The sequence below is a fragment of the Scyliorhinus canicula genome, chromosome 11 (assembly GCF_902713615.1).
Source record: "Scyliorhinus canicula chromosome 11, sScyCan1.1, whole genome shotgun sequence".
In the NCBI taxonomy this organism is placed as follows: Eukaryota; Metazoa; Chordata; class Chondrichthyes; order Carcharhiniformes; family Scyliorhinidae; genus Scyliorhinus; species Scyliorhinus canicula.
Window position 1 is genome coordinate 38886723 of NC_052156.1, and position 72089 is coordinate 38958811.

General features: G+C 44.9%; 1 protein-coding gene across 3 annotated transcripts; it reads right to left on the bottom strand.

The window, feature by feature from the left end:
• Positions 1-12957: 12957 nt before the first annotated feature.
• On the bottom strand, positions 12958-58095 carry wnt5a (wingless-type MMTV integration site family, member 5a). 3 transcript variants are annotated; one of them, XM_038812789.1, is made up of 5 exons: positions 57024-58095; positions 47322-47452; positions 45722-45969; positions 42289-42581; positions 12958-13442 (listed from the first exon to the last, which is right to left on the bottom strand). In XM_038812789.1, the coding sequence occupies exons 1-5, from the start codon at positions 57027-57029 to the stop codon at positions 12984-12986; spliced, it is 1137 nt and encodes a 378-aa protein (XP_038668717.1). In that variant the 5' UTR covers positions 57030-58095; the 3' UTR covers positions 12958-12983. The 3 variants fall into 3 exon arrangements, with proteins under 3 accessions (XP_038668717.1, XP_038668718.1, XP_038668716.1); XM_038812790.1 differs by lacking the exon at positions 57024-58095 and adding an exon at positions 53124-53268; XM_038812788.1 differs by lacking the exon at positions 57024-58095 and adding an exon at positions 49405-49533.
• Between the last annotated feature and the right edge of the window lie 13994 nt (positions 58096-72089).

Here is a 72089-nt window from a genome sequence, read left to right on the forward strand (position 1 = left end):
GAAAAGATGGGGGAAGGAAACAAGGTACGGGGGAGGAGTTTACAAGAGGAAGTGGAGGGGAGGAGTCTGGGAGGGGGTGTCTACAATTTATGGGTGTCATTCACGGTACTCTTTCGGGGATTGGATGGCATTAAATATTGGGGGGGGGGGGTTGGGGGGTGGACTGTATATGTCAATGGTGAACATAGGCGATTCCTGATTCCTTTTTCTTTTTTCCTTTTTTTTTCCACCTTGAAAGGGTTTGTTTTATTTGATATTTATATTGTCAGGTGGATTGTTGTTTGGGGGGGGTGGTGGGAGGATGGGATCGTTGTTGTTAATAAGGGGATTGACATTGTATTCGTTATCGTTTACTGTTTGTTGGTGGGATGTAAATTCTGAAGAAAATGTGAAAATGGAGAATAAAAATATTTATTAAAAAAAAGTAAATGTCGCCTACAAAACTAGTGTTTAGCCAACAGTTCTTTTAATTTGTTTGTTACAGTAAATATTTCAAAGTATGAAATCTTGTCATGTCATCCTTTCAGCTATTAACTGGAAGTTCAAATTTTTTTTTTTAAGTTATCAGTCTCTCAGGAGATCATAAAAGGAGGTGGAAAAGATTAAAATTAACTGCATGTATGTTAATGTACCTTCAAAGAGTACCTTCTCCCTAGTTCTAACTTCTTCTACCTCTTCCATTAAATAAGGAATTTTGAAAAAATTATTTGCCAAAACTCACCCTGCTGTAAGTCTCCAAACATAATGACAAATATTAAAGCTTTGACTCAAAATATGCAGCTCATTATTTGTTAGTTGAATTTAAACTTTTGAAGCTGAATTATTTAAAGCTACTTTGCATATATAATAATAATAATCTTTATTAGTGTCACAAGTAGGCTTACATTAACGCTGCAATGAAAATGTGAAAATTCCCTAGTCACCACACTCAGGCGCTTGTTCGGGTACACTGAGGGAGAATTCAGAATGTCCAATTCACTCTAAACAGCTGGCTTGTAAAGCAGACCAAGGCCAGCAGTGCGGGTTCAATTCCCGTACCAGCCTCCCTGAACAGGCATCGGAATGTGGCGGCTAAAGGCTTTTCACAGTAACTTTATTGAAGCTTACTTGTGGCAACAAGCTAGTATTATTATTATTGATTAATCTTTCTGGGACCTATGGACGGAAACCAGAGGAAACCCATCTAGACACGGGGGGAACGGACGGACTTCACACAGTCAGTGACCCAAGTCGGGAATCAAACCCGGATCCCTGGCGCTGTGAAGCAACAGTCTTAAATTTTATCCTTTGAATGAACCTTGCAAATTTGGTTCTGTAAGGTTTCCAGAACACAATTTTAAAAAATTATTTTAAACTATCCATGTTCTCTTTGCAGCAGTAAGTAGCAAAAAAAAGACAGGATCAATGTCACTCTCGGCACAGTGGACAGAGTGGAGAACATAAAAGAATAGGCAGGTATTGTACACAGCAATTAAAAAGTACAGCAATCTTGCCAGTCATGCAGTTTATAAGTCATAGAATCATTGCACGCAGCGATAGGCCATTTGGTCCAGTAAGTCCATGCTGACTCTCCGCAGAGCAATCCAATCAATCCCATTCATCTGCTTTATCCTCACAGCACTGCAAGTTCATTCCCCTCGAGTGATCATCAAATTTCCTTTTTAAATCATTTATCGTCTCTGCTTCCACCACCCTTGTGGGCAATTTCCGTGAGACATCAGGATACTATGTAAACTCAAGTCTTTCTTCATGATCTGCAATATGTTAAATTGATATTTTGACATTTTGAATTGATTACCTAGAGGCAGTCAGGAAGATGAAATTTCAGTTTCAATCTTTTCTGAAGTTATTTAGTTTACCCACATGAGAAAAATTTCAAAACAATCCCATTAAATCAGAGCCAGCCAGCCACCGGCTTCAAGACAATTGCTTATTCCGGGTTTCCAAAGCAAAGCATCCACCAAATGTCTGCCACGATCTGACCAGCTGGAAGCAGGGCTTCACTGGATTGCTCAATTTTCTAACTGCTGGCCTAAGAATGGGATAAAATGGATGACAGTGCTCAGTAGAATTTATTTTTTGTCTTGGTAACTCCCATACCTCATCACGTCACTGTCTTTCTTTAATGAGCAGGCACGTCACCCTCCTTTTAGTTCCCAATTGCTGTGAAAAGCAGCTTCTTTTCAAGGCAGGCCTTTTAGCCCACTTCAAATCCAGTCACACTGATAGATTGAAATTATCTTCCTCCTTCTGGCGATAAAGAATTTAATCAAATTGTGTTTAGGCAATTTCAACCTTCATATTTGGTGACCATATAGAAAAGCGGGATAGTGCCGATGAGAGTGGGGCCGAGGGTGCATTGTAAAAGAACCGGCACGGCATTACTCTACAGCCAACCTAACACATAAGTGTTCAATGGTGACTCTGGGTGCCTAAAATAGAAACTGCTCCTTCCCTAGCATCCCGACATTCACACGAGCACAAAACTCTTTTTTTTTTTACAATTACTTTGAAATAATTAGTACATAACATTACACATGGGAAATCACTGTTAAAAGTCACATCCTTGATCTGTATCTCTTTCAAATCCTCCCGACAACTGAATTCAATGAACTATGCATTTCTGCTCCATTAGTTTGTGCTAAGCTGCTAACTGTATCAGAAGACTTGGAAAATTGCCTACATTGAGTTATTGCTCAATATAATTTGCAAATATGCCCAACACAAATTTGGGATTCAGTATTAAATTATTCTACTAAAGCTATTTCAAAGTCATCTAATCGTATTGAATAATCATCCTTGCGTATCTCATGAAGTTATGGTCATGCAAATGCAAATAAAAATACTTTAAAATTCAAAAAAATGTTTTACAGATGTAAATCCTTCAAAATCCCAATAATTCTATGATGATTCAATAAGCCATCTTCACAGTTTGTATAGAACTATATAGATTTCAGTAGAACAACTTTATCAATATTCATTAACATTTTAGATTAAAATCATACCTACGTTCCTATAATTATTATTGTATTAGAAATTAGAGTAATATTATATCTCATTTTGATCATGTTTCGTTACAAGTTACTTTTAACAAAAGTTATTTAATTGTTTAAAATATTCAAAAATTCTTGCTCTCAAAACTCTTAAATCAAGGTAAACACCTACCATTGTTACATGTTATTTTTGTTTTGTTTCTATTACCAGTAATAAATGTTAAGTGAATTCAATAAATAGAGCTACTGCCTTTTCATAGTTGACTACAAAACCACCTTTATATTACTGTACAACTGCCAATAGGCATTTTCCAGCATCTGTTCCCTTGGAAAACAATATTCTATGTGGAACTCAGTCCTTCCACCTCTGGTAAGTAACCACCCAAAACCTTTTATATGATCAATGCTCTAGAAGGCTTCCATATGACATTAGGTAAGCAAACACTGACAGGAAACTGTGACTGGAACTGACAAAGTTATTTCGGCAATACACTGGTATTTATGAAGAATATATGAGGTTTATGTATAAACCCTAACCATCAAGTCAGCACAACCCTCCCTAGAAGTCCAAATCCAATATTATATTCTTAAACGTACTGCTCATGAGCAACCGTTTTCAGAACATCCCATTGTTTTCTTTCTTGATTAAGCTCCACTGGCCGAAATTTAATTCAAACAATTAAATAACTTTTGTTAAAAGCATTAGCCCATTCCATAGAGATCATCATCTTTAATGAGCCTGCTTGTTAAACCTTAAAAATGTTCAATTTCGCACTAATTGACCCTACCATCTGTTCTGTTGGCTTTTTATCTTAAAATCTAGAAATCATTCATAATATCCCTGGATTAAGTTACCACGCTATAGCACATTTTTGAAGAACATCCAACCATTAATTGCTGCTGATTCCATAAGTTCAGGATATGTTTTTCTCTCTCTGTCCCCATTCAGCTTGGTGCAGCAATACATTTTAAAAAGTAAATTCACTATCACTAGCATGGTGGTGCAATGCATTAGTACTTCAGCATGTTAGAGTCAATTATCATATATGGAGTGAGCCTCAATCTTAGCTACGTCAGGAGAAGAAGATGCCAATCTCAACAGATTATAGAATCGCATTGGAAGAGCCCTATAGGGCCAGAGCTTTCAGACAGAAAATGATGCCTGATAGAGAGACAGAAGAACAAGGAGCCAAAATAGAAACATATAACTTTGGACCAAAATAAATGAAAAATCAATTTGAAAGTAAACATTACCTAAAGTTTTAAACTTCAGATAAATAAGCATCATCAAGTTACAAAAGTGACATTAAATGTACAATAAGGCCATAACACCAGTAGCTTTGGATGTTGTCAGATCCAAAGTGTACCCCTACTGCCCTCATCAAGAATTCTTTATAAGCTATAGACGAGAAAATTGATCAGCTTTCTAAACTATGCTTGTGCCTTTTAGTAAAGCTTATCTTTGGGCCGGTTATTTTACATGCTGGAGATTAAACCAAAAACAATCCAAGGACGGTTCCTACTTGATTCTGTTTCAGTAAAATAGTTTGTTTGTGAAGGATATGGAATAAAAGGTGGATTTCAAATGTATTTATCCAGAAGCACAAGGTATTGAAGACTTGGCTGAGTCTCGTCACTTATGTGGAATACAAAGCATATACAGATGAGGTTTGATGCTGGTTAATGTTTATAGTTTATTTTTTTATCCTCTCCTAATGGCTTATTCAAACAGAAAATGGGATTTTTGTGAGAAATCTGGAAAACTGTCAACAACCTATGGAAACTGAAGTTTGGCAAACATTTAGAACTCATTGTTGTAATCACCATATCCTAGAACTATGTTATTTTCCAGAACAAGATAAATGTCCTTGACAATGGTGATTATATGTCATAGTGACGGATTGTCTTGGAACATAACTTGAAAAGTGGTTAGCCATAGGCATTTTACATACCTGTTTTTGTAGATGTTGTTGTTTCAGTTTTGCTGTAGATTGTGATTTTTATGGATAATGTTCATTCTTTTTATTAATGATAATTGCTGGTTTGCAATCTTATTCTAATATGCTGCTAGTTTCTATGTAATTTAAAGTTAACCAAAGTACTTCAGGGTGTATTTATTATAGCTGCTGCAGAATAAAAGCACCAATGTTTGTAATCAGGGAAACTAGCCTCTAATTTCCAAACAGCTGATAAAGATCCATTAATGGCACATGTTTGCTCATTGCAATAATTTTGAGCATATTCACAAAGTGATTAATGTTAAAACAACAATCAAATTTGGAGCAGTAATAGATGGGTATCGTCCTTTCCCTGCAATGGTTCACTGGAACTATTAGTTCCAGTTTTATTGATTGCATCTCACTTATCTCTACTAAGACAAAATATCTGACATTAATGGCTTCACTGGATGAGCTCACTTATGCAGCAAAAATCAAAATGAGTAACCATTCACTTCCCCGAAATGTGGACAAAGAACTTTGTAAGTGATAGTCACTGAACTGTAAAACTTGTACTGGTGATTCTCAGACCTTGTATATTTATCAGCTTTTTGGAAGTATGACACTAGTTTTCCTGATGACAAACATTGCTATTTTAATTCAACTGCGGGTAATTATGGTGCGCCTTGAAGTACTCGAGTTAACCTTATGTTAAAAAAGCAGCAGTGAACGAACATAACACTGTAAACTGTCACTTATTATTAATCCATCCTCCAATAAAGACGTACACTGATATTTTTTTAAAGGTCAAACCAATAATCACTCTGTCTATATACTGAACAAATAGAATCGTTTCTAATAATTTGACAAACAGCCTTTAAACATTCCATCAAGGCTATGGAATTACATCAGATAGAGAAAAATCATTAAATCACACAGTCAATGGCCACCATCTTTTCATTACTCCATGTGATAATGTTTTGGTAATATTCCATCCCAACACAAATTGTCACAGAACAACGCATACCCAGAATCATGAAACTTCACAGGAGGGTTTTGACCTATTGTGTTGATGTTGACTAGATGTAAGTTATCCACTTCTCCCCTTTCTCCTACTTTCTCCTATTCATCCCTCATTTAAAACCCATCCTTTCTTTTGTAAAAGGTGTTTTGAATTCTGGCTGCACATTGTTTCAGATGGAACATTCCTTGTCCTGATGGCCAATCTTCTAGTTCATCAAAACCTCAATTGTCTGCTTTTCGTGATGATCTTAAATGTATGCCCTCTAGTATTTGACTCCCCAAAGAGCAGAAATAGTTTTCCCATACATACCATATTGAAATCCTTCCTAATTTTGACCACTTGTACCAGATTTCCTCTTAACTTTCTCTGTTCTAATGGAAAGAGGTCTAGGTTCTCTACTCTGGTATCCATAACTAACCTCTCTTCCCTGCTAACATCTTAGTGAATCATTTCCATGCCCTCTCCATGTCCTTGTTATAATTTCTGAAGTAGGGCACACATTAAATTAGACACAATTTTGTAACTGCAGTGTAATCATTTGTTTTAGGAGAACTGGGCATTCTGAATTCTCCCTCCATGTATCCGATAGGCGTTGGAGTGTGGTGACTAGGAGATTTTCACAGTAACTTAATTGCAGTGTTAATGCAAGCCTATTTGTGACACTAATAAAGATTATTATTATTACCTATTTTCCTGTTCACGTAGTGCCCTATTTATAAAATCTATGATCCAAACACCTTTGTTGCAGTATTATCAACAAAGCCTCCCATTTTAAAATATTTTGCGCTTGAACCCTTAAGAAGCTCTGCTGTGATCCTATTAAAGTTTTATCAGTTAGTGCATGTTTCCTCTCCTCATTCCTCCTCCCAGAATGTATCATCTCATGTTCTCCTCATTAAATATCATCCAACATCTATCTCCCCAAAAGAATAATCTGAAATCGCATAAAGCCCTGCTCATAATTAATCACATCCTTACGTTTCTGACCTTGGCAAATTTGGATTCAATCTCAAATTATTTAGTTATATTGAAATACCACTGGCTTGCACACTACTGCTTACATCTCTTTAATCCCCAAAAAACCTGCCACTAATTAATATTTTCTTTTCTTTAACAAGTTTGCTATCCCCATGTCTTTTCTCTACAAGGCCACGTGTCTTCATTTTATCAACATGTCTGCTGTGCAGTTTTCTTATATGCAACCTTTACATTTCTTTTTCAATGCAGTTACTTCCCTGAAGAATTTTATTGACTTTTAAAGATTCAAATTGCCTGTTATAAACGTGTGCCAGCTATTTTTAATAATCCATTATTGTCTGAGCGCTGTATTAACAATCTCACATTATGCCTTGTAGACCCGATTCCACTACCAGTATCAACAGTTACAAGTTTCAGCCTTGCTCCCGCTTTGAATAAAGTGTTGCACTGGAAACCCTCCAGTACTCAGCCACAAATGCTATTTCCAAAAGTATTTGGAAGATTGTGGTCAAAGTCTCTGCTCTTTCCTCTCTGAATGCCTTTACATTTCAGGATGCATGCCATCTGAACCCAATGTCTGTTCCATCATTTTCTGAGCACAACTTTTTTTGAGATAAACACTTTACATTAACTCTTGAGATTGTGTGTTTATATTCAACAACCATTATCACATGTTAATATAGTAGTTTACATAAAATAAACTGCAAAGCTGGCCCACTTGTTGCGAATTGGCAAAGAAATTTGAATACCACCAAAAAATGCCTGAGCCCTCTCACTCGGACTGCTAAGTATTTGTCGAATCATAGAATCCCTAACAGTGCAGAAGGAGGCCATTTGGCCTATTGATTCTACATCAACCCTCTGAAACCAACCTACCCTATCACTCTAACCCCACCTCACCTGTACATTCTTGGACACGAAGGGGCAATTTAGCATGGCCAATCCACTTCACCTGACATCTTTGGATTGTGGGTGGAAACCGCAGCACCCGGAGAAAATCCACGCAGACACAGAGGGGAGGAATGTGCAAACTCCATACAGTCATCCAAGGCTGGAATAGAACCAGGTCACTGGAGCTGTGAACATCAGTGCTAACCACTGTGCCATCCTGTTTTCATTATTTACCTGTACATTTAGCTATTTACCTATTGTTTTCATTATTTATCTGTACATCACACTTTGTAAACAACATAAAGTGAACGGTTTTGGCTACAGCAACGTTTACTGGTAAACGAACCTCATTCTGATTACGGACATGATAAGGAGTAACCAAGCCTCCAGCACAAGGTATATCATTTTCCAGTGAGGACAGGTCAGGGAATTACATTCGCATGGCCCTTTTCATGACCTCAGGACGGCCTCAAGTGCTCTGCAGCCAATATGAAGTGTTTCTGGCGTGTACTCAAGGCTGGCAAACGCAGCAAGGTCCCACAAACAAGTTCTCCAGGCATATCCCCAAGGCTTAATCACGCCAGCTTAGAATAATCAAATCCTGGGCTGACTGCCCATCCACCAACTTCTGCTTTCTCAGACTGAAGGTGGGAATGCAAAACCTAACCAGCATATCTCACCTGTTCCAGACAACGTTGACAATTTGAATTCGGTGCTATTAGTTCGTCAGGGCTAATAATTCAATTTTCAGTAATACTGTATTATACTGTAAAATAAGGAGAGGGGTGTTTTTGAATGCAAGGGTAAATGAGTTCTAACTTTCTGGAAAATAACTCAACCCACGGAATTGAAGAAGACAAAGTCGTTAAAGAGGCTGATGTGTTGGGACGGATCAAACCCATTTCTTTCCCAGATCTGTCTAGTGGTCTGCATTTTGACCTGCAGGCTGACAGTAAATACATGGTACAATTCGCCATCATTACATGAAAATCCTTTAGAGGTTTTGCCATCTATGGGCTGGACTATATCCTTCCTGAAAATGGGAACATTTTAATAATTATAGCGAGGAAAGGCAATTCTCTGAGTAAAAGATTGCCTTTGATTTGAAGGAATGTGTTTGAGAGTGCTATTTGGAGGAGTAAAGCTCTGCTGTTGGCATTGAAGTCGGAACTTTATTGTATAAAGCGGCCATCTGAACAGATGCAACAGAAAAGTGCTGACATGTTTTAAAATTGTTTGCACAATTTCCCAAACAAGAGCGCATTGATCAATTATGTGATGGGTGGTGGTTAAGGGGTGGGGAAGAACTGAAACAGATGTTCACTGTCGAAATACCACAAATTGTTTCCTTCCAGAGAAGCCGTTTCTAATGACGGAGTGATGTTTATAATGATGCATCTTGTGGTACATTCTCAAGCCTGGCGAGTTTACTGAATGCAAGTGCTCGCTATCATCAAGTGAACGTTCGACAAACCTGTCAGAATTGTCCAAAACGGACTGTTGCTTGACCCCTTTGGAAAACTGGAGGAACAGCATCTCATCTTCCGCTTAGGCACGCTACAGCCTTCCGGTCTCAACATCGAATTCAACAACTTCGGATGATTAGCTCTAGCCCACCTCGTCCCCTTTGTTTTCATTCCATTTCATTTTAACTGTCTTTTACCTTTTATTTCTTTCTTGTCTTTCTTTATATATATTCCCCCCCCCCACACCTTATCCCACCCATTCCTTATCTTTTTTCCCCAGTGCTTCCCCCTTCCCCCCTTTTTCTAAGTTCACCTCCCTCCCACCCATGTCCCCCCCCCCCCACACACACACACACCTACATCTGTCACAGTTCACCCTCTGATTTTAGTTTCTCTGCAGTTTGGCCTTTCACACCTTTTATTCTCTCTGGGGACTTCCATTAGCACTCTCTTCCCTTGGTTTCTGTGGCTATAACTCATCTTTCATTCCCTCATCCTACAGTATAAATATCTCCCACTTTTTATGTCTTTCAGCTTAGACAAATGGTCATCTGGAATCAAAACGTTAGCTCTTTTCTCTCCTTACAGTTGCTGCCAGACCTGCTGAGATTTTCCAGCATTTTCCCTTTTGCTAAATGATAGTTCAGCAACATTGCTCAGCAACTCTGTAGCAAAAAAAGTCAAGAGTCTCTTGCCGTTTCTATTCGATTAAGTCCAAGGTCTGGTGGAGAAGGCGAATATCCTCATTGTGGTTGTTGTAGGAGTCATTCTCGAAGACACCTTTGGGGGCTTGAAGTTGCACTCAACCCAGATCATGAATTATAAACTCGATTTTACAATTTTCTTTCAGATCAAACTGCTAAAATTACAAAATGATGTTGACAATGCATGATGGAAAGATTTGAGCTTTAAAAAGAGAGGTTGCGACGACCAATAAGGAAAGAGCCAGCTCCTTCAGATTTAGAAACTTGGGGTGTTTGCGAACATGGGGGTGTGCTTTTGATCGGTTTGCTTCCGGTGAATGCCAAATTTATTGGAATAATCATGTCCTCATTTTGGAAGGTTTGGAAACACGGAGAGAATGCTGTGCAAATTCTCCCACTCCCTCCAGCTACTCCATTTGGAAGCATTGGAAAATGGATAAGTCTTGAATTTAACAGGGTTATCCTTCATTTTTTTTAAATTCGTTCAAGGGATTTATTGCCAACCACTGAGGGCATTTAGTGGATCTGGGGTCACATGTGGACCAGGTATGAACCCTAAAGGGCATTAGTGAACCAGATGGGTTTTTTTTTACTACAAACGATTTTCTGGTCATCATTAGACTTTTAATTCCAGATTTTTATTGAATGGATGGGATTTGAATCCGGGTCCTCTGATCATTACCCTTAATCTATGGATTACTAGTCCAGCAACTAATAATTCACTGCCTCCTGTCGCCTGTCTCCAAAACAATGAAAAGGAAGCAACTCTCAAATCTTACGACAGAGGATTGCAAATGTGTTCCCTTCCTTCCCTAAAAATTGGTAAAAAAAATCCCAAGTGCGACATATGATTTTCTGTCAGGAAGGGTACTGGTCCGTCATCTGGACTTGTACCGCCAAAAATGATTAAAAAACGGGTACCCACCATCCCCAGTCCAACTGTGCCTGTTACCACCAGCACCTCTGATGCCATTTCCCACCAATAATAGAAAGGGCATTATTTCCCTCTTAAGTCTCGGACAGTAAATAATTAATAAGTGAACCTTAAAAAAAGGTAAATCACAATTTTAAGGTAAATGTGATGGCTTGGCTTATGAAATAGTTAGAAACAATACTGAATTTATGAAAGCACTTTCTGGAATGAGTAATTTAACATATGTTGATGTACAAACAATAACACATTTAGAACTATAGTAGTTTTATTTCCAACACTGAAGACAACTCTCCTTATAAATAGCCATTAAACATTAAAGGGGTGGTCAAAGGATTAAGGTTACTCAATGAATCCTGGTCAAGTACGGTTCCATAGTCAGACCACCTAAAGCATACAACACAATACACGCGATTAAAGTTATCCACGGTTAAATTAATTGCAATTACATTTTTACTGGCCTGGGTTATATCTATTTTATGCAACATTATACCATTATGATTTTTATTTAAATCCGCTTTGAAATGTACAACACTTTATAAGACATGTCGAATATGTTGCTATGATGATATGATACCAGAAACTTGTGTTGGTGCAGTAACACAGAGACAAATATTGCCTGATAAGATAGACACCAATTGGAATTGCCATGCATGCAAGTTCTGTGCTGCCCGGCATGAAATGTCTCCTGTGTCTTTGTAACAAACACAACACAAATTATAAACCAATTCAAACCCACAAATATGCCCCAAACATTTTAATAATTGGGAATGGTATGGTGCACAAGTGCTGTTTGTAACAATTTTACAACTTGGGTCAGTGCAACATCCCGATGGAACTGAATGTCCCCAAAACTGTGTCGGGTTTGGGGGAAAAAAACCACATCTACAAACATTAGCAATGTCCACTTAGTGCCAGAAACCAATTGTGAGTGATAGAAGCCTACAAATGCAGCAAATCCGTTAAAATGCAGAAAGGTAGACAAATCTAATCTAGATATAACTTGTAAATAAATACAATTTAAATCGCTGATTGTAGACGTATATACAAAGTTGGAATATTAGACACCAATAAACCTTAGTTTGCCCGTAATATATAGTTTACCATCCCAGCAAGTCCTCCCGTTTGCCCTGCAGTTATATATCTATTTTGGAAACTAAAATATTGCAATTAAGGATGATCCCTAAATGAATGTCCATCTTTGCAGCAGCTCTCCCAGTCTGTTCATTAATAGTGGGTCAATTGACTGAAATACACAGGAACCAAATTGCCAGCACAGCCAATATTTTCCGAAAAATAAATACATGACAAGCGATGAATTAAACCACGCTTTTAAATATTAAAAAGCCACTTGGGAGTGGAGTTTTCAGTCAATTACATGGATCTGGGGATGTTGCTGGACGATTAAGTCTGGGGCGGCCAATGGGCGATGGATGGTCAGCAAAGTTGGCTTTTTGGAGAATTTTCTGAAACATAGCTCATGAATTGTCAGATTGATATTCAAAATTAATTTTCCGTGCCATGAAAGAGCAAGTTAGTTAAGAGCGTTCAGTCAAATGTTCTCTCTATCCATTATCGAAAGGGATATTCCGAATTCAGTCATTAATCCTCCCAACTGGTCAATGCCAATCATTCCTTTGAGCCAGGTTTGGTTAGAGACAGGATCAGGTGACTGGAGGGGAGGCCTCTCTCTCCTCTGAGTGCAGTCATGGTGTTGAACAATCTGCATTTCTTGCCCGCCGCTTTGAGTGTTGGTCATAAGTATGTGGATTTTCAAAGATCTCACATCACAATTGCTGCTTTCTACTTCCATGTTTAGCATTAAACCTATTTTTTGTGGGTTTTCGATACGGTTGGGGTCCTCGCGGTATTAAAATCTGCTTTGTTCAATTTGCGTTCCGTGAGTTCAAATATTCAGTGGCAGTTCGAGCATTGCAGCGACGGTCCAGACCTCCTCGGAGTCTCAAGTTCTCGCTCTCTCTCTCATCCTCTGTAGCTACAGGTCTTTTAGGGGGAATGAATGGGGGGGGGGGGGGGGGGGGGGGGGGGTGGAGAGACGCTATTTGCAAACGAATTGATCAACCACCTCTGTGCACTTTTTGCACTTGACATAGCAACACCAGTGGAATTTGCAGTGACAGCGCTCGGTACGAACTGTCTTAAATTGGTCATAGCCCCGTCCACAGCACATCAGCGCACAGCCGTCCATCCCCTCGGAGGTCTTGTTGCACAGGCGACCTTGTGTACCCAGGGAGCCGGTGCTTTCGTTCCGGACGCAATAGTCGGGGCTCTGGTCCACATAGACCAGGTCCAGGGTGGTGGGTGAGTTGAAGCGGCTGTTGCTCTGAACCAGTTTCCCGCGGCTGTTCAATTTCATGGAGGTGGCGCTGTCGTATTTCTCCTTGAGAGCATCGCCAACCTTTCGGAAATCAGCTAACTGTAACCAGCACGTCTTCAGGCTGCAAGATCCCGAGACCCCGTGACATTTACAGGCCACGTTCGCCAGGTTATACACCATCTGGAAGAAATATCAAGTACAAAAGTGTTAAAGAAATTCCTTCAGGAAACAGTTTGTTTCAACATCTTCATAGCTCAGTGAAAGTGACCGCAGCATTCCAACCCACAAACCCACCCTCCTCACTCCTAAACTCACCCCATCTTCCGAACTCAGCATCCAAACTTTACCTCACCATTAAACTCACCCCACTCCTCAAACTCATCCAACTCAGTCCACTCCACCCCTCAAAATCAACATTCACACTTGCCCCCACACCTAAATTCACCCCTCGCATCACCCCAAAACTCACCCTTCAAACTCACACTCCAAAATCGCCCCCCAAATTCACCCCACCCATCAAACACAACACCCAAAATCGCCCCACACTTAGACCCAACCCCACCCCCAAACATGCCCCCCAAACCTCTAAACTCATCCGAAACCAGTATCAGCCCCCCAAACCCACCCTCACCCCACTTCCCCAAACTCAACACCCAAACACAGCCCTCAAACTCACCCTCACCTCCGCAAACTCACCGCCAACACCCCCAAAATCAACCCCCTCTCAAACTCACTCTCACCTCCCAAATCCTACCCCCACAACAGTGAACACCCCACCTCACCTCCCTAACTCACCCCCACACACCCCCGCACTCATCTCCCCTACACTCACCTCCCCTGCAGTCACCCCAAAAAGCTCTGAACACCCAGCCACACTCGTACCCCTCCGCACACACACAGACACCCACACCGTCTTTCAACCCACTCACACACGTTCTCACCCTCCACACACTCTCACCCCCCCCCCCCAAGCCCGACACACTCTCACCTGCCACCACACCAGCTCTACAAACTCTCAACCCCCTATCTTACAGACTCTCTCACCTACCTGCTCCTCCCCAACACACAAACTTTCAGCAATGCATGTTTATCAGCTCACTTCATGAAAAACTACTTCCCAAGGGTCCCTTCAAAACAATTCAAATCAAAGAGTGCAAGAGCATTGGACACAGATATTGCTCTCTGATGGCTAAAGCCTAGTCCTTGGGCTCTGAAATTGTCATGCAGTGTAAACTTTACACCGGCACTTTGAAACTTGGGGTTAACCTTAGGGAGATGTGAAAAGAAATACAAGCTAGGGACAAGATTCAAGGCGGAAACAGCATTCAAGTAGATATGGTGGAAACGACACATCATTTTATTCAGCCAATCAAAATGGACATTTGTGGTTAAAGAGGCTAATCCCACTCTTGCACCCTAGTTCTACAGAATCTGAAACCCAGTCCGAAGGCCTTCCTGATCTGGTGATATGCATCACTGTAAATACACAAGGTGTTAATGTAAATACACGACTAGCTAGACACTAGAGGGAGCACCAGAGACATGACAGACAGACATTTAACCAATAGGCCAGTAAGATAGGACACGACCAATGGGCATTCACGATACACACAGAGCTGACACTACCACAGGGGGGCATTACACCAACCCAACCCATATATGAGGACACCGCAAACATGATCTATCTCTTTCCAGTGGAGACACTTAGTGAGTACACAGGGTTGATTGAACACATCACACCCACCACGTGGATTGTAGCAGACTGGTTCGTCAATCTGAGTAGCTATAGCAGGATTAACAGGAGAGTGAAATCCAAGTAGGAGAATTGTTAACAGTTTAATAAATGCGTTAAAGCTATCTCCAAGACTGAACCATCCTTTGTCAGGGTGCACATCAAGGAAGCAGCTAGTGCTATGTCAAGAGCATGACAAAACACCTGACACCTTAGTGCTGCGGGCATTTTGCAACCTCAGTCCGTCGGCACTCTGACACTCAGCCCTGTGGCTCTCCCTCTGCCCTGTGGGCTCCCTGACACTCAGCCCTGTGGCTCTCCCTCTGCCCTGTGGGCTCCCTGACACTCAGCCCTGTGGCTCTCACTCAGCCCTGTGGGCTCCCTGACACTCAGCCCTGTGGCTCTCACTCAGCCCTGTGGGCTCCCTGACACTCAGCCCTGTGGGCTCTCTGACACTCAGCCCTGTGGGCTCTCTGACACTCAGCCCTGTGGGCTCACTGACACTCAGCGCTGTGAGCTCCCTGACACTCAGCCCTGTGGCTCTCCCTCAGCCCTGTGGGCTCTCTGACACTCAGCCCTGTGGGCTCTCTGACACTCAGCCCTGTGGGCTCACTGACACTCAGCCCTGTGAGCTCCCTGACACTCAGCCCTGTGGCTCTCCCTCAGCCCTGTGGGCTCTCTGACACTCAGCCCTGTGGGCTCCCTGACACTCAGCCCTGTGGGATCTCTGACACTCAGCCCTGTGGGCTCTCTGACACTCAGCCCTGTGGCTCTCCCTCAGCCCTGTGGCTCTCCCTCAGCCCTGTGGCTCTCTGACACTCAGCCCTGTGGGATCCCTGACACTCAGCCCTGTGGCTCTCCCTCAGCCCTGTGGCTCTCCCTCAGCCCTGTGGCTCTCTGACACTCAGCCCTGTGGCTCTCCCTCAGCCCTGTGGCTCTCCCTCAGCCCTGTGGGCTCACTGACACTCAGCCCTGTGGGCTCCCTGACACTCAGCCCTGTGGCTCTCCCTCAGCCCTATGGCTCTCCCTCAGCCCTGTGGGCTCCCTGACACTCAGCCCTGTGGGCTCCCTGACACTCAGCCCTGTGGGTCTCCCTCAGCCCTATGGCTCTCCTTCAGCCCTGTGGGCTCCCTGAAACTCAGCCCTGTGGGCTCCCTGACACTCAGCCCTGTGGCTCTCCCTCAGCCCTGTGGGCTCTCTGACACTCAGCCCTGTGGCTCTCCCTCAGCCCTGTGGGCTCCCTGACACTCAGCCCTGTGGCTCTCCCTCAGCCCTGTGGGCTCCCTGACACTCAGCCCTGTGGCTCTCCCTCAGCCCTGTGGGCTCCCTGACACTCAGCCCTGTGAGCTCTCTGACACTCAGCCCTGTGGGCTCCCTGACACTCAGCCCTGTGGGCTCCCTGACACTCAGCCCTGTGGGCTCTCTGACACTCAGCCCTGTGGCTCTCTGACACTCAGCCCTGTGGCTCTCCCTCAGCCCTGTGGGCTCTCTGACACTCAGCCCTGTGGGCTCTCTGACACTCAGCCCTGTGGGCTCCCTGACACTCAGTCCTGTGGCTCTCCCTCAGCCCTGTGGCTCTCTGACACTCAGCCCTGTGGCTCTCTGACACTCAGCCCTGTGGCTCTCTGACACTCAGCCCTGTGGCTCTCTGACACTCAGCCCTGTGGCTCTCCCTCAGCCCTGTGGCTCTCCCTCAGCCCTGTGGCTCTCTGACACTCAGCCCTGTGGCTCTCCCTCAGCCCTGTGGGCTCTCCCTCAGCCCTGTGGGCTCACTGACACTCAGCCCTGTGGCTCTCTGACACTCAGCCCTGTGGCTCTCTGACACTCAGCCCTGTGGCTCTCTGACACTCAGCCCTGTGGCTCTCCCTCAGCCCTGTGGCTCTCCCTCAGCCCTGTGGCTCTCTGACACTCAGCCCTGTGGCTCTCCCTCAGCCCTGTGGCTCTCCCTCAGCCCTGTGGGCTCTCCCTCAGCCCTGTGGGCTCACTGACACTCAGCCCTGTGGCTCTCCCTCAGCCCTGTGGGCTCACTGACACTCAGCCCTGTGGGCTCTCTGACACTCAGCCCTGTGGGATCTCTGACACGCAGCCCTGTGGGCTCTCTGACACTCAGCCCTGTGGCTCTCCCTCAGCCCTGTGGGCTCTCTGACACTCAGCCCTGTGGCTCTCCCTCAGCCCTGTTGCTCTCCCTCAGCCCTGTGGGCTCCCTGACACTCAGCGCTGTGGGCTCACTGACACTCAGCCCTGTGGCTCTCCCTCAGCCCTGTGGCTCTCCCTCAGCCCTGTGGCTCTCTGACACTAAGCCCTGTGGGTTCACTGACACTCAGCCCTGTGGCTCTCTGACACTCAGCCCTGTGGGATCTCTGACACTCAGCCCTGTGGGCTCTCTGACACTCAGCCCTGTGGGCTCCCTGACACTCAGCCCTGTGGGATCTCTGACACTCAGCCCTGTGGGCTCTCTGACACTCAGCCCTGTGGGCTCCCTGACACTCAGCCCTGTGGCTCTCTGACACTCAGCTCTGTGGGCTCCCTGACACTCAGCCCTGAGGGCTCTCTGACACTCAGCCCTGTGGGATCTCTGACACTCAGCCCTGTGGGCTCTCTGACACTCAGCCCTGTGGCTCTCCCTCAGCCCTGTGGGCTCTCCCGCAGCCCTGTGGGCTCACTGACACTCAGCCCTGTGGCTCTCCCTCAGCCCTGTGGGCTCTCCCTCAGCCCTGTGGGCTCACTGACACTCAGCCCTGTGGCTCTCCCTCAGCCCTGTGGGCTCACTGACACTCAGCCCTGTGGGCTCTCTGACACTCAGCCCTGTGGGATCTCTGACACGCAGCCCTGTGGGCTCTCTGACACTCAGCCCTGTAGCTCTCCCTCAGCCCTGTGGGCTCTCTGACACTCAGCCCTGTGGCTCTCCCTCAGCCCTGTTGCTCTCCCTCAGCCCTGTGGGCTCCCTGACACTCAGCGCTGTGGGCTCCCTGACACTCAGCCCTGTGGGCTCCCTGACACTCAGCGCTGTGGGCTCCCTGACACTCAGCCCTGTGGGCTCACTGACACTCAGCCCTGTGGCTCTCCCTCAGCCCTGTGGCTCTCCCTCAGCCCTGTGGCTCTCTGACACTAAGCCCTGTGGGTTCACTGACACTCAGCCCTGTGGCTCTCTGACACTCAGCCCTGTGGCTCTCCCTCAGCCCTGTGGGCTCCCTGACACTCAGCCCTGTTGGCTCCCTGACACTCAGCCCTGTGGGCTCCCTGACACTCAGCCCTGTGGGATCTCTGACACTCAGCCCTGTGGGCTCTCTGACACTCAGCCCTGTGGGCTCCCTGACACTCAGCCCTGTGGCTCTCTGACACTCAGCTCTGTGGGCTCCCTGACACTCAGCCCTGAGGGCTCTCTGACACTCAGCCCTGTGGGATCTCTGACACGCAGCCCTGTGGGCTCTCTGACACTCAGCCCTGTGGGCTCTCCCTCAGCCCTGTGGGATCTCTGACACTCAGCCCTGTGGCTCTCTGACACTCAGCCCTGTGGGATCTCTGACACTCAGCCCTGTGGGCTCCCTGACACTCAGCCCTGTGGGCTCTCTGACACTCAGCCCTGTGGGATCCCTGACACGCAGCCCTGTGGGCTCTCTGACACTCAGCCCTGTGGGCTCTCTGACACTCAGCCCTGTGGCTCTCTGACACTCAGCCCTGTGGGCTCCCTGACACTCAGCCCTGTGGCTCTCCCTCAGCCCTGTGGGCTCTCTGACACGCAGCCCTGTGGCTCTCCCTCAGCCCTGTGGCTCTCCCTCAGCCCTGTGGCTCTCTGACACTCAGCCCTGTGGCTCTCCCTCAGCCCTGTGGGCTCCCTGACACTCAGCCCTGTGGGCTCCCTCACCTCCCTGACACTCAGCCCTGTGGCTGTCCCTCAGCCCTGTGGCTCTCCCTCAGCCCTGTGGGCTCTCTGACACGCAGCCCTGTGGCTCTCCCTCAGCCCTGTGGCTCTCCCTCAGCCCTGTGGCTCTCTGACACTCAGCCCTGTGGCTCTCCCTCAGCCCTGTGGGCTCCCTGACACTCAGCCCTGTGGGATCCCTGACACTCAGCCCTGTGGGTTCTCTGACACGCAGCCCTGTGGGCTCTCTGACACTGAGCCCTGTGGGCTCTCTGACACTCAGCCCTGTGGCTCTCCCTCAGCCCTGTGGGATCCCTGACACGCAGCCCTGTGGCTCTACCTCAGCCCTGTGGGCTCTCTGACACTCAGCCCTGTGGGCTCCCTGACACTCAGCCCTGTGAGCTATCCTTTAGCCAGTTTTCTCTCTGACACTCAGCACTGTGGGCTCTCTGACACTCCCAGGTGTACAGACATATTTGAACAGCTCATAAGTATATAAAATTCCCAGAATCGTCTGAAAGCTCAAGTACTTTAGATGGATCCGTTTTTGTCCAATGTGTGCAGGAGGGTTTCCTGATGCAGTATGTAGATAGGCCAACAAGAGGCGAGGCCATATTAGATTTGGTACTGGGTAATGAACCAGGACAGGTGTTAGATTTGGAGGTAGGTGAGCATTTTGGTGAAGTTACCACAATTCGATTACGTTTACTTTAGCGATGGAAAGGGATAGGTATAAACCGCAGGACAAGAGTTATTGCTGGGGGAAAGGCAATTATGATGCGATGAGGCAAGTCTTAGGATGCATCGCCTGGAGAGGAAAACTGCAGGGGATGGACACAATGGAAATGTGGAGCATGTTCAAGGAACAGCTACTGCGTGTCCTTGATAAGTATGTACCTGTTAGGCAGGGAGGAAGTGGTCGAGTGAGGGAACCATGGGTTACTAAAGCAGTTGAATCACTTGTCAAGAGGAAGAAGGAGGCTTATGTGAAGATGAGACGTGATGGTTCAGTTGGGTCGCTTGAGAGTTACAAGTTAGCTAGGAAGGCTCTAAAGAGAGAGCTAAGAAGAGCCAAGCGAGGACATGAGAAGTCTTTGGCAGGTAGGATCAAGGATAACCCTAAAGCTTTCTATAGGTATGTCAGGAATAAAAGAATGACTAAGGTAAGAGTAGGGCCAGTCAAGGACAGTAGTGCGAAGTTGTGCGTAGAGTCCGAGGAGATAGGAGAGGTGCTAAATGAGTATTTTTCGTCAGTATTCACACAGGAAAAAGACAAAGTTGTCGAGGAGAATACTGAGATACAGGCTACTAGACTAGAAGGGCTTGAGGTTCATAAGGAGGAGGTGTTAGCAATTCTGGAAAGTGTGAAAATAGATACGTCCCCTGGGCCGGATGGGATTTATCCTAGGATTCTCTGGGAAGCTAGGGAGGAGATTGCTGAGCCTTTGGCTTTGATCTTTAAGTCATCTTTGTCTACAGGAATAGTGCCAGAGGACTGGAGGATAGCAAATGTTGTCCCCTTGTACAAGAAGGGGAGTAGAGATAACCCCGGTAACTATAGGCCAGTGAGCCTTACTTCTGTTGTGGGAAAAGTCTTGGAAAGGTTTATAAGAGATAGGATGTATAATCATCTGGAAAGGAATAATTTGATTAGAGATAGTCAACATGGTTTTGTGAAGGGTAGGTCGTGCCTCACAAACCTCATTGAGTTCTTCGAGAAGGTGACCAAACAGATGGATGAGGGTAAAGCAGTTGATGTGGTGTATATGGATTTCAGTAAAGCGTTTGATAAGGTTCCCCACGGTAGACTATTGCAGAAAATACAGAGGCATGAGATTCAGATTTAGCAGTTTGGATCAGAAATTGGCTAGCTGATAGAAGACAAAAAGTGGTGGTTGATGGGAAATGCTCTGACTGGTGTCCAGTTACTAGTGGTGTGCCACAAGGATCTGTTTTGTCATTTTTATAAATGACCTGGAGGAGGGCGTAGAAGGATGGGTGAGTAAATTTGCGGATGACACTAAAGTCGGTAGAGTTGTGGACAGTGCAGAAGGATGTTACAAGTTACAGAGGGACGTAGATAAGCTGCAGAGCTGGGCTGACAGGTGGCAAATGGAATTTAATGCAGAAAAGTGTGAGGTGATTCATTTTGGAAGGAAAAACAGAAAGGCAGAGTACTGGGCTAATGGTAAGATTCTTGGTAGTGTGGACGAGCAGAGAGATCTCGGTGTCCATGTCCATAGATCCCTGAAAGTTGCCAGGTTGAGAGGGTTGTTAAGAAGGCGTACGGTGTGTTAGCTTTTATTGGTAGAAGAATTGAATTTCGGAGCCATGAGGTCATGTTGCAGTTGTACAAAACTCTGGTGCGGCCGCATTTGGAGTATTGTGTGCAGTTCTGGTCGCCACATTATAGGAAGGATGTGGAAGCATTGGAAAGGGTACAGAGGAGATTTACAAGAATGTTGCCTGGTATGGAGGGAAGATCATATGAGGAAAGGCTGAAGGACTTAAGGCTGTTTTTGTTAGAGAGAAGAAGGTTAAGAGGTGACTTAATTGAGGCATACAAGATGATCAGAGGATTAGATAGAGTGGACAGTGAGAGCCTTTTTCCTCGGATGGTGATGTCCAGCACGAGGGGACATAGCTTTAAATTGAGGGGAGATAGATATAGGACAGATGTCAGAGGTAGATTCTTTACTCAGAGAGTAGTAAGGGCGTGGAATGCCCTGCCTGCAACAGTAGTGGACTCGCCAACACTAAACGCATTCAAATGGTCATTGGATAGGCATATGGACGATAAGGGAATAGTGTAGAGGGACTTTAGAGGAGTTTCACAGGACGGCGCAACATCGTGGGCTGAAGGGCCTGTACTGCGCTGTAATGTTCTATGTTCTATGTTCAACTGGATTTCTGCAATTCTGACTACCATAAGAGTCATCGTATCATAATTTTTCTATATGGCCCCAATATTGAACTTCCTCTGAATGTCTAATACTCCAACCATTCTTGACAAAAGCCAATGTTGATGGGAATTTAAATACATTCTTGTTTAATGCAATTATACTGCTTTTGTGCTTTTATAAACACGTTGATTAGTATTCCAGTTATTGACTGAACCAATTTGATAGCTGTGCATAATTGCTGCTGTGGATATAAAGTAGATCATGTACAAACTTCAAATATGTTCTCCCAGTTAATATGCACAATCTTTCTGAAGAGAAGACAGTTGATGAATACAATGAAGCTTTTCAAATCAGAAGCTAGCTGATTAATGCCTCTATTGGCTCTCTCTTCAGATCCTCACCCTGTTTTAGTTCTCAGACAAAATCTATTTTGGCTGAGTTAATCTTTTCTGAACATGAACAACAATTCCCGTACCAGCCTCCCCGAACAGGCGCCGGAATGTGGCGACTAGGGGCTTTTCACAGTAACTTCATTGAAGCCTACTCGTGACAATGAGCGATTTTCATTTTCATTTCATTTCACAATTCAAGATTCTTGTACGGCCAAGTTTGAGGATTTACCTAAAGGCACTGCCGTCAATAGTATTTGCAAATACTGGCAGTTTGAAATGTGGATAGAATCAGAGACCCACGGTCTTGGATCTTTCAATTTGTCTTGAGGTTGTACAAAAGTTTTTGGTCAATGAAACAGACAAAGAGTTTCACGCATCTACACACTTGTCAAATTATGCTGAATAGCATTCGTGAATAAGACTACAGTGACATATAACTAGTTCATTGATAACCCCATGGCCACCTTCCATTATTATAATATTTCTGCCAAGTTCTCCTCCAACAAACAGGCTTGCAAGAAGATCAGTGTGAACAAACATATATACATATCAGGTGGAGCAAAAGAGAGATGTCATCAATTTTTTGTTACCAAAGGTCTGATCATCTGTCTAGTGAATGACAAATTACTAAAGGAACTGAAAATAACATTTTCAGTTGAGAACAATACTGTCTCAAAACTGCAAACATTGCCGGAGGGAAAGGCAACTGGAAAATAGTTAACGAGCTAACTAACTAAAACAATCCTGCCTGTCCCTTTATCGTGAATGAAGGTGACATGCTACCAGTGACAAACATGAACCTTTCTCAGTCCTTCCCAGCCAATGTAAAAAGTATTTGTAATCAAAAGCGATGTTATTGTGCAAGCAACAACTTGAAAACAATTGCGCATACATAATTATGTGCACTTACAGAAAACAAATCCTGCACTACAAATAAAGTAACTTCGACGATCAATTTACATCAACCAAACTCTCATGGAACTATTTGGAAAGCAGAGATTTCTGCTGTTGTTTTGGTCAACATACCTCCCACAACCAATAGCATGAAAAAAAAACCTTCATTTGCTGCTTGGATCTGGCTAGCTGCGAAATGGCTCTCATGTTTACAAGGATTAGACATCAAAAGTAATATTTTTGTCATGAAATTCTTTGCAGCATGCTCAGGGAAATGCTATGGTGCTGTATAAATGCAAGTTCTTCAACAGCAAATGAAATATAAGTCAGCACGGGAGAACCATTTTAGCAATCAGTTCTCGAATAGACATGGCGCATTTCATGAAAATAAAATGAGCGGCACCTTGACAATTGTATTTTCTTCCATAATTTGAAGGAAATATAGTTTGGTTAGCAGTCGATCACAGATCACAGTACAATCCATGATTTTCAGTGCAGTCCTTTTGGGGTCATGTCAGCTTTTAGCCATATAAGACCACAAGACCATAAGACATAGAAGCAGAATTAGGCCACTCGGCCCATCGAGTCTGCTTCGCCATTCAATCATGGTTGATATTTTCTCATCCACATTCTCCTGCCTTCTCCCCATAACCCCTGATCCCCTTATTAAACAAGAACCTGTCTATCTCTGTCTTAAAGACACTCAGTGATTTGACCTCCACAGCCTTCTGCGGCAAAGAGTTCCACAGATTCACCATCCTCTGGCTCATGAAATTACTCTTCATCTCTGTTTTAAAGGGTCGTCCCTTTAGTCTGAGATGGTGTGCTCTGGTTCTAGTTTTTCCTACAAGTGGAAACATCCTCTCCACGTCCACTCTATCCAGGCCTCGCAGTATCCTGTAAGTTTCAATAAGATCCCCCCTCATCCTTCTAAACTCCAATGAGTACAGACCCGGAGTCTGCAACCGTTCCTCATACAACACGTTCTTCACTCCAGGCATCACTCTTGTGAACCTCCTCTGGATCCTTTCCAAGTCCAGCACATCCTTCCTTAGATACGGGGCCCAAAACTGCTCACAATACTCCAAATGGGGTCAGACCCAGGGCCGGCTCAAGGTGCCGGCAACTCGGGCAGTCGCCCAGGGCGCCATGTGCTAGGGGCGCCGCGTAAAAGACTCGGGTAACGCGCTTGCGCAGTTGGGCCAGTGCCAACCTGCGCATGCGCGGTGGCCGCCCTCCCTCAGGCCGCCCCGCACAAACATTGCGGATGGATCCAGGCTCGCCGGCGGTCACTCCGGCCCCCCCCCCCCTCGGGCCCCCCCCCCCCGCCCCCCCCGCCCCCCCCCCCCCCCCCCAACCTCCCACCCCCGGCCCCGCCCCCCCCCCTGGCCCGGCCCCCCCACCCCGAAGGGCGCCGAAGTTCAGCTTGCCCAGGGCGCCAGCAACCCTAGGGCCGGTGCTGGTCAGACCAGATCCTTTTACAGCCACAGAAGTACATCCCTGGTCTTATATTCTAGCCCTCTTGACATGAATGCTAACATTGCATTTGCCTTCTGAACTGCCGACTGAACCTGCACATTAACCTAAGATTAGCTAGTGCAGGAGAATAGAAATTACGGGAATAGTTCAAGTATGCCCTGATTTATTTTGTACTTCCTGTAAATTCTGCATTGCTTTCGTGCTGAGCTAAAGAAGCACCTCATAAGTTCAGGAGCAAAGAGTGACAATTTCTCTGATTCTATTGATTCTCATTTCCTTTTGAATCCAGATATGAGGAAAGAGAAAACTATAGAAATTGCTCTTACTCCCCATTAAAATAGGAAGTTTCCTTTATTCAGTCTTCCTTTGGAAAAATATATTGGCCTGAATGTTCTGCTCTCACAACGAGGCTAAGGGTGAGTATGAAATTGCAGAGACAGAAATCTCTCCAGGTTCCCGCCTGCTCCAACCACACAGTGATTTGACGCATGAGAGAGCAAGGCCTCGGATGGGAAGCCCGCCCTTGCCCCAGTTGAGACACTGAAGTAGCCAATTAATGGCCACTTAAAAGCTTTTACATCCCAGCCTAAATTTTCAGGCTGACGGGAACAGTAAACCTCTGTGGGGAAAGCCAGAAAGAATCAAATTTAGATCTCTGGCAGGAAGGAGGGGATGATGCCTCCATCGGAAGCCCCTTTCGACTGGGGCTACCATCCCCTCAAGGCCAGATAACTTCTGTTACTCCCCTCCCCACCCGACACCCTGATTACACCCTTGAAACTCCCCCAGACTTTCCCTACCTCCCCTGACCTGGGGTCCTTTATATTTACTTTCCATAGAACCCCGACAGTGCAGAAGCAAGCCATTCAGCCCATCGAGTCTGCACCGACCCTTCAAAAGTGCATGCACATTCCTCTGCCCTATCAGTATAACCCCATGCATTTATCATGCCTAAACCACCTAACCTGCACATCTTTGGACACAAAGAGGAAATTTAGCATTGCCAATCCACCTAATCTGCACATTTGCCGACTGTGAGAGGAAACCGGAGCACTCGAAGGAAACCCACACAAACAAGGGGAGAATGTGCAAACTCCACACAGACCATTACCCAAGGCTGGAAATCAACCCGTGTCTCTGGCACTGTGAAGCAGCAGTGCTAACCACTGTGCCACCATGCTGCCCATTGTCCTCCAGATCCAGCACTTAGGCTCAGACAGCTTGGTGTTGTTCCCCTTCTGTCCACTCGAGCGCTGTCCCTGCAGGGAGTGGAGTGCTGAAAACCAATCAGCTTGGCCAGCAGCTCTCTAAGGTGGGACATCCTCCAGAGTGAGGAGTGGAAGGCTCGCTTGCAGACAATCAATGCTCATTGGAGCGTAAATTGGCCAGAGGATAGTCAAGGTCAGTCGGGATGTGTTCCCCGACATCTGAAAAAATCAGGCCAATATTAAAGTACTTACTGGATACATCAAATATTTTATGATTCCCAGCCTATAATGGTATTTGACAAATCTGGCAATTGAATTACCTCAAGAGTTGTCTCGCGTCTCCACTGTAACCTTGGTGGATAACCTGTGGAAAGGCTGAGATTTCCACAGTTCATTGCCCAAGTTATGATGGGCGAAGTAAGAAACATGTTGGGCTGGATTCTCCGTTTGTGAGGCTAAGTGCCATGTGAAGGGAGAATCCACAGGAGGTTCACAGTCACGCTGAGGGGAAAGCACAGGCGCTGTGTGAAACAATGGCCAGGACCCGGGCCACGCAGGTGCAGGACTGATGACCTGCACCGGTCGTGCTGTAAAACATGGCACCTGCTGTGCTCGAGCCCTAACCCACCAACCGCCACCCCACAGCCCATCCCCAGGCCACGCCACAACAGCCGCCCCAACACTAGCAGAAGCCACCCCAGCCAGCGGCATGGAACCCGGATGAGTGTGGCGGCGCTGGACATTGTCCGCAGCCGGCAGACCGGGTTCCCGACCGCTGGGACTACACGTGGCCCGCACGTCGGGAACTCAACCAATCAGGGACAGAGCGTCGCGGGTGGGCCGGCCGATGACGCGCCAACAGCATTAAAACGGTGCATGCCGCACGTCACGATGACGCTGGATTGGAGGTGATAGAGCTTGGCCAGTGATAATGACAGGCAAGACACCAGATTCAAACTTTATGACGAACGGCTATCTTAATCCAGCACTTTATTTCTATTGGTGTCATTAGGATGTTCATTGGTTTACAGATTGTGAGAAATGGAAGTATTATACATACAGGAAACAAAACAAAGTGGGCAGAACGGTGGCGCAGTGGTTAGCACTGCTGCCTCACGACGCCGAGGTCCCAGGTTTGTTCCCAGCTCTGGGTCACTATCCGTGTGGAGTTTGCACATTCTCCCCGTGTCTGCGTGGTTTTCATCCCACAACCCAAAGATGTGCAGGGTAGGTGGATTGGCCTCGCTAAATTGTCCCTTAATTGGAAAAAATGAAGTGGGTACTCTAAATTTTAAAAGAAAAACAAAAGGAAACAAAACAAAAATGAGTTAAACCTGCAAAGGTGTAAAGTTTGAAGAGTCTCCTCCTTTCCACAACCCCTGAACAAACAAAGTCCTTGGTACAATGGCACAGTGGTTAGCACCGCCGCCTCACCGCGCCAGGGACCCGTGTTCAATTCCAGCCTCGGGTGACTGTCTGTGTGGGGATTGCACATTCTCCCCCTGTCTATGTGCGTTTCCTCCCACAGTCCAAAAATGAGCAGATTAAGTGGATTGGCTAAATTGCCCCTTAGTGTCCAAAAGGTTAGGTGGGGTTACTGGGTTACGGGGCTAGGGTGGAAGCGTGGGCTTTAGTTAGGTGTTCTTTCCAAGGGTCGGTGCAGACTCGATGGGCCGAATGGCCTCCTTCTGCACTGTAAATTCTATGGTTCTATTATAGAGTATAAATAAACATTAATATGTAAAATTAGCAGTTCTACTTCATGCTAAAGCTATAATTGGTTTCTGCACCAGCTGATTTAGCTGAGAGCAGAGGTAACCCCAGGAGAACTGGACAGTAAATCATCAGGTAGATTTACAATTCCTCCCCTTTATCTAATGCTCAAGTGTGGCTCATTTCAAAATGATATATTATTCCCAACATGGAAGGGGAAATTATGAAGGAACATAGGGTAAGTGAGTGGACAAATTATGGCAGATGAAGTTCAATGTGGGGAAGTCTAAGGCTATCTTCTCCGACTGTGAAAGACAAAGCAGAGTACTTTCTTAAAGATCAGAAAATAAAATTTGCGGAGGAGCAAAGGGAGTTCAGTATCCACACACACACACAAATCATGAAAGCTAGTGCACAGTCCAAATAGGCGCATGAAATATTAGCTTTTACTTTTGAGGGGATTGGAATAGAAAAGTAAGGACATGGTGCTTCAGTTGGACAGAACTTTGTTCAAACCCTACCCCGAGTGCTGTCATCAACCACAGGGGGGATATATTCAGCCAGACTTTGCTGGAGTGAGGCATCTCACAGAATGCCCCATTCGTTTCGCTTTTTTGTGCATGTTTCGTTATTTTTTTTTGCCCAGAGATTTGTTGAAAGGGTGAGCTGATCACAAAGCAGGAAGGGAGCCAGGGACCTTGGTAGACAGTGGCATGAACACTGAACCTCCTTACCGCATGAGATTTAAGGATTGAGGAATGAACAGAGGGAGGAGTGAGATGGAGGGTGAATTAGAGTGGAGAAATTCAATATAATGCCCAATCGGGTACATACGGAGAAATAAAGTGAGGGAAAATAATTGGATTATGAGAGAGAGAGAAAAAGGGGTAGAAAGGAAAAATTCGTACTCAGGGAGTCCGGTAGTAATAGCTTAGTTGAGAATTTGGAGGCAGTTTCGCCAGCACTTTGGGTTGGGGGCAGGGTCACGGTAAATGCCGATTCGGGGGAACCATAGATTTGAGCCAGGGAAGTGGGATGGAAATTTTCAGAGTTGGGAGGAGAAAGGAATTAGAACACTAAAAGATTTATTTCTTGGGGGTCGTTTTGCGAGATTGAAGGAGCTGGGAGCAAAGTATGGGCTGGAGCAGGGGGAAATATTTAGATACATGCAGGTTCGAGAGTTTGCCAGAAAGGAGATACAGAGCTTCCCAGTCGAGCCGGCTTCCACATTGCTGGGGGAGGTGCTGGCGACAGGGGGACTGGAAAAGGGGATAGTATCGGCGGTTTACGGGGCTCTTTTGGAGGAGGAGAGGGCGGCGCTAGAAGGGATCAAGGCAAATTGGGAGCAAGACTTGGGAGAAGGTATGGAGGAGGGGTTCTGGTGTGAGGTGCTCCAGAGGGTGAATGCCTCCACCTCATGTGCAAGCTTGGGGCTGATACAGATGAAGATGGTGTATAGAGCACACCTTACAAGGGCGAGATTGAGCCGACTGTTTGAAGGGTTAGAGGATGTGTGTGAACGTTGCAGAGGGGGCCCCGCAAACCACGTTCATATGTTTTGGTCCTGTCCAAACCTGGAGGATTACGTGAAGGAGGTGTTTAGGGTAATCTCTAAAGTGGTGCACATGAAACTGGATGTGGACCTTGGGAGGCCATATTCGGTGTGTTGGACCAGCCGGGGTTGGAAATGGGCGCGGAGGCAGATGTTGTAGCCTTCGCCTCGTTGATCGCCCGAAGGCGGATCCTGTTAGGGTGGAGATCAACCTCTGCACCCAGTGCCCTGGCGTGGCGGGGAGACCTGCTGGAATTCTTAACGCTTGAAAAGGTCAAATGTGAACTGAGGGGAAGGATGGAGGGATTCTACAATTCATGGGGGTTATTATTTATGCACTTTCGAGAATTGGATCACATCGAACATTAGGGGGGGTGGGGGCTCAGAGGGTTGGGGGAGGGGGGACTGTATGTGTTAATGGTGACCATGGGTGATTCTTGATTCCTTTTTGTCATTTGTTTATGTTAACATGCGGGCCAATATCTGGAGTTTGGTGAAAGGATGGGATCGTTGTTATTGATATGGGGATTGACATTGCGTTCGTTACTGATTATTGTTTATTGTTGGATGTAAATTTGGGAGAAAATGTGAAAAAGGAGGGGAATAAAAAAAATTTTTAAAAGAAGAAAGGAAAAATAAGATTTACAAATTTAAAATGTAAAACTTGAATAAATGAGACTCCTGCACTTATAATTGCTTATTTCCTTGGGAAGAAAAGTTGACTGGTAATCATTTACAATGATTACACCATCATTACCAATTATCACACAATTATAAGGGTGCTTTGCTATTAATTACAGATGTAGCTTTCTCTGATGAGTTTAATAGGCAATTAATGCACATATTCAACAAATTTATCAAAATCACCATCAAAAATATGCTGTTTAGTGAAGCTAACAGTGCAGCAGTGTAAATCCACCCCCCCCCCCCCCCCCCCCCCTCCAGGAATTGCTTCCAAGTTGCAACTCACTGGCTAATTTGCAGAGTAATAATGGCTTCTGCTGTTCAACCACCAGTATTTATTTCAGAAAAACCTGTCCCATTGGCTTTGGGGAAGATACAGCACAGATTCATGGTAATGAAGGCAAGGCTTTAAAAGGGTTAAATTATGAAGACAGGTTGTATTAACTTAGTTTGTAATTCCTTCGGTTGACTGTTGAATTGTGGCCCCATCAAAATTTTAAAATGGTAAACAAATTGAATATGTTTATACGTTGGGTGAGGAATGGACATAGTACTAATTTACGGCTATCGATTGTTACCAATGTTAGCAGTGTAATAAAAAAAATTCAAGAACAAAATCTAGATGAACCTTTCCTGAACTTTAAACAGGTTCTCATCAAGGCATGGCAAACCTGCTTGTATTATTGGCAGATTTAATCTTGCCCTTTCTAATATAAAAATGCAAAGATCGACTTGGCTGTGCCCCTGTCACTCAAACATGTCACTCGTACCCTTTGCTGCTCATTAGGCTTCTATAGCTTTTTTTCAGGGCTATTTTACCAGATACAAGCCTTAATTCCAAAACATATTCCAAAACAAAATTAAGAAAAGGGTTTAAAAAAATAAAATTTTACTTGGTGGTTAATGACATAAAACAGACTGAAGGAAATACACTGAGAAGATATTGTTACAATGTTTGAATATTTATTTCATTTGTCTGAAGTCCAAATCTCAATTAAGCTATTCTTCAGATTCAAGAATTCAGTGTCAGCGGGGTGAACTGGATTTTGATTTTAAACGGCTGGTCTCTGTAGACTGGAATGTCCTTGGATCTACTGACTGTCTAAAGGTTAACACTTTAAAACTAACATCTTGCCCAGTTTCTGTAATGAACTTGGAGAAATTACTAGCGGTACAATTGTGTCTTCAACATCCAAATTAAGCTGCAATTTATTTCTCTTCTGAGATTTTCGGGGGGGGGGGGGGGCACATGTGGCCCTTGTGCATTCTGAGTGCAGCCCACAAAACATTTTGTTGACCATTGCCCATGCCAGAGCTGCCACATTCCACAGATTTCCATCGTTTTTTCCTTAATTTAATTTACAGATTGTGGGCGTGCTGGTTAGGCCAGCATTTATTGCCGATCGCTAGTCGCCCTTCAGAAGGTAGTGATGAGTTGCCTTCTTGAACCGCTGCAGTCCTTGAGGTGTAGGTACACCCAATGTGCTGTTAGTGAGGGAGTTCCAGGATGTTGCCCCAGCGACAGTGAAGGAACGGCGATATATTTCCAAGTCAGGACGGTGAGTTGGAGGGGAAGATCCAGGTGGTGGGGTTCCCAGGTCTCTGCTGCTCTTGTCTTTCTAGATAGTAGTAGTCGTGGGTTTGGAAGATGCTGTCTAAGGAACCTTGGATGAATTACTGCAGTGCACCTTGTAGATGGTGCACATGGCTGCCACTATTCGTCGGTGGTGGAGGGATTGACTGTTTGTGGAAGGGGAAGCAATCAAGCGGGCTGCTTTGTCCGGAATGATGTTGATCTTCTTGAGTGTTGTTGGAGCTGCACTCATCCTGCTCTTGTCTTTCTAGATAGTAGTAGTCGTGGGTTTGGAAGATGCTGTCTAAGGAACCTTGGATGAATTACTGCAGTGCACCTTGTAGATGGTGCACATGGCTGCCACTATTCGTCGGTGGTGGAGGGATTGACTGTTTGTGGAAGGGGAAGCAATCAAGCAGGCTGCTTTGTCCGGAATGATGTTGATCTTCTTGAGTGTTGTTGGAGCTGCACTCATCCAGGGCATTACACTCCTGACTTGTGCCTTGTAAAAGGTGGTCAGGTTTTGGGGGGGGGGGTCTTTGACCTGCCCTGGTAGCCACAGTATTAATATGATCCTGTTCAGTTTCTGATCAATGGTAACACCCAGTGATGGTAATGCCATTGAATGTCAAGGGCAGTTGTTAGATCCCCTCTTGTAGGAGATGGTCATTGCCTGGCACTTGTGTGGCGTGAATATAACTTGCCACTTATCAACCCCAGCCTGGATATTGTCCAGGTCTTGCTGCATTTGGACATGGACTGGTTCATTAACTGAGGAGTTGCGAATGGTGCTGAACGTTTGCAGTCATCCGCAAACATCCCCACTTCTGACCTTATGATGGAGGGGAGGTCATTGATAAAGCAGCTGACGATGTTTGGGCCTAGGACACTACCCTGAGGAATTTCTGCAATGATGTCCTGGAGCTGAGATGATTGACATCCAACCACCGCAACCATCTTCCTTTGTGCCAGGTATGACTCCAACCAGTTGAGAGTTTTCCCCGATTCCTATTGACTCCAGTTAAGCTAGGGCTCCTTGATGACATACTCAGTCAAATGCTACGTTGATGTCAAGGGCAGTCACTCTCACCTCACCTCTGGCATTCAGTGCTTTTGTCTATGTTTGAACCAAAGCTGTAATGAGGTCAGGAGCTGAGTGGCCCTGGTGGAACACAAACTGAGCATCCGTGAGCAGGTTATTGCTGAGTAAGTGCCACTGTTGATGACTCCTTCCATCACTTTGCTGATGATGGTACGATGGTATGATTAAAGAGATAGACACATAAAGCAAGGATAAGTGGTGAGGTGCATGCTGATTGCACACAATATGGGGTGGGATTCTCCGTTTTGCCAGTGCCTGGAAGTTTCCCGATGGCGTGGGGCTGCCCCACAATGGGAAACCCCACTGACCGGCAGGCGTAACGGAGAATCCTGCCGGCGGGTCGAGGCTGAAAAGTGGCGTGGTGGGGCGGAGAATCCAGCCCATGGACTATGAGAGCCATACATTCTCTCTGGGTCCAAAGTGTAAATATTTTTTTTTTTTTTTAATCATTTGAAGTTGATGACAGTTCTATTAATATATAAATGATTAAACATTTTCTATAACCCGTTATGAAATATTCAGCGTGTATTAAATGTATTTAACCTTATTCATGGGGTCATGGTTAGTGAACAAGCCCGATTTCAATTGTGCGGCCTACTGTGATGAAGGAGGGCAACTCATGCGGCCCACTCACTAGCCTCGGCTGCCCATCACTCTTATAGACCTCTCTGGGGACACAGTCAATGCTGCTTCATAATGCCTCATGAGAAGCTGAGCTTCAGCAATAGTGCAACAAAACTTAAATCATTTTTCCAATTATAAAATCCCAGCCTATTTGTCAAATGGGGCTAGACAGCTGTAAATTCTGATTTCAGCTAACATTTGAACTTAGTACCTTTTTAAAATAAGGACATGACGAATCCACACCAAGTAAAAATAGGAGCAAAGTTTTATTAACAAACGCTGTATATGCACTTCCTAGTAGAGCCCTACCGGGTTGCTGCTTGGTCGGTGCCTTACTGACCGACCTTATATACGCAGGGAGCTCATACTCTGCAAGGAGCACGTGGTAGACAAACATTCGCACCTCGTAGGCCCCGTGCAGGATATTACACGTTTCTTTGCTAGGCCAACACAACTGTTGTAACTACTAAGCATGCGAGTTTAATCATTTGCAATGGATACAAATAGTTGCATCTTATTAAAAAAAACTGCATATAAGAGTCTTTGCGTCCTTGTGCTTGGTTAGTTGATGAGAATGGATTCCAAATGCTTGATTTGCAAACACTGCAATACTGCCCTGTGAGTACTACAGAGAATTTAAAAGAAGCAGATTGTTTCTATGGCTGGTGGAGTTCACATTTACTATACTCTTATGGCACTCATTTGTCATGGAAAGTTTCATAAAAATGAGTTTTGTATCCAGATAAAGCACATTATTCTGATCAAACTGCAGTTTATGACAATGAATGTGTATGAATTCAGCATCCATAGTCATTCGAAAATTAGCCCTGCAAAGTATCCACATGAACACAGGACAGATTTGTGCAGTTATGTTGTTCTCTATAGTTTGTCACGGTTGTAAGCACTCCGATGTACTAGTGCTATATTAGGCGGAACTTTGGTATTAATACAAGTATTTTGTTTTGAAGGAAAAACAAGTCCGGCAATGTTCCTCATTGGAAGCAATGAGCTCTGTTGAAATGCTTGTGAGGAGGTTGGAGAGGAGAAAACTGGATATAGGCAAATGACTCCCCACAGTTGAATTGTTTGCTGAGATTTATTATCCAAGATCACACATTAAGAATGATCAATTGAAAATGCTGATTCGCGGGTAAATGCCAATTCAGGGGAACCACAGAGAAATGGGACGGAAATTTTCAGAAATGGGAGGAGAAGGGGATGAAGACACTAAAAGATTAGCAGGATTGAAGGAGCTGGAAGTGATGTATGGGCTAGAGCAGGGGGAAATGTTAAGATACATGCAGGTTCGAGATTTTGCCAGGAAGGAGATACAGAGCTTCCCGGTAGAGGCGGCCTCCACATTGCTGGAGGAGGTGCTGACAACAGAGGGACCGGAGAAGGGGGTAGTGTCGGCGGTTTATGGGGCTATTTTGGAAGAGGAGAAGGCACCGCTGAAAGGGATAAAAGCAAAGTGGGAGGAAGAATTGGGAGAGGGTATAGAGGAGGGGTTCTGCTGTGAGGTGCTCCGGAGAGTGAATGCCCCCACCTCTTGTGCAAGGTTGGGGCTGATACAGCTGAAGGTGGTATATAGAGCATACCTCACAAGGACGAGGGTGAGCCGGCTCTTTGAGGGAGTAGAAGATGTGTGTGAACATTGCGGGGGGCCCCGCAAATCACGTTCGTATGTTTTGGTCCTGTCTGAAGCTGGAGGATTACTGGAAGGAGGTTTTTAGGGTAATCTCTAAAGTGGTGCACGTGAAACTGGATCCGGGCCCTCGGGAGGCCATATTCGGGGTGTCGGGCCGTCGGGATTGGAAACAGGTGCGGAGGCAGATGTTGTAGCCTTCACCTCATTGATCGCTCAAAGGCAGATCCTGTTGGGATGGAGAGCAACCTCTCCACCTTGCGCCCTGGCGTGGCAGGGGGCCCTGTTGGAATTCTTGACTCTTGAGAACGTTAAGTTTGAATTGAGGGGAAGGATGGAGGGGTTCTACAATTCATGGGCGTTATTCATTATGCATTTTCAAGAATTGGATAACATCAAACATTAGTGGGGGGGGGGTGACTGTATGTGTTAATGATGACTATGGGTGACATGAGGGCAGTTGTTTGGGGGTTGGTGGGAGGATGGGATTATTGTTGCTGATATGGGGATTGACATTATATTCGTTACTGCTTATTCTTTATTGTTGGTGGGTGTAAAGTTGGGAGAAAATGTGAAAAAGGAGAATAAAAGTATGTTTAAAAAAAAGAATGATCCATTGAGTAAAGTACTGGATATACGCCAACACCCATTAGACTCTAATGAGTCACTACCTTGAGGAAAGGTGACAACTGGAGAGGGGGCTTGAGATAAAGTATAGTTTGTGTTTTATGCAGCTTCATTAGCCCGCTTCGAATTACTTTTAAACCTATTAATGCTTCGAGAACACACCCAACATTACAAAAATTCTGGAAGTTAACGTGAATTTGAGTTTATCTTTTATTCCTGAAGCAATGGATCACTTAAAAAAAGTAAGTTATTCCGGTTTTCTTCATTACCTGCTAGGCATTTGGAATACAAACATGTTTCTTTTGAGGGTTTCCATTTTATTTAAGGGTATCTATAGAACTGTGGGATTCTTTGTAAGTCGGCCGTGTTTCAATGATCAGAGATTTTATCTCCCTGACAGAGACCCCAGGATGCTCATAAACAGCAACAAGAAGGGAATTACCATAGTTACAGATATTTATTCACCGATTGGAAAAGCAAGCAAAAGTCTTTTCACAGCTCATGGGAAAGTAGCTCAAGTCAGGTTATTTCATGCACATTGGAACCGTTCTATATTTCACATACTTGAAGTTAAAAGCATGTATCATATGATGTTTTATTCACATGCATTGTATAAAAGCTACTATTAGAACCTGCTCCATCCAGTATGGATGAGATCTCTTCTGTACCAGATATAAAGTTACAACGTCAATTCAACTTTGCTGCACACAAAGCCTGTACTGAATAGAGAATAAATGAAACTCAAAGGAGTTAAGACTATAATCCAATCAAGAGGTTCAGATAACCTAAACCATGAAAACAAAACTCAAACCATTTTAGTCCTCTGAGCAATATTAAATATTCTGTGGAATTTTCCGAGTCCTGGTTCAGGCGAGAAAAGCTGTGTGAAAACTCATGACCTTCACAGATGCCTCTGTGCAATTTCAAAGTGCTTGCGAGGATTACACAACCACCTGGGGGTGTGTGTGTGTGTGGGGGGGGGGGGGGGTGGGTGGGCTAAACATGTCAGCAAAGCCAGGATTCAGAGATTGGGGCACTATTTGTAAAGGGCACCCCAATCTCAAAGTTAAATTAAAGGCTCACCTTCCCCCCACCTCACGAACATTGGACACCCTCACACACAGATATGGCCCTGCTCACAGATATAGGCACCCTCCCCCACACAGGTGAAATACCCCTCAACCCTCACATGCAGACGGGTAATTCTGCCATGGAAGCATCAGTGTGGCCCGACCTACCCCCCCCCCCCCTCCCAATTCCACTGGCATTGGGGCAACCACCCTCACTAGCACTGACCCCATCCCCTTTCACAGTCTCCCCCCCCCACCAAATACATTCACCATCCACCTCACTATCAACCATCAGGCCCTCCCACACACGTATGGGGAACTTTACCCCCATTCCCCCATGGTTCTATCAGAAGGCCCACCCTGGCACTGCCAATCTGGCACTGCCAACATGGCACTTCTGTGCCCCCGGCATGGCCATCGCAACTGGTTTACGTTATCGAAAAACAGTAGCGATTCGCGTCGGCATGACATCATGTCAAGTGGAAGGCTAAGGCGTGGCTGGTTATTATGCCATCAAGACCGGCAAATAGATGTTAATGTACTTAAAATTATGGAAATCAGGTTTATGCAATTTCTGGATATGAACCTGACCATGTCATCGGCGGAGGGCGGGGAAGATCTCAAACTGAGATCGCACTGGCGCAAATCCGATTATAGCCATCTCGTGAGATATTGCGACTATAATGGGATTTACGCCCGGTGTGAACGGGTCTGCTAAACTCCGCCCCTTATCTCTGACAACAACACAGTGGAGTTTACTTATTTACATGCTATTAAATAACTAGGGCTGCCAACAAGTTTATTTGCCAGTAACAACGCCTCATGATTTTGATGCCATTTCATGATAAGACTGATTTGATTGTATCTATAAGGTAACTAAAGTCATATACACAATCGAAGCTGTTTACTGGCTGGTAAAAAGGCTTTCAAATGGGTTAGTATCTCCATTTAAGTATTGGACAAACAAATTTCATATAAACTTTAATGTTAATATACTGCGACTCTACAGTGCAATTTAACCCTAAAACTGTTTACAATCCATAAACAATATCAACTTTAACATTAATAACCTATTGTTTCACTGAATATACTAGCTTGAAAGAGATACTGGAAATAATTTTGCTTGAAGGTTTCACAGAAAGACTAAATTTGTAAAATATCCCAAAGTGTCAAGGCACGACACATTTGTGTCATGTATTATTTAGAGGGGAGCAATTTTGCCACTTAATGTTAATTTCTAAAAGAACTACCTATTTTGCATGTGGGGATTCATTTTACAGATATTTACTCCAAGCAGGAATCTTTGACAGTTTCAGGATGTGAGTATCATTAGCAGGCATTTATTGCCCTTTCTCACATATCCTGAGAGGATGATGGTGGGCTGTTTTCTTTAACTTTTGCATCTGTGTGGTGAAAGTATTCTTTGTAGTGGTTCACTACAACGGAGTGGCTTGCTAGACCACTTGAGAGGGTGTTAAAGAACCAAACACAATTAGTGGGGGACTGATGTCCTGGGCCAAAGAGGGTAAAGGTGGTAGATTTTCTTCCCGAAAGGATATAAAAATACACAATTCAAATTCTTAAACTTACATGCTGGAGAATTTGAACGCCCATTCTCCAGATCATTAGTCCAGCTACTTCTGCAGGAGCTCATTTTAGGAAATCCTTTATATACAGTCCATGATTTCCATCCAGAATGAACAGGCAATAGTCGAGCTTGTATGCCTAACTTTCCAATATATATACTCAAAAGCTTAGACATCCTCTTGATATGCACAATTTTGTACAATTGGCCCTTTATGCTCATTTTAATTTTAAATATATTAATTTGTTCAGCATTGTACCATTCACTTTATAAGAAATGTAAGTCCTGAGAATTTTAGATGTGCTGCAAACAGACACAGAAATAAGAAGTTTGAGCCTCTGGTCTCAATGACAAGCTTCCACCCACTGGACTTACCGGCATAATTTAGGTATGAGTAGAAGTATAGGAAAGAAAATTATGTCTACGAACATAGTTTAAAAAACTACTATTATGACAAGTCACTCAAGTGAGCCTTGAGTTTACTTTATTAGCACTGGACCATAACTCACTTCCAAGGATTATGCCTGTCATTGCCGGTTTCAGACTCGGTTTTTAGACTGCTGGCTATATGCATTAGTGCCCATGGAGACAAGCTATAAACTATTTGGAATGGATCACAGGAAAATGTAAAAACAATTCTAATATTCCATGTATTCAAATTTGAGCAAATTCTGTTCCTGCCAAAATCAATTCAAGTTTGTCCACACGGAGCAGGTAGTTCAAGCCAGTGATGAAGCTATGTTGCATTATAACAATTTGCAGCTCTTTAATTCTCTTTTGGAAATTGGGAATCAGCAACATATCGGACTACCTTAGTTTCTACGGTCTTGGAATACACAGAATACTGCTAGATGCACAGGTTTGTTTTACCATTTCTTCACATATTTCAACCTTAAGAGCCATTATATGAATAGTTTCAATAGAATTCTGAGCAAAAATAACGTGGATAAAATAATCTACCTCATGAAATTCTAAAAAATCTTTCACCAAACATTGAAATGGCCATTGTTTAACCTCACGCTGTCAACAACTCAAGCAGGGAAAATTAAAAATTTCCAACTCAGCAAAATACTTGCATTCTCAGATCGACAAAAAAAATTAATTAAACACAGGAGCTGCCTGAAAATTAGGGTGTCGGAAATCAGAAAAGTTCCAGTAAAGACTCTTCTCCCAACAAAAGAAAACTATCAAGGGTGCAGCGCAGAGTAGGGGCAGAGTAGGTGAAGTTGTGCTCTACATCTGACGTAAGGGGTACAGTAGCAAAGTTATTATGTTACTGAACCACAGCAGCTGGGGAATTTAAATTCAATTAAATAAATCCAGAATAAAAGCTAGCATTAATAATGGTGATCATGGAACAATAAATTTATTTGTAAAAACACATCTAGTTCACTTACACCCTGTAGGGAAGATAATCTTCCATCTTTACCTGGTTAGGCTTATATGTGACTCCAGACCCAGGCAAATTGGTCAATTCTTAAATGAGTCAATCTCATATGGTCCAGCAATCCACTCAGTTATAGACAAAAAGGTGGTCGCCATCACCTGCCTGAGGGCAATTAGGGAATATATAGTAAAGGCGCCATAGTCCCAAGATGACCAGAGGCTGCTTTCCCCTTTGAGGGGGAGAGCTGACTGGTGGTGATTTAACCTGAGGATCACCACACTTCAGGCAAGGGGCAAGTTTGAGAAGGCTTCATGAATAACCTCAGCCGGTACAGGAGTTGAACACACAATTTCTGCTGCTTCATAAATGATACAACAATAGAAGGCCAATGATGCATAGTTAATGCTTCTAAAATGCCACATGATAGATATAATAAAGCATATATGCAAACATTTTAATTAACAATGTTTATGTTATTTTCTTCTACTTTGCACATATTCCTCAACTTAAAAGCAATAGAAACGTCTATCTAATGTTAAGGTGCAATTACTGATCTGGGGGCAAATGTGGCAATGAACTTTCACACAGCAAGATGCCACAAGCTAAGAATGAGGTGAACAGTCAATTTAACTGTTTTGGGTAGTGTTATATCTTGGGAGGATTTCAGTGAAAGAACTGGAGAAACCTCTGATCATTGATTAATAACCTTGAGAACTCCGGGATCAACCAAAATCTCGACAATTAAAATCATAGAAACGTGACGGTGCAGAAAGAGGCCAGTCAACCCATCATGGTCTGCACCAACCAAACAATAGAAAAGAAAGAAACAAATCACTCATTTTAATCCCACTTTCCAGCACCTAGTCCATGGCTTTACAGATTGCAGCACTTCAGATGCAGATCCAGGTATCGTTTAAATGAGTTGAGCATTTCAGCCTCAACCACCAACTTGGCCAGTGAATTCCAGATACCCATCCTCCTCTGGATGAAAAGGCTTTTCCTCATGTCCCCTCTAATCCTTTTGCCAGTCACTTTAAATCATTGCCCCCTGCTAACTGACCCCTCGGGGTAGGGGAAACATGTCTTTTCTATCCACCCTGACTGGGCCCCTCATAATTTTGTATACCTCAATTAGGTCACTCCTTAGCCTCCTCCGTTCTCAGGAAAACAATCCTAGCCTATCCAAGCCCTCCTCACAGCTGCATTTTTCAAACCCTGGCAACATTCTTGTAAATCTCCTCTGGGCTATCTCCAGAGCAATTATGTCCTTCCTGTAAAGTGGTGACCAGAACTGTACACAACATTCCAACTGTGGCCATTCCAGCAGTTCCAGCATTACAGCCCTGCTTTTGTATTCAATACCTCGCCTAATAAAGGAAAGCATTCCATATGCTTTCTTGACCACCTTGTCCATCTGTCCTGCCACCTTCAAGGACCTGTGGACATGCACGCCAAAATCTTTCACTTCCTTTTTTTTGTCCTCCCCAAATGCATATCATCTCACTTTTCTGGATTGAATTCCATGTGTTACTTCTCTGCCCACTCACCCAAACTATTTGTGTCACCTGCATATTTCCTAATAATGGCACCCACATTTAAGTCTAAATCATGAATATATACAACAAACATCAAGGACTCCAACACTGAGCCCTGTGGACTACCACTGGAAACTGTTTTCCATTCACAAAAATATCCACCAATCATTCCCCTTTGTTTCCTGTCACTGAAACAATTTTGGATCTAACCCACCATGGAATATATCCCATGGGATCTCACTTTTCTGACCAGTCTGCCACGTGGGACCTTTTCATAGGAATTTCTTCAGCCTAAGGGTGGTGAATCTGTGGAACACTTTGCCGTAGAAGGCTGTGGAGGCCAATTCACTGAGTGTCTTTAAGACAGAGATAGATAGATTCTTGATTAATAAGGGGATCAGGGGTTATGGGGAGAAGGCAGGAAAATGGGGATGAGAAAATATCGGCCATGATTGAATGGCGGAGCAGACTCGATGGGCCGAGTGGCCTAATTCTGCTCCTATGTCTTATGGTCTTATGCCTTACTGAAATTCATGTTGACAATATCCTCTGCACTTTCCTAATCAATCCTCCTTGTTACTTCCTCAAAAAATTACATTAAGTTGTGAAGACACAATCTGCACCTAACAAAACCATGCTGACTATCCCTGATCAATCCATACCTTTCTAATTAACAGTTTATCCTGTCTCTCAGAATTGTTTCCAATAATTTGCTTACCACTGAAGTCAGACTGATCAGCCTATACTTTCCTAGCCTCACACCCTTTTTAAATAATGGTACAACATTTGCAGACCTCCAATCCTCTGTATGTAGTGAGGATTGAAAAATGATCCTCAGAGCATCCGCTATTTCCTCCCTGGCTTCCTTCAACAGCCAGGGATACAATCCACCTGGCCTTGGTGATTTATCCACCTTCAGCAATTTAAGTCCCTCCAGTACTTCCTCTCACACGGTGCTTATTGTATTTAATATTTCACACGTCTCTTTAAATAGAATGCCTGCATCATCCCTCTCCTTAGTGAAGACAGAGACAAAGTACTCATGGAGAACCACGCCCACATCTTCTGAATCAACCCACAAGTCACCATGTACATCTCTGACAGGCCCTACCATTTCCTTAGTTAACAATCAGGCAATGTTTAACATCTCACCTGAACGACAGAACTTCCGGCAATGTAACATCCCCTCACTGTCACACTGAAGAGTCAACCCTAAAGTGGGGCTTGATCCTCTCATTTCTTGACTTGGTGCCTACCCACCGAGTAGAATTGATATTTTAGAGCATTCTAAAATCGGCCACAAGTATTTGTGAAAAACGCAATTATTTGTCGCCAATTTTTAAAATGAGCAATCAAAGAATATGAAAAATTATACGAATGGATATCTCTTCAGAATATTACTGCCAATGCAAATCGGATCTTTATATCATAAAAAAATTCCAAGTATGAAAGATCTATTTACCCTTCTTCCAGCTTCGTTGTTATGCAGGTTCATGAATGTCCTGGCACTATCATATGTTCCTTTCTGATAGATCTTCTCCCTCTCCCTGGCATCCACAAACTCCTTTGCAAAGCGGTAGCCATACTCAACATTATCTCCACAGCCACCCCACAGCCAGTCACGTGGCAAATCCTTGGGCCGTGCAGCACGACTGCAACCACATGTGGCCAGCTCCCCTTCACGACAAGCCCGGCTGATTGCATGTACCACTCCAGCAGCAGAGATCCCATAGGTGAAAGCAGTCTCTCGGCTTCCTAATGGGGAATATCAATGCAGAAGAGTAAATCAGTCACTTTGTGTTTTTAAAAAACGCATTCAAACTCAGTTTGAAAACCTAGTTCCTACATATTATCGTAGACTTTTGTGGAAGACCCACAAGGCTCTCAGTTATTGAAAAGTTGAAATAATCGCACACTTCGCATCTTACCCAAATGAGAAGACACTACCCTGCTAAACTGGCGCTACATACCTGACTCTCCCAAATGGATTATAGTCGGGATTTGCAGACATTTAAGATTATGTTGATTATTTCTAGAGTACTGTGGGCAGCACAGTGGTTAGCACTGCTTCCTCACAGCGCCAGGGACGTGGGTTCAATTCCAACCTTGGCTAATTGTCTGTGTGGAGTTTTCACATTCTCCCTGTGTCTGCATGGGTTTCCTCCAGGTGCTCCGATTTCCTCCCACAGTCCAAAGATGTGCAGGCTAGATTGAGTGGCCATGATAACATTACCCCTTAGTGCTCAGGGATGTACAGGATAGGTGGGTTACGGGGATAGGGCAGGAGAATGGGCCTAGATAGGGTGCTCTTTCAGAGGATCAGCGCAGACCCGATGGGCCAAATGGCCTCCTTCGACACTATAGAGATTCTCTGATTCTGGTAGAAAGTAATGCTCTAACCTCGATCTTCTTGGGGAATTAAGACAATGAAAAATGGAAAATAGAATCTAACAGCTATTTGTAATCGTAGTCTGAAAATCCTTTAAAAATAACAAGCATTGTTTTTGTCGGGTCGATGCAAGAAGGATGTTCCAGATTGTGGGTGTGTCCAGAACCAGGGGTCACATTCTGAAGATACGGGGTAGACCATTTAGGACAGAGATGGGGAGAAATTTCTTCACCCAAAGACTGGTGAGTCTGTGGAATTTGTTGCCATAGGAAGTAGTTGAGGCCAAATAATTGTATGTTTTCAAGAAGCAGTTAAATGTAGCACTTGGGGTGAAGGAGATAAAAGGATATGGGGGAAGGTGGGATTAGGCTATTGAGTTGGATGATCAGCCATGATCATAATGAATGGCGGAGCAGGTTCGAAGGGCAAAATGGTCTCCTCCTGATCCTATTTTCTATGCTTCTATGTAGAATAGAGATCCAGATGCAAAATGCGCTCAGAATTGTGCCAGTTTTAAGAGGTTTTTTGCTTACAATCGGCCAATCAGGGTCTGTTTTAGAACACTATTTGTTTTTAATGCTTTGCAGCACTGAATATTCTTTAATGTATTTAAGAGTAACCTAGTGGTAACTAAAAGAGCTTGTCTGCGGGGTAGAGAAGTGCTGAAAGAGGCCACTCGAGGATCAAATGCAGAAGAAGTGCAAAGAGGCCACAAAGGATTCTGGATGGGTGCATGCAACTTGAAAGCAAGCTGGATCCTTTGGTTTTCAGCAGGTCAAAGCTGGAAAGTAATTAGCCCCGAGGCACCTTGCCGGTGGGACCATGCAATAGCTAAGGCTAAAGCAAAAGAGGAAAGTAATAAAAAAAGTACCATTACAAAGTATACAGAAACAGACGTGAAACGATACTCAAGTCATTATATCAGCTTTTGCGCTTGAGCAATGGTAATATTTGTTCTGATTTTTCACCAGATCATGTTTTTTAACTGGTCTCTAGTTTGTGTCTAACAGGAACTGAAGTTATTGCAGTTTAAAATACATCAAAAAACGAAATCTATGGTGCCATTGGACACTGGTCAAAGCTGGATAGGTGAACTACAACTGAAAGTGGGAAGAACACAATCCCTGCCCATGATTAAAAGTGCTGCTAAACTGTAGTTTCCACAGGAATAATTATGCTGAGGTTAATTAGGATAAAAGTTGCCTTGAACATGCAACATGGTCCCATGACACTACTTTGAGACTAGCAGTTAATCTTGTCATACCTTATAAAAGAAAGACATGCATCTATATAGTGCCTTACATGACCTTGGGACATCCCAAAGCAATTTACAGTCAATGAGTTACGCCTTTTGAAGCCTTGTCACTAAATGTAGGAAATGCAGCAGTCCAACAAACAGCAATGCGGTGATGACCAGATAATCTGCTTTTAGTAATGTTGGTTTAGGGATATGTATTGAATTGAATTATAGAATCAAATTAGCAAACTTGAAGAGTAAACAAATGCATATGTTTGCATGATACATTTTTTTAAATCCCATTTTTAAAAAAATAATCTAAATCTTCGGCAGTTCGAGCATGCCTATTCTCCTGATGTGGTCTGCCCAAAGCTAACCCGAAGCCAGATGAAGACTGAGCTGTCATCAAACCACAGTCTTTATCCATTGCAACTGTGCCACTGCAACAAATTTCAACATGACCCCATCAAGTTGTGAAAGATACACAGAATCCACATGTTTGATGAAGTCAATCATATTGAAAAGATTGGGTTTAAAAAAACAAAATTAAATCATAAAGCGTATTTCTCTATTCGTTTAGCTAATGTGTGTCTTTAACCACTAGTAAAATCGGGATATCTATCCAGACGGTGTAAATATTAATGCTTTTACCATCAAGGAGCTAAACTCTGCACATGCACATGTAAAGATTTCTCCTGTCAATGATGGTGTGATATGCTAACCAACAGTGTAACATGGGTCGCGTTGGCTACAAACTGTAATTAGCACAGATCGATCTTAAGAGCAGTAGCACAATTTAACTGCAATTTATATTTGCCGAGATCTGTCACCGAGTGGAGTATTTGAAATTGCCTGATGATATCTAATTTTGTTGTTTTACTTTAAGTATAGTGGCCCATTATTTGTAGTCAATTTATGTCTTTACCTGTTCAGCTCTATCTTTGTTTTAATAAAGAGTTGCTGTCATTAAGATTTTTTTTCTCACACAGGGCTTGAAGTGAAAATAAATTAGTCATTGATGACACAAATGTATCAGATGCTTTAAAAGAAAAATAATAAAAAGCAAGCTTCTTAAAAAGAATGGAAAGGCTTCAGGAAATTTAAGCAGGGAAATAACAGGAACTGTGAACAAACACATGTAAGATGCGTCAATCTGTATATTTCTGTAGTGCAACGAAAGAAATGCAAACAGACTTATGCCAATATATACACGTGTATCCACAAACTACAAAATCTAACACAGCATGCATTCTTTTGGGGGAAATGTACCTATCTGCATGACTCTGCCGAAGACGGACGTGTTATCCACCGTGCTGCAGTTCCACCTTCGGTGTCTGAATTGATGTTGGCATTCCTTGATGCCAGTTTTGGCGCCCTCTCCAATATACTGCATGTGATCCCGGTACAACTGGCAAAGTTTCTTCTGACCTTGAGAAAGCCCAGCCAACTGACTACACAGAGGTTGCGCTCCTATAATGTACACCTCTGGTATTTGAATGGGGTTCATGGCTAAAGACCTGAAGTGGGGGAGGAAAAAAAAAGAGTTGGTAAAAGATGTCATCGCCATTCATCGTCATTTCAACTGTTTCAAAGGAAGACGCCCAAACATAGAGCTAAATGAAAGCATGGGGCGATGGGATCATACTCTATATGAGGTCCACAAGGGAGAGACAGCAAATGGTGGAGACAAAGTACTAACATCATTCAGAATATAGACTTTTAGGAAGAAAGTGGGTGTGAAAATTGCCCCAGTTGGCGGAAAAGAAATATTAAACATTTAAAAATTAAATATGTTTTAATCATTAGAAAGTGCTGCTGAACCATTTTTATTTCTCAAATATCCCTGTTACGTCCATTTCCAGTGGAAAAAGAACAACAGCTGCAATATTCAAGAGTGGATTTGGCGCAACGGGGCAAGGCATTAACGAACATAGAAACAAATCTCAGCAGTCTTTTCACCGTTCAGATTGAATTACTTAAATTAACTCGACTTAAATCCACTTTCTTGCAGCCAGTAATGGTTGTTCTGATTTAACTGTCAAGTCATGTGTGCAACAGAAATAACCAACTCTCAGAGCATCTCAGGAGATTGTTGCAAATCAGCTCTGAACAAACATGTTGCAAGTGGGTTACCAGCTGTGTTAAGTAATAAAGCTTTGTTCACTTTTATTAGTTAACTGGTACTTCTTTTGACAAGCTGGGAGGGAGGAGTGGGGGGGGGGAAGACATGTCGAAATTTGAAATTGAATGACTATCCCACCACATTTTTTTTTCTATAAAACTCTACCGTGAAGTTACAACAGAGGGGTAGAAATGTCTTTCACTCAAGAGGAATTCACTTCCTTGATGTGGCAGAATTACCAAGAGGACAGCAATGGAAAAATTCGCCTGCACAAAGGCATCCCTTCATTTTGTCAAATACTTTGAAGTCTCTCCCCCCCCCCCCCCCCCCCCACTCCTCCAAACCCGAAAATGTTATATCTTCTGTCTCATGATATTTCGAGAATGCAACGCGTCCTCTACACTGCCACATCAGCCACCTTAATACTCCAGACAAAGCGTTTTCCAAATGTTCTCCACGTGGATAGACACTTTGGGGAAATGGGAGACTGGATTCACCCATTTACATATATATTACATATCTATCAGGATCAGGAAATGATTGTTCTTTGCTAGGTAGAACCCGCTGAAGGGAACACTATACCGAGGTAAATGTACAGGGACGGACTTTGTACTGACATATAGTCTACATATACATCGATAACACCAGAGTGTTTGGACGGGGTTGCCACATAATGATGCAGCTCAGACTATGAACCGATGACGTTTATAAGAAAGGCATATTCCATTTGAAAAGTGTGGAACTCACCACCAGGAGCTTGCTTCCACTAGGACCTGTTTGCAGCCCGATAAGAGGGTGGCGGTGACCAGCAGGTATCTCCAGGCCATCGCACTTTTCAACGCTGAGTAAACTGCTCCTCGCACTGTCTCTCCTCCACTCTGCACAACATAAATCACAACCCAATGCACATCAAGGAAGCCGGGGAGGGTACACGCAATGGTCCACAAGAATTATGACGAGCAACACAATTATGTTAACGCCTAACTTTAGGTGAAAAGGTGGCTCGTTGCGTTCAAAGACCATCTCTAATCTCCTATTGGCTGACCATCAATTACACGAGCTCGCGAGCATCTGGGATAATTTACCAGATGTGTTTGAATCACTGTAATTGGCGCGCAATTGCAGTCCAGACAAGATAGTCTTTTTTTTTAATCATTCGGTTATAAAGTTGCTGTAACGCCTCAGCGAGGTAAGCAAGGGGCGCAATATTCTGGGCAGGAAACATTATAAGCGTGACCTGATCTAGCAGCAATATTAGCTGAGCTGGATTATTAATAAACCATAGTTAGGCAAAGTAGGCTCTGTAACTGTGGAGAGTTGATGCCATTCTGAAAAGTCTATGATACAAGTGAACATTACAAGTCATTAACCATCCTCTGCCCTATTTGCGAAGGCTGCGTTCAGTTGGTCCTGCAGAGGGATGTCTGATAGTTTTGACATATAGCCAAAGTAACCAAACGAAAGGGTCTCCTTAATGATTCTCAATGGAGGTGATGATTTACGTGTAAATATTTGCCAAGAGGTGGCAACTCCTAGTTTGGGGTTGGAGTTTAAAAACATGGTTGGCGGAAGGAATATGTCTATAATGCTGACATGGAGTTATTCAAAACGCCCTGAAACATTCTCAAATAATAATTGTGCTTCAATATCGGTCGGCACTGCCCTTCAGAGGTTTTACATCTTGGCCGTTACAAGTTAGACCGGCTGGGGGAATTGATCCAAAATGAGTTGGGAGCCCGGACTGAAGAGGAGATTGTCTTCTCCAGGACTGAAATCATTAGCCCGTTGTGTACAAGTAGCGGGGCTGCGTTAAGAAAGACGCCGCTTGATTTGATAGCAAGAGATTAAATAGGTGTGTTTTTTTAATATTGAGTTAATTCCCATAATCGCGTGGTCGCTTAAATGTTTGAGGGCTAGAAATAACATTACCACGTCTGGGTAAGTATATTGCCTCAGCTTAACATTTCACTGACGAATTCTGAGAGTCACTTAAGGACCTGATCATATTTTTGTTTGAAGATCGAGGAATTACACATGAGATTCTGGAAGGTTTGAATTCCATTGACACAAGCAGTCTGGGTTAACATGAGGAAGACTTGAAATCGTGCCTCAACTGAGGCAGGATGTCCCCCGCCCCGGGACGAAACACTTCACTAACAGATGACAACTACCTAGGAAAATCTTCAAACATTTTCCCCCGAACGATTTAAAACAAATTCAAAATAGGCAATGTCAGCCAGCATCACTATCCAGAGTAGATCAGATTTGTTTGTGTGTGGGGAGGGGGTGCGTCTATGGTGGTGAATACAGATTATACCTCTCTCGAAAATAAATGCACAGCAAATAATTTTATTAACTCTACTGTGCGAACACGTCACATCCTAAAGAGATCCCTGGGATGTGCAGAGGGAATGCTAGTAATTGAGAACACGTCCATTGAAGGGCCATCCTTCGAGAATTTGCTGCCGCGTTGACAGTGAAGGGGCATCAAATGAAGTTTCCAATTCAATGCCTTTCCCCTGCAGACTGGTTTATAATCTCGTGCACAAATGTAAAGGTTGCGAATCAGAATTACGCGCAGACTTTCGCAAATACAATCTGCCCTGCCTTCTATAACAGAGAATCATTTACGTTAACAGCCCCCCAGATCCAGCAGTCGGACACAATAGAGATCAAGTCAACGTTCCCGCTGCAGCTAAACCAGGCGGTTCCAATCCACAGCATGCACTGTATCCAAAACACAAACATCAAACAGAAAGCGCAATTCTCTAAACAACCCTTTACATTTGGCAATGTTGAAACAAAGTAATCTTGTTGACAAAGTACTCACCCCCAAAAAATACATCTGGCTAGTGCGAAGTTAAGCCAAAACTTGAGGGGGTTTGGTTAGTTTCATGATTAGTTTATTCCTTGCACTTTGTCGACCCGAGTAAACTGTCAAAAGTATGAAATTTCGAAAGTATTTTATTTTCTCCAACGCCATATAAATGCTTCCGTCACCAATGTTTAATCAAATCCGACCATAGAAACATCTGTTCTCTATGTTACCAGGCTGCAATGTAGCTAACTTTTTTTTTCAAATCCTAAATAAGAACTGCACCGCGCCCATAAATTAAAGATCCCTTTCAAATTTCCAGCCCAGCTTCCTTCATGTTTCCAATTTCAGACTGTACTAGTTCTACTGGAGTTGCACATTGGCGGAGCGTGATATCAAATTGTTGGACATAAGTTTTCATCGGGCAATTCACATATTCTAACATCTCATTCTGCTTCTGGCAGGCGGCAGCGGGCGTTTTGTCATCCTCCCCATTTGAGGGCTGCACAAAAAGCAAATCAGTTTTGCCAGCATGTTAAAATCGAACGCAGAGGGGCTTTCTGCAATATCTCCATGACATTTCGAATGTTTTGGGTTTCAGCTTTTAAAAAAAAAACACACACTCCCATTGAGCAAACAAGTGGATTGGAGCAGCAGTGAATTGCGATCCACTTGCAAAGTCAAATATTTAGCTTGCTTGCCAGATCTGTGCACGCGGATATGATTGCATTGATCTACGAGTTCTCCTTCTGGCGTGTAAAAATGAGATTTGCTGCCAATATATGCTGAACAGCCGTGGAAATGCGACAGGGCAATGCAGCCGTGCAGGTTAAGCAAAAATCAGCCCGTTAACTGGGAAGGACATTAATGTGCAGCTACTATTAAAGTAAAGCATGAACACGGTGGCGTCACATTCAGAATAAACGTTTCTGGTAGCCTTCCTTCTCAGTCTGTCTTGGGTACCTGAGGTTGTAATAGGATTTTGAATAATGAAATTGGTTGCCCTCATCTCGCCCATTTATCAACACGTTTCTCTTAGTATATTAAAGTTAATATTACAGAACATTGGTTTGCCAATATATTAATTTCCATTCTACCAACGGCTAAATAATTATCCTCGCCTATTTTAAACATGCCCTCATCCGGTATAATATTGAATACAGTGCCTCGCCTCTTCAAAATTATCTCGCAATTTCAAGCATCTCTTGAAACTGCCGCCCTGTATATCAGCTTTCAGTTTAACCCATGAAGAATATTAGATGAACGTTTTATTTTAAACTATCAGTAACATCCATGGATTCAAACGGGTACGTTATGCCTCATATCATTTTACAATGCCGCCTGGCTTGGTTCAATCTGTATCGAGAAGCAATGCAGCAAATAGGTCCCCTGCTCACAACAGGTACACTCTGAATATTGCCAAGCATTATAGAAAGCTATTTAAGAGTGGAGATGAGATATTTTGTTCCTTCCACTCGCATGCAGGATTTATTCAAGTTTATTCCGGGTAACTTTCATTTGGACCAAGAAGCGATCTAGTGTGCCACGAAAGATTAACCTATCTAAGAATAACATTGTTGTAAACATCTCTATCAGATTCTCCTCCAAGGTAAACGGAAAGGCAAGTCGTTTGCGTCCAACATTCATTGGTACTTCCCCACCCACTTTCCAGATACTATTTGCAGGTCAATGAAACTTGGACAGCAATGCATGAACTGGTTTCTTTCTTATGAGGGACAGGTGTTCCTGTCCTCCCCCTGTGCAAAATAAATAATAATAATGACGTGCGTGGAAAGTTTAAACATTTGTCAGCAGCTTTTCTCTTATTTCTTCACTTATCCACCATATTCACTGATGGTAAGAGAAGTGAATATTGAAATTTGGCATTTGATATATTAGAAATGTCAATAGCGTTACGTCTAAACTGCTGAAATGGAGGTATTGTAGTTTGTATAGGTGTTAAAATATCGCACTGGGTCAAGATTTCGAAAGTTTATCAAGAATGGATTCTGGGAGACAGCGATTTCGTAGCAACTAATCGGAGGGCTTTCTTATGGAGGTATTTACAAAAAGCGACTGAACAGCAAGGTGTAAATATTTAATCAGCTGGTACCAACCTAGATAGAAACAGAAAGTTATTTTTTAATGTTTCAAATCTTGAGAGGATCTTCGTTTGAGGAACAAATTCTATGCCAACAAATTCTATGCATAACTTGCGCCATAAGGCAGTAAGTAGTTGACCACAGTAAAGCTTCAAACGTTAGCTCTGACTTCCATTATTTCTGAAGATAATTGAAAGCTCCTCGAAATAATTTCCGAAATCAAGTGTGAACTTTAAACTTACAGATCATGTGAAGGCATTGAGCCATTAGCTAATACAGTCTAGTCAGTGTAAACCTAGTTTTGATTGCAGCGGGGAAACTCCATTTAAATTGGGGAGTAACGCAAACTGTGTGATCATAGAGCCAGATATGCTGTTAAAATGATAGGATTGATTAGCAACTACATACAATTGACGTTAAAAAGCAAATATTATCCGCCTTTGATCGCAATGACGAAGGTCAATTTAATCATTTGAAGCATTAAGATTAAAATTGACCTGACGCAATTGAGCTCACCACTTTTACCTTACAGCATGAATATGTTTTTAACAACACTTTTACCAAACTAACTCACCCTGAAGAGAAACAAGTTGTTTTGTGGCAAACTGACATTATGGTTTAACAAAAAATAGAATATGACACGTAAAAAAATTGGGCATGGAATGAAATATCCGGGCCCCTGGGTTCATAGCCTGCTCATGGTAACGGGGGTTTGAGATGGTAATAGAAAAATAAATCCAATTTCACTGGAGCCCTTTGATTTTTTTTTTGTGAGCGGCGCGGTTCACGTTAAATTCCAGTGTTTCGACCGCGAGATAACGTTTTGTGGGCCCTGTGCTGCTTTTTATGTTTTATCACTGAAATATTCAGACTGCAACCTGATACACTAACAGATGATAGGATTCTACAGAGTCAACCGTCATTCTCTAGCTGTTTGATGATAATCAATGCAAGATAAGTGCACTACCGCTCGTAGTCACAATATTTGTTTATATAAAATGTCCTAAGTGCACTTAGTACATGTTCGGAGAGCATCAAAAAGTTATGTAAATATCTTCGCAAAGCAAAAATATTTAAACAGGAAACTGCTCCAATCACATCGGCTGAGTGGAGGTTGCAGAATACACTCCGAAGCACTTCCAAAGCCCCGGTTCCACATTCGGACCAGAGGGGAATAAGAACACTGATTGACAGGCAAGGAGTCTAGCGAAGAATTATTTACACCGATATGGTTCAGATAAGATGTCTTAAACAGTCATCGGTTTCATTATGGAGTAGGGAACATTTATCACTACAAGCCCACGGACTACCGTAGGAACTGGTGTCTCCATGCTGCCGCTGCTACTGTTAAATTAAAGCTATCCCCTTTCTGCTAGCTTTTTATAATTCTTAAAATGCAAACAGTATCAGTTTTTCATTGATGCCTCTTTTTTCTCCCCAGAAAAGGGTTATGGGGAGAGGGGAAGGCAGTGACATAGACAGTCGGCCAAACATCTTCACCGAGTTCGCCCCTGTCCCGGCTCCCAAACATGATGGAGCACAGAGCAACTTCACCTTATAGCCACACGCATCAATCACCGAGATGCCACAGCCTGTTCATTTATCACTAAACCTGTCTCCAGTTACACTTACTTATCTGAAAATTCCAATGTCCAAAGCCAAATTGAAGAGCAATATCAAAACCATCGTCTATGTTCCCGAGGAACTGGTGCCGGGAAACCTGAGGTGCTCAGCTATGAATTTATAGAGAGGAACTAACTGAGTGCGGTTTCCAGTCAGCCACCGCTTTGCACAGCTCGGGCAGACGGCTGCACCGCAACGCGCAGAGAGTGGATGAGGTTTCTTCACGATTCAAACTTTACTTCCGTAATACGATTAATATGATAACGATCAAAATAGGAGACGTGAATTCAACCGTATTCATGTGGGGGTTTTATGCAGGAGGTTTTCAAAGGACATCCTGTGGGGTATTTAGTGACATTTTCTACAGTCATTTCGTTTATTCGTTCGCTCTTTGGAAATGGATGATTGTTGCAAAATCACAAACCCTGGAAATGGAACCGGTAGAGGAAGGTTCACTCGGGGGGAAAGAAGAATCGGACGAGATTTGTGTTCGGTCTGAAACATTTAATTCACACGTCAAACGAAGGCAGGAGGATTTGAATGAGAAGTCGGTGGCTGCAAGAAATTTAGTTTCAAAAACAAAAGTGTGGAACCTAAATTCCACCCCCCCCCCCCCCCCCCCCACACACACACACAACAAACCCGTCGAAGTGGTAAAGACTTTCGAAATCACCTTGGAGCTGGGACTCCAAACGTCGGTGTGTTCAACACACGGGGGCTCCCTTTCCCCTGGAATGATCCAACGGGGGAGAGGAAGAGGACACCTCCGCAAACAAAGCACCTCAAATCCAGCGGGGGGCCGGAGAGGGCACTCAATGCTCACTTCCCGCTTGTGTGACACCGGAATAGTTAGCACAGCCGGATCACCAAGATGAATTGAAAATATAACTGTCAGTCTGGCGAATTAAACTCAATTGCGGCACTTCCAAATTGAGCAGGGTTTTTTTTCACTTGCAACTTCTATGTTTTAAGGTTGGGGAGCGGGTTGCATTGGATCAAATAGATCTGTCACACGGCCGGAACGGAGATACGGTTTAAAACAAACTATCTGTAACTGCTGCAGCGGACTTGTCACATTGCATTCTTTCAACCGCCCAACGTAGAGACCGCTTCAACATATGCAGCGCTCCTTTTAATATGCATTTTCGAATGCTCTCTCCCCGTGTATCGTTTTAGCTGATTCCTGAGACTGAACATTTCTCGCAGATATCTTTCTACAAAGTTACAGCCTGTCACCTTTGATGAAGAGTCAGAATTTAAACAAAAACAATTAAGGAGCCAGGAGCAGTCAGTGGGATGTGATGTATTTACATTTACAAAACAAAACAAGTCTCAAGTGTTGTTATAAAACGAGACAATAATATTTATTAAAATTAATTCAAAAAGGCGATTGGACTTTGGCCGACAGGAAACACAAAATCAGCGTTTTTTTTGTTTGAACACGTCTTTTGCAGAAATTAGTGTCAACCATACAATTCCCACCAAGAGAAGCCCTTGCTGGGCATTGTCACTTGGCATGTGTTTACCAATTTATGATAGTGGTGGTTGGGGTGGGGGGGGGGGGGGTTGAGACAAGATAGCCATCGCCAATAACACAAGTGCCAAAGACAAGAGAGTTTGCCGCGCCCACTAACATCCACTCCCAGACTCTCTTCCAACAGCAGAGTGCCTGCCCCCTCCCAACATTACACTCCCACAGCTCGCAGTTATTGACATGCACCCTGTTGCAACGCCAGCAACCTTGTATTCTGTCCTTATCTCCCCCGCCCCTCCATGTTAGTGCCTCCTTCTCCTCCAGGGATTCAGGAACGCCAGCCAATTACAGCACGTTATTCCTGCTATATTTCTGATCAGATAGCCTATCGATTCCATTGACGCCCCCACCCATCCCCGCCCCCAGTAACACTAGCTTACAGTTTCAGAGACTCGGGACTACCATTCGCTTGTAAACGACTCCTGTTAACAAGATCTCTTCTTTCTCCACCCAAGGGAGAGCAACTCGCTACTTCCAAAAAGACCCGTCCCCACTCACGCCCAAACCCGTCTAATTTTAGAGATGTGGGATTATTTTGTGTATGTACAACGCCCGTTCAAAGTGAGTCGGCGAATTTAACAAATCAAGGTCATTGGAAAGGTTAACATCCGATTGAAATCATACATATTTTAAATTTAAACTCGCCCCGCGTCTATAAATGAGAGTTTGGGGAGTGGGAGCGAGAAGCTGTATCATTGCCTTATTATGTTTTTGTTCAAGTCGTTGGCGTTAAATTCGTGATCATCCGGAAGCCTTAAAAGACAAAACGACCTCAATGTCCGAAAGGCGGAGAGTCTCAATTGTTCTGGAAAGTACCATTGCGGCAATAGTGCGAACGATCAATTCTGCCCAGCCCTTCATTCCGCTCAGTGCAATCGACTGTTTGAGCAGTCAGTCAGTGTTTAGACATAATTCCTGGTAAATGTGGAATTCCGTCCTCGCGATGAGCGCAGACTAAAATAATCCTGCATTTTAATCTTTTGAGTTTCTTGCTAAATTATTTTGTTTCCGTGGAGTCTTGTGAATGCCCTTTGTCCCGCAGTCAGAATCCACCACCTCCAAACGCACCCGTTTCATTTTTATCCTAAACTGTTAGAAAATTCGGGCCTTGCTATTTGCAAGCTTGGCCAAACTTTTGCCAGCTTGGCCAAACTTTTGCTCTAGTTTTAAATACCCTGGCTTTTGAGCAGATGCAGCTTTCTTTGTCATTCTTTGCCTACACCCCCCCCCCCCCCCAATCGCAGAAGTCCACCCCCTGTCCTGCCGGGGTCAGCAACTTGGGGTTAACTCCACTGGTCATCTGAGACTAGCGGACGGCTCGATTTTCTTTGGCGATTAAAATTGTGAATTTAACAAGTTGTAAATCAAATCGTATTCGTTCTAGTCGCGGATTGTTGCTGTCTCGGCAGCGCTGGGCATGTTGAAAAACTAGGAATTACTACATGCAGTTTGCCGACGTTCCCCCCAAATCTGACAGGGGCTCCTTAAAACGTGATTTAAAATCGCCACTGATTTCAAACTGATGTCTCATTGGGAGGAGTAAGTTTCTATGTCTGAGATTCGCCTTGTTAGGATACAATCCCGTTGGCGTTTTAATGTTAACTGCGACATTTTGAATTCTTTTTTGAGCTTTCTTTGGCTTCTCACTTGGAATTATGCCGGACTTAACTAAAGATTAACTGGAGAAATACTTGTTTAAAGAGTGATGCTACGACACGAAGGCCATTCCCCACTAGATGGGGCTCTACACCGTTTGGAGGCGGGACAGATCGGAAAAAAAAATCTATCCGTAACATTTCAAATATTTAAAATGTGATTAAGCGCACACTCCGTGTTTGCACGTCACGAATAAATACTTGACATGCAAGAGGAGAAGTGGGACATTTACACACTGCGTGTACAGCAAATCATGCACTGCTCAATGGGCATGTTTAGTCAAACTGGAACGAGTTCTTCAATGGACTTCGAGTCATGTTATTGTTATACATCCTGTCCCATAAAAAAAGTAGTTAAAATTAAAATAAAGAACCCTTGCATCCCCTGAGTTGGTATTAGTGAGCGCTTCAAAGTTACATCAAGCTCTCAGATGGCGTCTAAGTCGCAATCTGACCGGGTGCAACTTATACAAGCCACTTTGTACCAGCAGTACCCCGTCCTGAAGCAAGAAGCAATTCTCCTGACTAAACTTAGAACCAACACATGCACTTGTGGAGCCTAATGTTAGTTCACTGCTACACCCGATGTTAGAAATGGTCACTACTCACACAGCTAGTACACGCTAATACAAGGGAATCCCTTCATAAGAAAACAATAACATGTACATCTCCGTCTACAAACGAGCCACGGGTGATGCTGCAGTCTCAAGACAGACCTACCCCCATATTTCTTTGGCAAAGCGGTCACCGAGTAATCCACGATCACAGTATCAGGCAGGTAATTCCTCTGCGGTGATCTGGTGCTTAAGGTCTTGATCCCTATCACCAAAGCATGAAACGGGTTGAGCACGAGATGTCCTTGGCGTAAGGAGGGCTCCCAGGATCAACACGATGAAAATTGGCTTTCAGGTCGAATTGTTTAAACCCGGATCAATGAATGAAGCGTCTCAGCCGCATTCCCTTTTTAACTGATGCAAGCGGAGAATACCGCCACGATTTCTCTTCAGAGGAATGAGGGCTATTTACAACAATGTCCATCTGTAGTAGAAATAATTAGTGTTCCTAACAAACTGTGGGCGTGATGTGCGGAAACACTTTGGAAGAAATAAAATATTCAGGAACAAAATGCCTTTGGCCAGATCGTCAGCAATAAACTGCTAGTGTTTCACCCAGCCAGCCCCCCTCCGCACACACACACACACTCTTGATCTCCACTGGCACAGGTTTCTAACAGGCAAACTTCGCGAAGGTTTCCTTTTTCCAAGTCCAACTGAAGATTTTGCTGGATCCCTGGCAGCTGTATTATCTCCACAGCCTTCCGAGCTGTTAGCAGACCGAATTGGCGGAGAGCAAAGAGTCTGGCAGACATGGTTCAAAAGTCCTTTCTGACATTCTGAGGGCTGTGCTGTGAAGAATGTGCTTCCAGGCTTGTGGAGGGAGGGAGGGAGGGAGGGGGTGGTTCTGTCTTTTCCCCTTCCCACCCACACACCGTGATTGCAGCCACTGAAGTCTTTTCCTGAGCTCCTCTCTGCGGCTTCACCCTTTTACATTTGCAACAGCAACAAGCCCTTCACAGAAATATATCCACTCGTGCCCTGCAGAGTGAGAGAGAGAGAGAGTAGGACTGGCTGGAGCCACCCAAGCTCAGGCTGGGCTGGGCTATTCACACTGGGTCATTATCCACAACAAGAAGCTGCCTTCCTCCTCGCTCACTCCTCCGGCGCTGGGACTGCCTCCGCTCTCACCTGTCCAGCTCTCATTCCCACTCTGGGCTCTTCCTCCTGAACTCCAAAGTTTGACTCCTCCCGCGGGCGCGCATGCGCCGTACCGCTCAGCCACCCCACTTTGGGGAGGGGAGGGGGAGTTCTGTTTAAAGCTGGATTGTTAACCCCCCCCCCCCCCCTCCACACACACACACCACCCCCCACCACCAGGGCAACTTCAACCAAGGCTGTTTCCCGGAGAGTAAGTATCGATTCTCAAATGATTTTGCAGGGGAGCTTCTTTTCCACCCAGCAAATAAAACTGGAAGCTATTTAAAAGTGAACAATGCAAACCACAACAATACTGAATGGAGCTTACAGTTTCACTCAAATGACAATTGGGTGTAAACTGTAAACAGGTAATTATAGTGTTTGTTACGAACCAACGTAACGAGGAATGTGTGCTATTGCTTATGTGTTTTTTAAAAAAATCATGCAACCATGGTTTTATATTTCTGGTGTAACACAATGGAAGGAGCCCCCTTTACCCTTCTCTATAAGGAATGCACAAACGATGGGACCATCCGAACATAGATTAGAGGCCTTGTCCACACGTGTGTCTTACTTGCATACAAGGCCAACATGGAACTTGACGATGGACATATACATTTACAAATTGAAATCATTAAGTTACCTATGTATCAAATTGCTGATGGTTAGAGATGCTGATTTATCCATCAGGGAGGCACTGACATTAACATAGAGCCTGCCGCAAAACACCAGGCTCATAAAATTCGCACAGATTGAATCAGCAAAGGAGAGATGGAAATACAAACCAGACCAAGTCGCTCTGGGGTAGGGGACAGGAGGTCGAGGGCCGCATATGCCGGACATCCTTGACTTTAGATGCCATATCATATACATAACCCTAATCAAGGTTTACAACTGTCCAGCGTGTTAAAGCTGCGGGGGGGAAAGAACCATTCTGTGTCTCCACAGTTGGTTCGATTTTACTTGCAATAAACAGCAGGGCAACAAAAAGAACCCCCGTGTTTATTCTCGGCATCTTATTTTAGGGAAGATAAAAGCTCAATTTCACGGTGCGAGGCTGCACGAGTGGGCAGGCCAAAGCCGCTGACCCCACAACACTGATCTCTCCAACATCCAGGAAGTTGGAAATGAAGTTCCTAGGGAACAGTCAGTGGGGCTGCTTTCAGTGACTTTTCATTCCATCACATCAGGGTCAGCAGTCTCAGTATACAAACACACACACACACACAGCCGCTTTAACAATTCAGACTGGGCACAGTCTCATCTAACCGACATCAGTGTTAAAGCCACAGACTCGTTAGGTTTTCCTCTCATCTTTTATTGGCAGGGTCGAGATGTCTCATCTTCTGCTCTCTCTCTCTCAGTGCCGTTCAGCTCCCAACGCAACTCCAACGCTGTAATTACTGCCGGCCATCCATCCGGAGAGTGTGGGAGACAGAGGGAGAAGGCATTGCGGCATCTTTCTCCCCAAGGCTCACATTTAAGGCGGCAACAGTCCATTACGAGGGTGATACTTTAGACTAAATAGAGGTTTCTAATCGAACTAACGGTTTTAATGGCGGCTAGGAAGTAGATTACCTTCGGGAAACAATAGGGATCTGTGTTCAGTTTATAGTGCTATCTGAAAACAGGATGTACACCCCCCCCCCTCCCCCTTTCATTACTGGCTTGTCAGTTCGAGCTTATTGACTTTTCTGAGGGATCCGCTGAAATCAGCGAACATCTGCAAACAGCCGCCAGACTTCATATCAAACGTGCACAGTGTTCAGAACAAAACTTTCCTAATTGCAGAAGTGTGGATGTATTGGCAGGAGAGAGCGGAGAGCAGGGTGATCACCCACCACAGGGCACTAAAATCCACTTCACCCAGCACAGGGCACTGAAATCTACACATCACCCAGCACAAGACACTGAAAACCACATCACCCAGCACAGGGCACTGAAATCCACATCATCCAGCACAGGGCACTGAAATCCACTTCACCCACTACAGGGCACTGAAATCCACACATCACCCAACACAGGGCACTGACATCCACATCACCCAGCACAGGGCACTGAAATCCACACATCACCCAATACAGGGCACTGACATCCACATCACCCAGCACAGGCCACTGAAATCCGCATCACCCAGCACAGGGCACTGAAATCCACATCACCCAGCACAGGGCACTGAAATCCACATCACCCAGCACAGGGCACTGAAATCTACACATCACCCAGCACAAGACACTGAAAACCACATCACCCAGCACAGGGCACTGAAATCCACACATCACCCAACACAGGGCACTGAAACCCACATCACCCAGCACAGGGCACTGACATCCACATCACCCAACACAGGGCACTGAAATCCACATCACCCAGCACAGGGCACTGAAATCTACACATCACCCAACACAGGGCACTGACATCCACATCACCCAACACAGGGCACTGACATCCACATCACCCAACACAGGGCACTGAAATCCACATCACCCAGCACAGGGCACTGAAATCTACACATCACCCAACACAGGGCACTGACATCCACATCACCCAACACAGGGCACTGACATCCACATCACCCAACACAGGGCACTGAAATCCACATCACCCAACACAGGGCACTGACATCCATATCACCCAGCACAGGGCACTGAAATCCACATCACCCAGCACAGGGCACTGAAATCCACACATCACCCAATACTGGGCACTGACATCCACATCACCCAGCACAGGCCACTGAAATCCGCATCACCCAGCACAGGGCACTGAAATCCACATCACCCAGCACAGGGCACTGAAATCCACATCACCCAGCACAGGGCACTGAAATCTACACATCACCCAGCACAGGGCACTGAAATCCACACATCACCCAACACAGGGCACTGACATCCACATCACCCAGCACAGGGCACTGAAATCCACATCACCCAGCACAGGGCACTGAAATCCGCATCACCCAGCACAGGGCACTGAAACCCACACATCACCCAGCACAGGGCACTGAAATCCACATCACCCAGCCAGGGCACTGAAATCCACATCACCCAGCACAGGGCACTGAAATCCACATCACCCAGCCAGGGCACTGAAATCCACATCACCCAGCACAGGGCACTGAAATCCACATCACCCAGCACAGGGCACTGAAACCCACATCACCCAGCACAGGGCACTGAAACCCACATCACCCAGCACAGGGCACTGAAACCCACATCACCCAGCACAGGGCACTGACATCCACATCACCCAGCACAGGGCACTGACGTCCACATCACCCAGCACAGGGCACTGAAATCCACATCACCCAGCACAGGGCACTGAAAACCACATCACCCAGCACAGGGCACTGACAGCAACATCACCCAGCACAGGGCACTGAAACCCACATCACCCAGCACAGGGCACTGAAACCCACATCACCCAGCCAGGGCACTGACATCCACATCACCCAGCACAGGGCACTGAAATCCACATCACCCAGCACAGGGCACTGAAATCCACATCACCCAGCACAGGGCACTGAAATCCACATCACCCAGCACAGGGCACTGAAACCCACATCACCCAGCACAGGGCACTGAAACCCACATCACCCAGCACAGGGCACTGAAATCCACATCACCCAGCACAGGGGATTGAAAAACCACATCACCCAGCACAGGGCACTGAAACCATCACCCAGCACAGGGCACTGACATCCACATCACCCAGCACAGGGCACTGAAACCCACATCACCCAGCACAGGGCACTGAAACCCACATCACCCAGCACAGGGCACTGACAACCACATTACCCAGCACAGGGCACTGAAACCCACATCACCCAGCACAGGGCACTGAAACCCACATCACCCAGCACAGGGCACTGAAATCCACATCACCCAGCACAGGGGATTGAAAATCCACATCACCCAGCACAGGGCACTGAAACCATCACCCAGCACAGGGCACTGACATCCACATCACCCAGCACACAGGGCACTGAAACCCACATCACCCCGCACAGGGCACTGACATCCACATCACCCAGCACAGGGCACTGAAAACCACATCACCCAGCACAGGGCACTGACATCCACATCACCCAACACAGGGCACTGACATCCACATCACCCAACACAGGGCACTGAAATCCACATCACCCAGCACAGGGCACTGAAATCTACACATCACCCAACACAGGGCACTGACATCCACATCACCCAACACAGGGCACTGACATCCACATCACCCAACACAGGGCACTGAAATCCACATCACCCAACACAGGGCACTGACATCCACATCACCCAGCACAGGGCACTGAAATCCACATCACCCAGCACAGGGCACTGAAATCCACACATCACCCAATACAGGGCACTGACATCCACATCACCCAGCACAGGCCACTGAAATCCGCATCACCCAGCACAGGGCACTGAAATCCACATCACCCAGCACAGGGCACTGAAATCCACATCACCCAGCACAGGGCACTGAAATCTACACATCACCCAGCACAACACACTGAAAACCACATCACCCAGCACAGGGCACTGAAATCCACACATCACCCAACACAGGGCACTGACATCCACATCACCCAGCACAGGGCACTGAAATCCACATCACCCAGCACAGGGCACTGAAATCCGCATCACCCAGCACAGGGCACTGAAACCCACACATCACCCAGCACAGGGCACTGAAATCCACACATCACCCAGCACAGGGCACTGAAACCCACACATCATCCAGCACAGGGCACTGAAATCCACATCACCCAGCACAGGGCACTGAAACCCACATCACCCAGCACAGGGCACTGAAATCCACATCACCCAGCACAGGGCACTGAAACCCACATCACCCAGCACAGGGCACTGAAATCCACATCACCCAGCACAGGGCACTGAAATCCACATCACCCAGCACAGGGCACTGAAATCCACATCACCCAGCCCAGGGCACTGAAACCCACATCACCCAGCACAGGGCACTGAAACCCACATCACCCAGCACAGGGCACTGAAACCCACATCACCCAGCACAGGGCACTGACATCCACATCACCCAGCACAGGGCACTGACGTCCACATCACCCAGCACAGGGCACTGAAATCCACATCACCCAGCACAGGGCACTGAAAACCACATCACCCAGCACAGGGCACTGACAGCAACATCACCCAGCACAGGGCACTGAAACCCACATCACCCAGCACAGGGCACTGAAATCCACATCACGCAGCACAGGGCACTGAAATCCACACATCACCCAGCACAGGGCACTGACATCCACATCACCCAGCACAGGGCACTGAAATCCACATCACCCAGCACAGGGCACTGAAATCCACATCACCCAGCACAGGGCACTGAAATCCACATCACCCAGCACAGGGCACTGAAACCCACATCACCCAGCACAGGGCACTGAAACCCACATCACCCAGCACAGGGCACTGAAATCCACATCACCCAGCACAGGGGATTGAAAATCCACATCACCCAGCACAGGGCACTGAAACCATCACCCAGCACAGGGCACTGACATCCACATCACCCAGCACACAGGGCACTGAAACCCACATCACCCCGCACAGGGCACTGACATCCACATCACCCAGCACAGGGCACTGAAACCCACATCACCCAGCACAGGGCACTGAAACCCACATCACCCAGCACAGGGCACTGAAATCCACATCACCCAGCACAGGGCACTGACATCCACATTACCCAGCACAGGGCACTGAAACCCACATCACCCAGCACAGGGCACTGAAACCCACATCACCCAGCACAGGGCACTGAAATCCACATCACCCAGCACAGGGGATTGAAAATCCACATCACCCAGCACAGGGCACTGAAACCATCACCCAGCACAGGGCACTGACATCCACATCACCCAGCACACAGGGCACTGAAACCCACATCACCCCGCACAGGGCACTGACATCCACATCACCCAGCACAGGGCACTGAAAACCACATCACCCAGCACAGGGCACTGAAATCCACATCACCCAGCACAGGGCACTGAAACCCACATCACCCAGCACAGGGCACTGGCATCCACATCACCCAGCACAGGGCACTGAAATCCACATCACCCAGCACAGGGCACTGAAACCCACATCACCCAGCACAGGGCACTGAAATCCATATCACCCAGCACAGGGCACTGAAACCCACATCACCCAGCACAGGGCACTGACATCCACATCACCCAGCACAGGGCACTGAAACCCACATCACCCAGCACAGGGCACTGAAACCCACATCACCCAGCACAGGGCACTGAAAACCACATCACCCAGCACGGGGCACTGAAATCCACATCACCCAGCACAGGGGATTGAAAACCACATCACCCAGCACAGGGCACTGAAACCCACATCACCCAGCACAGGGCACTGAAACCCACATCACCCAGCACAGGGCACTGAAATCCACATCACCCAGCACAGGGCACTGAAACCCACATCACCCGGCACAGGGCACTGAAATCCACATCACCCAGCACAGGGCACTGAAACCCACATCACCCAGCACAGTGGATTGAAAATCCACAACCCTCACCAACACACATTTCTCAAGAGAAGTACAGCAAATATGTTAAAGCCTCAAGTTGCTGCTGGACACTTTACCCCATCACAAGCATCATGTAATAAAGCAAAAAACAACGTTTTAAAAGTCAGAATTGACTTAGCCAGGCGTCTTTTTTTTAAGTCCAGTTTTGCCCCTGGGAAATTGATTGAAATGGTGGATTCAGATGGGTGGTGCAGTTTTAATGTTTTTAGTCGCGGGTGCAATGGTTGGTTATATCGATGAATAACCATTGCAGTGTAACCTTGGTCTGGATTTAATGTCTCGGCGGGAGACACGGCGGCTTGGGACCCTTTAATCTCGGGAGAGGCGCTTCAGTCCCCCCCAGCGGCGGGAAATCTTCCCCTGATGAAGTGGGAGGGCGGAAGAGGCTGACGCGGGATTCATGGCCGCCGGCGGCAGAATATCACTTAGACTCATTAATGAAGCAATTGACGCTCATTATCCCTGAGCCTCCTGCAATTCCGCGTTGACTCAGGGATTAAATGACAGGACAGTCAGTGCCAGTGGCCTCCTGAAGATCCTTCAGAGTCAGGAATCATGTCACCTGGCCTTGGGCGTGGGTTAGTAGCTGAAAGCCACCCCCTACCCTTTCTCCAACTCCTCTCCCGTGACCACTACCATCCAACCCCCATCCCATCTTCACCCAACTTTGGTCTGGGGTCTCACAATGACCCTGGATCTCTGGTGGATGCAGAGCAGACAGCAGTCACCACTCCTGGAGCATCTGGTTGGTCAGCAGATCTCTGTGGTTGGAACTTGCACTGCCAGGGAACCCGTTCATGGATAAGGGGGCGACACGATGGCACAGTGGTTAGCATTGCTGACTCACAGAGTCAGGGTCCCAGGTTTAATTCCGGCCTCGGGTGACTGTGTGGACGTTGCTCATTCTTCCCGTGTCTGGTGGGTTACATCCGGATGCTCCGGTTTCCTCCCACAGTCCAAAGATGTACAGGTTAGGTGAATTGGCCATATTAAACTGCCCCTTCGTGTCCAAAAGGGTAGGTGGGGTTACTGCGTTACAGGAATAGGGTTGGGGCATGGGCCTAGATAGGGTACTCTTTACAAGGGTTGGTGCAGACTTGATGGGCTGAATGGCCTTCTTCTGCACTGTAGGGATTCAATAATTCTATGATAAGGCCTGACAGTGACCACTTAAATTCCTGGAGGGCACTTGATCCATCAGGCCTCCCCCACGGGACACAAGAAATAGGAGCAACAATATAATCCATGAAACCTGTTCCACCATTCAATATGATAATGTTTGATCCTGGGCATCAACTCCATTTTCCCACCCAATCCTCGTAATTCCCTGAGAGACCAAAACTCTGCTTATCCCAGTCTGAAATATATTCAACGATGGAGCACCCACAACCCTCTGGGGTAGATTCCAAAGATTCACACCCCTTTGAGTGAAGAAATTCCTCCAAACCTCAGTCCTAAATGACTAGCCTCTTATCCTGACATTGTGCTCTGTGTTTTAGATTCCTTGACCAGCAAACAAAATCTCTTTCCATTCATCCGATCGAGCCCCTTCGGCATCTTAAACATTTCAATGATTCACCTCTCAGTCTTCTATATTCCAGAGAATATAAGCCCAATTTATTCATCCATTCACCATAGGACAACCCCTCATTCCAGGGACTAATTTAGTGAACCTTTCCTGTACTGCCTCCATTGCAAGTACATCCCTTCTTAGTTGTGGAGACCAAAACTGCACACAGTACTCCAGATAAGGGGCAGGATTCTCAGATCTCGCGCCGGATCGGAGAATTGCCGGGGGGGGGGGGGGGGGGGTGAATCCCACGATGCCGCTCCGATGCAAGGCCGTCAAATCTCCGGTCACCGGAGAATCGGCAACAATGGCGCCGGCGTGGTCGGCACCGGTCGCGGGCTGCTCAACATGGCCCCCCCCCCCGGCGTTTCTCCACGCTCGATGGGCCGAATGTCCACAGAGTTCTGCCGAGTCCCGCAGGCTTCGTTCACATGTGGCCCTACCCGGCGGGACCTCAGTGGTCTGGCTGCAAGGGCCGTCCTGGTTGGGGGGGGGGGGGGGGGGGTGGGATCCGACTCCAGGGTGGGTCTCTACAGTGGCCAGGCCACTGTACGGGGCCAACCGATCGGTGGGCAGGGTAATTGCAGAGGGTGCCTATGTTCCTCCGTGCCAGGCCCCTGTAGGGCTCTGCCAAATTGCCCGGGGACTAGTGCAGGGGCATTAACCCGTGCGCATCCACGGTCCTGCGGCGGCCATGGCGCGCAAGCGCGGTCCTGAGCCGCCTGTGCTGGCGCCTGTATCAGCAGCTGGAGCTGAGTGAGGCGCTCCAGTGCCATGCTGGCCCCCTGTGCGGCGCAGGATTGCTGCTCCTAGGTGCCAGATGACGCCGTCGTAAAACGCTCCGGCGTTTACGACAGCGTCAACACTTAGCCCCATTATTGGAGAATCCCGCCCCTGGTCTCACCAAAACCCTGCACAAATGTAGCAAGATTTCTTTATTCCTTTCCTTCAGTCCTCTTGCAATAAAGGCTGACATGTCGTTTGCCTTCCTAATTACTTGCTGCACTAGCATGCTAATTTTTTTGAATTTCTTCTGTGAGTATATCCACGTCTCTGTGAACATCAACACTTACATTTTCAGACCTTGTAAAAAAATTCCGCTTTTCCAAGTGAGTAACTTCGTACTTTCCTACATTATAAAAAATCTCTCAAAGTCTACCCTGTCAAACCTCTTCAGAATTGTATAGGTTTCAATGATATCACTTCTCGTTCTTCTAAACTCTACAGCATATTAGCCCAATTTACTCAGCCTTCCATCATATAATGGCCCATCATCGCAGGGGCCAATTTAGAAATCTTCACTGTACTGCCTCCAATGCAAGTATATATTTTCTTCAATGGGAACACCAAAACTGCACACAATATTCCAAATATGGAACAGATGGAGATTCCTCACATGTTCTCCGAGTGGTGGCCGGGGTCCCTGACAGCCTGACAAAATTCCGGCCTTCACTATTACTCATCTAGAAATTGAATTCTCTGTAAGGAATGCCTTCCTCAAGGGCAATTAGGGATGGGCAATAAATGCTGGGCCAGCCAGTAACACCCAAATACTGTAAGTGAATGAAACAGAAGAACCAGAATCAGTTCATTACACTGATTGTTGGGAGATAATTTATTCACAATAGCCTGCGCGGTGATCACTCTTCAATGGTGGGACAAGGTTACTAGAGTTTTCCACCAGAGATTGTTACAAGTATACGGGGGTGAAATACATAGAACAATCTAGTAACACACCTGCAGTAACCAATAAAAGGCTTGAGGCCTTTTCAGACTCTGTGGAAAAACAACATCAATGACTTACATATATATAGTGACTTTAACGTAATGAAATATACCAAGGCACTTCACAGGAGCATTATAAAAGTAAATATGACACCAATCCACATAAGGAGTTATTAGGTCATATCGGTTAAAGAGGTAGGAGGTCTTTTAAGGGGAGAAATGAGGTAGAGGAATGTAAAGGGGGAGTTTTTCCAGAGCTTGACCAGCTGACGGTACAGCCATTAGTTGTGGAGCAGTAATTGGGAATGCATAAGAGGCCAGCAATGGTATCTTAAATAGCTTTTGATGTTCAGAAACCAATTTCCATACGATAGAAAGTGCAGGGGAAACTACATTGGGACTACATAAAAGCAGGGACTATAAAAATAAAATGAACTCCAAAATTTACTTTTGGGCAACTCAAATTGTTCTTACCCCATTCAAAGCAGAGATATAATGAAACCATTAAACTTTCAAGGTTTATTCAAAATTCCACAGACTGAAAATATGTTAAAATAATGCTCAGGCAAAATGTGAGCTCAGTCCAGGTGTAACCCCAACAAATGCTCTTGTAAACTATTTTATTTTAGCCTTTGAAGTGGCAAACAGACTGTTGGATGAGAGGCATTCTGGTTTATTATTGGTTTAGCAATGCTAACTGAAAGATGTGGGGAATACATTCCATTAGCAATCCAGCATCTCCTTCCCTGATCATAAATTTGTCCAAAGTTTCCCCTTCATAGGGTCCAATTATATTTTGTATCCGTCCACCAGCTTTCAGTGTTTTCTGTACTTACACTTCTAAATGGCTCAACCATAATTTCTAGTTTCTCATCATTTAGAAAATACTTTGATCTATCTTTCACATGTCCAAATTGGATGACTTCACACTTTGCCACATTAAACTCCATCTGTCATAGTTTAGCCCACTCAATTAATCTATCAATGCCTCTGTACGACATTCCATTTCCTTCTACTCTAATTACTCCGTTACTTAACTTGGTGTAATCAGTTAACAAAGATAGCAGTTCTCTGTTCCTTTATCCAAGTCATTTATGAATATAATGATAAACTATGGCCCCAGCACAGACCCTTGGGGATATCACTTGTCACATCCTACCATTTAAGTCTCTTTCCTAAACATCTACTGTTATATTTTTTCTGACTGATTAGCATTCCAGCTGCTGTGGAAGAGATTGTTCATGACAATAACGAGCTTAGCATTTAGAAAACAATGTGCCTCTTTTAGTAACTGATTTTCGTTTGTAACTAGGATGCTTCAGAGTCATAACTCTTCTTCTTTCTGCGAAATGTCCCTTACAATAAGGACAGAGAACAAATGTCCAGTTGTAAGTGGTCCTTTGAAAGCCATACATTCAATGAGCAAAAATTCATGGTGCTATTCAAAGGAGAGGAAGAAGTTCTCTCAACGTCCTGGCCAGAATTATTCTCTTAACTACATTTGCAAAAATTGGTGAACTCATCCTATGTCTAATTTCTGCTTGTGAGATCTTGCTGCACACACAATTATATGCCAGATTTCCCCTCTTAAGAACAATTACTCAATTTCAATGCAATCCATCATCTGTGAAGAACTTTGAAATGTTTTGGAGAGGTGTAATACACACTAAATAAATTAAGATCTTACTATGTCCACAGGATGAATGGAAAGAAAAGAAGGATGGAACTATTCTCCCTTGATATTTTATTCATAGATCTTTGAGAGATGACTCTGTTGGCCTTGTCCTTGCAACTGGAGCTCATCAATTTCCTGTCTTATTCTGTGAAGAAGTGACCTATCTGTCTGCAGTATCATTTCTGGACGATGTGCTTTGACATTTGCTGATGACTTCACAAGCGAGGTTGCGCTGATTTACTTTTCAGAAGCCTGGTCAATTCTCGTGCCAAATGTTGAACCAATAAAGATATATTTTCAGTTATTGTATTGACGCACGATTTTCAGAGTATTTGCCATCCGACTCTTATTTGGTCTCTTTGTGCTATCAGTCAACCAACTGATTGACCTTAAATCTGAAGATGGAAAAATCAAGAGTCAGCCAAACTACTGTTCAATGCAATGTATCTATTTGCCTCTTGAAAAAGAACATGCTCTCTTTGCTCATCTGTTCTCCAGATGTATTGCCTAGCTAGTCAGGAAGGAATCTGGCAAATATCAAACAAGGCAATGAATGTCATACGCTGACACCTGCCATAACTGTGTCCCTTTTCTCCGACCACAGAGAACCTTTATAGATGCAATATCCATCGTCACGAGCTGGAGAACATCTGGCTGGACATATAGTCTGTTCAGAAATTTGCAAGATTGATGGATATTCAGATAGCATTATTTCGGCAGCGGAGTTAATCCAAAGATAATACAGAATCTGGCACCAAGGAAGCTAATTGCCTTGAATGTTCCACTTGAGAATTCAAAAATCAAGGAAACTGAAGTACAAAGCGAGGCCATTCTGCCCACATCTGCCATCAGTTCTTTAAATGAATCTATCTTCTCTACTCATTTCCCTGACCTTACTCATCCAATTAATCTTAAAGATGTTGAAATTCTTTGAATACACACTGAATTCCCTTTATTAATATTCTCTAATAATGAAATTACTTTAATTAGTCAAGTACAAATTGTCCTAGCAATTGATGTTGACTGTTCTAAATCATCCCATGCCATTCTAAATATTCACTAATGTCATGCCACATGATGGGCTCGGTCCCTAAATGGCGGTATTATAAATGGCCATTAGTGGAAGGCAGACTCACCTATAAACTATGTGCGTCACAAAATCATGGATTGGCTGCTCATGGATTTTCTGTCTATTTACATTATTTAATGGAATGCTTGTTTACTTTCTTATAATTGATATTTAGAAAACTGTCCTTGCCTAGAGAGGCAAATTGGCCTCCTTTTTTTTGAACATGTTTTCATCTTTTATATCTGCAATCCTTAAGCACAAAAATGAATTTTGTAAAATTTTGATTACATAGCATCAAATTATATAGAATATGCAGCAGAGGACAAAACAGGGCATTACTGTAAGGGGAGGTAGTGACATACTGGACTAGCAATCCAGGGGCCCAAGCTAATCCCCTGGGGACAAGGTTCAAACCCCACCATGGCAGCTGGTAGAAGTTCAATTCAATGAATGCATCTGGAATTAAAAGGTAGTCTCAATAATGGTAACCCTGAAACATTGTGCATTATCATTAAAACCCATCTGGTTCACCAATGAGACAACCAACTATGATCTACTGTGGCCTATATGTGACCCCTGAACAAGAGCAATGTGGTGACTCTTGAGTGCCCCTGAAATTGCCTAGTGAGCTACACAGTTTTATCAAATTGCTACATAATCTGAAAGGAATGAAACCAGAGGGACCACTCCACGTTGACTTAGGCACCAACAATGGCACATCCAGCGCTGTTGACATTGCAAAGTTCTCCTTACCAACAAGTGGGGGCTTGTGCCAAAATTAGACAAGCTTTTTCACAAACTAGTCAAGTAACAGCCTGACATGGTCATACTCACAGATTCATACCTTACCAGTATCACCACCCACCACCCTGGGGTATCTCCTGTCCCACTGGCAGGGCAGACCCGGCAGAGGTGGCAGCACAGTGGTATACAGTTGGGAGGGAGTTGTTCTGGGAGTCCTCAACATCGACTCTGGACCTCATGAAATCTTATGGAATTGGGTAAAACATGGGCAAGGAATTCTCTGCTGATTGCCACCTTTCAGACCACCAGCCCCTCGGGTAATAAATCAGTACTCCTCCTTGTTGAACACCACTTGGAAGAAGCAGTAATGGTAGCAAGGGCACAGAATGTACTCTGGGTGAGAACTTCAATGTCCATCACCAAGTGTGGCCTAGTGGCACCACTTCAGCCCAAGCTGGTTAAGTCCTGAAGGACATATCTGTTAGACTGGGTCTGTGTCAGATTCTGAATGGACCAACAATAGGGAAAAACCTACTTGACTTCATCCTCTCAAATCTACCTGTTGCAAATGCATCAGTCCACAACAGTAATGGTAGGAGTGACCACTGCACAGTCCTTGTGGGCATTCCTCACATTGAGGTTACCCTGCATCATGTTCTGTGGC

Coding starts and splice junctions, on each gene's coding strand:
- wnt5a (XM_038812788.1), bottom strand. Junction 45,970..47,321: donor GTGGAAGCAAGCTCCTGGTG/GTGAGTTCCACA, acceptor CCCCCACTTCAG/GTCTTTAGCCATGAACCCCA. Junction 42,582..45,721: donor CGGCAGAGTCATGCAGATAG/GTACATTTCCCC, acceptor ATTCCCCATTAG/GAAGCCGAGAGACTGCTTTC.